Below are 70920 nucleotides of genomic sequence, written 5' to 3'. Positions count from 1 at the left end.
GTGTGGTAGAGTATGTACATATATACGTGGAGAATGATGGCTTGTCTCCGTCGTATATATAAATATTATATATATATACATATATTATATATATATATATATATATATATATATATATATATATATATATATATGTATATATATATATATATATATATATATATATATATATATATATATATATATATATATATATATATGCCTTATATATATAATATATATATATATATGCCTTATGCATATATGAAGAGAAAGCAAGAGGGTTAAAAAATAGAGTAAAAGAAAAACACAAAGAAAAATGAAACTGTAAATAACACTTGATATTCTTTGATTCCGTAGCTAATGCTCACGGCCCTAAGGGTGCCGAGTACACAGACTCAGAGGCTTGTCTGTGTTTGAAATCCAGTCAATCATACCTTTGTTTTGCCACTCGCGGGATGGATCATCCCTGCCTCTGTGAGTCTCTTGAAAGGCAGGTAAGAAAACACATGTGGCGGCGCGCGCCTCAATGTGGGATGATAAATAAAAACCGTGTTGAATGGGGGGGGGGGGGGGCAGTAGAGATCTAGTGATAGAACCCGTATATTAGAAAGATTAAGATCCCGTTTATAAGAGCTATTAAAATGCGGTGCTTGTAGAATCCCGTTTACAGCAGCCGTTAATATAATGATGTTGTCTGTAATACTCATTTTAAAAAACATTGATACACGTTCACAGTAAGACTATCTTGATTAGGACTATACAAACAATCGGCCTTTAAGACCCCGCTTAATAAAAAAACAATAATCACATTAAAGACCAATATTTGAAATATTAGACTACAGACGACTTTACAATTTTTCAATATTTATTAGTTATGTCCCTGTTGAATGGAATGACGGAGTGATCGCCCCTAATTTTTATGGGAACAGGGCATTCCCCCCCCCCCCCCCCCCCGTCAATTAGCCTCCCCCCCCCCCCGGACATCCCCCCACATTACCCCCGGAGTGATTACCCCCTGTCAATTATCCCCCCGCCCAGTTGGACATTACCCCCCCCCCCCCCCATAAAAGGGCTAGGGTTAGGGCTAGGCTTAAACCAATGCCTAGCGTTAGTTTTGGTTTTGTGCTAAGTTTTAGGCTAAGGTGGATTACTTCCCCCGCCCCCCCCCCCCACCCCTCTTAAGAAAAAGACCAAACCCTAAGCATCCACCTTAGCCTAAAACTTAACACAAAAACGAACGCTAGACATTGGCTTAAGCCTAATCCTAACCGTATGGTGTTAAGGGACTGATGTTACCCTCTCCAGTGGATATTCATATATTGTGCCAAATTTCTTATATGAATAATTCAAGATAATAAATACCACGGTCGTAGGGGTGAGTTACGTTACTAAGGTGGAAAGCTGAGGTGAATTAAGTTTCTGAGGAGGAAAGTTTTTCTCATAGTGTTGCCAATAGTTTAATGAGGCGTGGTAACAAGGAGGTTGGAGCTCCGAGGGGGGGGGGGGGGAATACACTGTTATTGTAATCTATAACTAGGGCGAAGTTCACGTTGTCTTAAGGTAGAAAATGTCTGCATGAGAAGAGCGATAAAAATTTTGAAAAGAAAAAAAAAATTGAAAATTGTTTGTTTTTGTAGGTGTAGTAAAGTCGTTGCCAAAATTTGCAGCGAAGCACAGTGCTTGCATTGGGCTGGTTGTTGGACAAAGTTTCGGTGTGGAGAAGTTGTTGGGGTGTAGGCAAATCATTGTCTAGTTAACGTATCTCACGGGGGTAGGCTTGGGGATAAGACAGGTGGATAAGATGGATAGACAAGACAGGTGGATAAGACAGGTAGACAAGGTGTATAGACAAGACAGGGGAAAAATAGATAGACCAGACAAGGGGATAAGACAGGGGGATGAGACAAGTAGACAAGATGGATAGACAAGACAGGTAGATAAGACAGGTGGACAAGATGGATAGACAAGACAGGGGGGGGGGCGGAAATAGACCAGACAGGGGGATAAGACAGGTAGACAAGACAGGTGGATAAGACAGGTTGATAAGACAGGTGAATAAGACAGGTGGATAGACGGATTGACTAGACTAATGAACAAAAAAGTGGACAAGACGTATGGACAAGATTGATGAATAAGACTGGGTGGACTATACGCCAACGACCACAAAATGCCTTTACTGTGGAACAGGATTGTGAGAATATTTTTTTGTTTAAACACGACTAAAATGGACGTTATAAATTACCAAAACTCGTCTTGATGAGCTGAGAGATCTACCCACGTCACCCACTAACCAAAGCACATTTAGGACCAGTCACAGACGTACACAGTTAATGTTAGCACCTATAATCCAAGTATGTAAAATCAGATTGGGTGGGGGGAGGCAGAGTTTCTTCCAGGCATCTCTTCGCGGGGGCTCAGCCCCCCCCCCCCCCCGATAAAAATTTACCGCCCCCCCCCCCGCCCCCCCTCGAACGAAATGAAATTTATATAATTTATATAGAAAATATATACTTTTAACAGTGTCCGCCTCCCCGAAGAAAATATACCGCCCCCCCCCCCCCCAAACGAAATGAAATGTATATAATTTATATAGAAAATATATACTTTTAACAGTGCCCGCCCCCCCCCCAGAAGAAAGTCTACCGCCCCCCCCCCCCCCCGGAGAAAAAAGTCTGGAAGAAACACTGGCGGGGGGGGGGGGGCGGGAGGTGGGAGTCGCTCTCAGTCCATTTTCTCGTCAACGATAAAATGTACCGACAGTACTTACTGACTACAGTACTTACTTACTGTAGTACTCATTTACAACAGTACTATAGTTTATTTGAAAGGCAAACTGCTCGTATGCCTGATTTAAGGTAAAAACAAGTCAGTTATAAGGGAGTTGTTTTAAAGGATAGGCGGAAGACACCTAGATTGGCGAATGACAACTGAATTGAGATCGGTTACAACTAACACAAAGATTCTGTTCTCGTGATGTTTTCATCGTGTTGTTGAAGACTGTGATTTGCGCATTTGTAGGAAAAGGGGAGGGGGGGAGTGAATGTATTGGTCTATATGCGCTCTTTGCACGGTATAAAAAAAAGAGATCAGAAAAAGATAAAGAAAGAAAAGAACATAAATCAGTGTAAACCTAAACGCACGTCTAACATAGTTATTATGAGGTACCGGCCTAAGGAAATGGTCGCGAGAAATAGAGCATATCTATTTTATGTATTATGTAATGTATCCATTTTTTATAATGTTTATATATATATATATATATATATATATATATATATATATATATATATATATATATATATATATATATAATTAGGCATACATATATATAATACCTATATATATACACATATATATAGGCATATATATATATATATATATATATATATATATATATATATATATATATATATATATATATATATATATATATATACACCGAATAATAGACTTTTATATCCTTAACACTGCACTGGTAAGGGCCAGGGATCGCCCTGCACTAAATGAAAACATCAGCATCACGTGACCTACCTGTCGCGACTGGTCCGCTCGGCGCTGTCGTCTGCTGGTTGCTCGTCATCGCCGTAGCATCGTCTTCGCCAGGAGGACCCTTTGTTCGGGGGAGGGGAGGTGGGGGTCTCCTCTTCCTCCTCTTCCTCCTCCTGCACACGTTTCGTCCTCTTCTGACCCCACGTTTAGCACCATCGTTCTTTCGGCTAGGAGGGGGGGGGGGGGGGAAATAAAATGGCGGCTTTAAAATGACGACATTGAGACTTCGACACGATGACCCCCACAATGTAGAAATGCCAGATTCACATGCAGATATGTGACTTTGCCACACTCTACCAGACCCCTACTTCTATTCAACAAGACCCCTATTTCTGTCTCCTATTTTATACATACATATATAAATACAAACACACACAAACACAGACATATAATATATAAAAATATATGTTTATATATATATATATATATATATATATATATATATATATATATATATATATATATATATATATAATATATATATATATATATATATATAAAACTCTATTTCTATATAATATGCATACATATATAAATACACACATGTACATATATATATATATATATATATATATATATATATATATACACGCACAAATTTATATATATAGATGTGTGTATGTATGTATATATGTTTATATCGATAATTAATAATCGTTATGTTATATAGACCTGAATAATCTTAGAGCTATCTCTAAACTTATTCGGAAATATTTAGAACGATGAAGCGATTCCATGGAAAACTTGATATGCAAAGTTTCCAGTAATTATTTTTAGTATTTTCTGCGGCCTTGAATTTAAACCGACGTTACCATGGCCGTCGAATCACGTGACCCTGTTTTCTCACGCAAATGATCATGGCAAGCTGTTCGTTTCAGATTTTCTTAAATAGCTTGTGTCAACCCAATATACTTTTGACAGTGACCCCCCCCCCCCCCGGAAATTGTTGTCCGCCCCCCCCCCCCCCCGAAAATTTCAAGTGCACCCCCGAAGTAAAAATTCTGGAAGAAACACTGCTGTCAGCTGTCCGTATACATTCTACCTCGCCTACATCCATTGTTCTCTTATGAGTTTTTTATCCCTTTCAAAAGTTGTTTTTCTTGATATTATAATATTTTTTATGAATTTAAAAAAAAAAATAATAACATGCGTGTATGGAACTTAATATCAAAAGAGCCGCATGCTGCTCTTGAGCCGCATGTTGCCGACCACTGAAGTAGACGTATGATATTAAGACTCAGGGGTCGGCAACCTTTTGAAGCGGAAGAGCCAAAAGTTACAAAAATTTTCAAAATTTCCCTGGTTTTAAAGAGCCACTAACATTTTTTTTATTTCAAATATTTTATTTTTTTATTAAGATTATTAGGTTTTGTTCAAGGAGCTGGAGAGCCGCATCTTGATATCAAAAGAGCCGCATGCGGCTCGCGAGCCGCAGGTTGCCGACCCCTGACAAGTTAATAAAAAGCTGGCTTTTTTAAATAAAAATAATTCTTTAGGTCAACTATTTAGCTAGTTGATGAATGCTGTTTAAATTAAATAAATTTACTCGTCTCTAAAATTACCATCACATAAGCACACTAGTTTCGTTTTATAAATGTAGCATCAGCATTAATTCAACATTCAAGATCTTTTTCTTAAGTTTAGGTATTATATAAAAATAGTAATTAATGTATATATATATCTTAATAAAGTGTGAGTATTTGTTGTTTTTGTTTTTGTTAATTTTGAATTTATTGATTTAGTTATGAATCGATTTTGTGTCAGTGAGTTGTTTCCCGTCAGTAATTTACATATTGTGACATGCTTTTTTAAAAACCCAAATCGAATTAATATTCATTTACGTAATATTTAAGATTTACTTCTTATAATAACTGTGTATTTCCACCAATAAATAGAACTTACCATTACCTGAAGATGAGCTGACTATTTGAAGAGTTTCAAATAAAGTTTTGTAACTGACTGATTGGCAGAGTTTCTTCCAGGCATCTCTTCGGGGGGGGGGGGGGGGGGGGGGAAGGGGCGGTAGACATTTTTCAGGGGAGGGGGGGGGGCTCTTCCCCCCCCCCCCCCCCCCGAAGAAACTCTGCCGAACGAAATGAAATTTATATAGAAAATATATACTTTTAACAGTGTCCACCCCCCCCCCCCCCCGAAAATTTCAAGTGCCCCCCCCCCCTCCCCCCAGAAAAAAGTCTGGAGGAAACACTGCACCCAATATTCTGGCCTAAGACCAATCTACAAGGCAGCAGTTGTTTGATTTTGGAGTTTCCTCCCCTTGATAGGTTGCTGTCACAAACGAATGAGCCTCGTCTGCATTTGGATCCCAACTCGGGAATAAGCAATTTTATGCTCTACCCTCCAGCATTAGATCAAGTACGCTGTTAATTTCTGAGAATGTATCAAATAATATCTTTTATTTACCCCCACACCATATTGATAATCATCAAGTTAGCACTGCTGTCTATAAATAAACACATAAGGCCTATACTATATTCACTAATTGCCTACCTGCTGACTACCTTGATACGCACACCCGTGTGAAATGACTATAACACTTCCTCAATTAGCGGTGTGTTCTCTTTTAATTAATGTGTACGGACTAGTTGAAAGTGAGTTCCTTCCTTTAGTTTGTGGTAAGTTTAAGGCTAATTCTGATCAGAATACTGCGATGTGGCGAGTGGGGGGGGGGGGGGGGGGGGGGGTCGACTATAAATGACGTAACAAATATAGTGGGAAGGGGAGACTCACACAAAGGATATTGTGGGAGTGTTATAGGTTTTTGTTATGTGTTGTTGTTGTTTTTATGTTAAGGGAAGTGACGTAGCATTTATTTTGTTTTTCCCACAACTGATGTTTTCTTTTTAAAAAAACGACAATTTTTATCCTTGTTAAAAAAATAATGAGTTTTTAAAGATGTAATTGGGAGCTTTGTGATATTATTTTGGTATTCTGGCTTTTTTTTTATAACGCCTGTAGTTAGTTCGAGTAGGGTAGGTAACTAAACAAGACAACTCACAAAATGTATTTTGCTGTATTAGTTTTAATAGAAGTGGATTTTGTTATCCATTTCTTAATCTAAAAAGAAAATATTTAGACTGTTTAATCCATATCAAAACTAAAAAGAAAATATTTTAGACAATGTTTAACCCATATCAAAAGCTATAAACAAATTATTGTAGACTATATTTATCCCATATCAAAATTTACAAAGAAATATATTTTCACCAGCCACCACGCAAATACAGACAGATAAACACAGGAGACCGTGCCTGTTTATCACCAATGAGATGAACACAAGACTGAAGGCTAAAGCTAATAACTAATTACTTCTTTACTCAGAGCAATAGTAAACACAGGTAAAACAAAAACTGGGAATAGACGCATAAAAAATGCAACGGAATAAAAAACAAAGAACAAAAGCAGGAAATATATCAAATAGAACATGTATAAATCAAATAGAACAGAGAATTGACTAATATAAAATGCAGAATAAATCAAATAACAGATTTTATAAAAAGAACAGTGAATAGACTCAATAATAATTCAAATAGAACAGAAAATCAAACACATAAAACAGAAAACGACTAAGTAAAACTGAGTATATTTAATAGAACAGAGAATAGACCTTATAAAACAGAGAATAGATGAAATAAAACTGAAGACAGATCAAACGAAAACGACAGACATATAGATCTAGATAAGAGAGGAAATTTTAGTTAAAGCAAAAGGTATCAGACCTAATTAATATTGAGTCAATGATAGAGTAAATAGGACATTAAATATACTGAATTCATAGCACTAAGAACACATAATATTGAACGGTATTACCTATTCGAACGATTTCACTGTACATTACATTAAGTGAATATATCAAACCATTAAGAAAATAAATTAAATCAAATGAATCAAGAAAACGAAGAAAATCTAACACAGAAATCTCTCTTACCTACCAGCTGCCTTCCTGAAGGGTGTTCACTCTTTATTGTCTTAAAAAATTGTCTCCCTTGAAAATCTACAAAAATTATTTCCCCTTACGCTTTACAAAACAAAGCAAAATAAATGTCCTAGGGAGAAATGTGTGAGTCTTCAGGTGTTCGAACCGTTGGTGCAGCAGGCCAAGACAAGGTGTTTTGTAGGGGAGGACGGGGAGATTGGTTTCTTGGCACCAGTTCAGGCAGGAGTCGTCTGCTCCAGAACCATTAAGTGGACCAGATATCAATCTATGCATGGGAGGGTGTGTGCGCCGTATCGATGCTAATAGATACACGTGTATCCCGTTTTACCTAATTGATACAACTGTTGCACTGGCTCTTAAAGATTCGTGCTTTGTTTAGTATAGCTTTGGGCTCTGAGTATATAGTTTAAATAGCCATTAATCTTCCACTGCGTTTTGTGTATCCCTCATAAGATTAACATTGATGTTCGTTTTAAAGCTTCTAAAACTAGACGTTTATTTAACCATCACATGAATTAGACTTTGATCTATTCTAAACCAAACATCCTCAAAAACTAGATACTGTATTTAATATTAATTAATTTATTTATTTTTAAATAGCTACAAAATAATTCTTTTACATCTATGTATAGAATACAAAATTGGCTAATAAAATTAACAAATTAGCAAGAAGAGAAGGAAGAAGTAAAGATTTCTCTTTAGATCTAGCTCTCCATTCGAAGATGAAGTAAAGCCATGCTGTAGACGGGGCGAGGGGTGCAGAGCGCACCGGGGGACACCATTTAGGGGGATGACACCAAGGCAAAAATTGCAAAATGTACAGACAATAGATAAACATCATTACTATTAAGCCTGCAGTGATTAAAGCTTATACTTATACACATACATGTATGCGTATGTGGCATATAGTCAAATTACAGCCCTATGTATGCCGACACACACAACACACACACATATATATATATATATATATATATATATATATATATATATATATATATATATATATATATATATATATATATATATATATACTTTGTTTCTTTGGGGTTGACACTGCGAAGTGCGGCACCGGGTGACACCCGATCTAGCGACGCCGCTGGAGCCACTTGTTTCTGTGACCTCGGCATATGAAGGGATAATGTGGTCATCACTATGCCCAGCCGCCTCTACTTTCTCTAACGTAAGATCGGTACCCATCAGAGCTGGGTGAACTCACGGACGTTCAACTGACTCGAACACGGAATCGAACACGAGACCTTCGGGTTAGCAGTCCAGCGCTCTACCGCTAGTCCACGCCATCCCGAAATATTAATATTGACGGTACTATTTAAACCCCAAATGTGTCAATATAGCCATTTCAGTAACAGCGCCTACTTTAAATTCTTCATGATTTTCAAGTGACGTGTGATAGGACTTGAAATAGTATTCGCCCCTTTATTACATTACTGCAGAATCGACTGCTCAATTGTTTGCCTCCGTTTGTTGTGCACGTGTCAATAAATACCTGTTCAGACTGTGACTTATACGTGTACCCTAAAAAATAAAACACTGACATTCTCTTATTACATTACTTCCCAAATACCTTTTTATCTCCCCCCCCCCCCCCCCCCCCATTTTCCATGTGTATATGTTACCTTACAATAAATAAAAGTACAAAAATGTGATATTTATTGCTTAGCAAATCCAACGACGCAATGGCTTGTTCATACTTTGGTCAATGTAAAGTTCGTTCAGTCATCATGTAGATCTACTTACAATATTATATTTGTTAAATCAGCTAGTTTCTACTGTTGCTCCAATAGGCCTTAGTTTGCATCACTTTCGGTTTGGTTTTGGAAATTTATATATATTTTTTTTAAATAACACTTGCCGTTACAGCTGTTTACTGCAAATATTTAATTTCCCCATTTCTTTGCTTTAATGTTTGGTAAGAGACTATGAATATAAGCATAAAATAAATTGTACCAATGTTAGTTGTTTCAAAAAAATAAAAAGTTTCCCTTTCAAACCTGACGGTCTATGAGGCAAGTGAAGTAGAGTTCACTTGTTTCTGTGACCTCGGCATATGCAGAGATAGTGTGGTCAGCACTATGCCCAGCCGCCTTTACTTTCCTAACGTGAGTTAGGTACCCATCAGAGTTGGGTGGACTCAAGGACGGTCTACTGACTTGAACCCGGATTCGAACTCGAGACTTACGGGTTAGCAGTCCAGCTCTCTACCGCTAGACCACTCCGTCCCATAGTTGTTAAGTTAGTACTTTTGAAATTCAGAAAAATGTTTTGAGCTGGGCTGATTGGTTGTCTGTGACCCAGTCAAACCTTACTGGTTAACTGATCAACATCTTGAAGGCAACTTCACTGACCATCCAGCCAACAACTGGACAACCAGGCAAGGACTTAACTTACTTTTTTTAAACTGTCAGTTTACAGAAACATGCCCATCAGAAAACTGCGCAAACAGAAAAACTACACATTACAAACTAATTATAATAATACACTTTGATTTGCTATATTCCATGGGAATATGTCTTATTATGCTACACTGTACATGTAGTAAGTCAATTTTGTTAATATTTATGACGCTTTATTTAAGAAAACTAAAACGCCTTTATGCACTTTTTTGTGTGCAGTTTTCCATTGAGCAGTTTTCTGTTGCACATCTTTCCTCCAGTCTCCAAAAACTGTCAATATTCATTAGCAGTGATGAGTGATAAAATTTATTCAATGCTGAGAAACAGGACAAAATAAGAAAGAGAGTGAACACAGTAACAATATATTCATTGCTTCATCCATCATGGTAAAACAGTGGATAGCATTCATCTCATAAAACTTGTTCCTACCAACAGGCAACACTACACATTATTTACATTATAATACAAAACACAAGCTCAACACCAGAATACAAAACTGACCCATTCAACATCAACAGAAGCTTAAACAACAGAAATTAATGTATATACCTGAACCATTCAACATTAACACTAGTCATAACATAAATAATTGGCAGTGGTACATCAAAGTCCTGAACTTTGTTCCATTACATTTTGAGTTCTGACTTTTTAACCTAAGAAATGACCTAGTTTAAGCAGAAAACAATATTGGCAATAAATGTAACAGACTACAGAGTATAAATGCTAGCTGAGAAAACAAAGTGAAACTTTTTAAGTAGTTATTTTAAAAAAGTACTCACTGCAATAGTGATAATAAATTTCATGCAAGAGTTGCCTTAGTCAAGATAATATCTGGTAAAACACTTCAATAATGTTGTGAAAATTACATATTAAAGGTTATAACAAAGACAACTCTTACATAACACATGAATTATCTGTCTTGAATATCAGAACTATAATAACTTGTCATGTGACTTGGACATAAATAAAGCTAACGACTTAACTAGATGCAACTAGTCCTCTTTGAATTTTTCTACTAGGAATTAAAAGTACAACTCAATTTTAAATAAAAAAGTTAAAGGTATTCATCTAATTGTACAGCGAAAGTGAACTTAAAATGTATTTAATAATTGATGACAAAAAGTGAACAAAATTGCAACATTTATAATTTACGTTATGGAAAAAAAAAAGATTTTTTATCATTTTCACTATTTACTAACCTATCAAAATGTGTATTAAAAAATAATTTCATTGCTTTTTCAACCTATGCATGGAGTATAAAATTTTTTCAACATCAACAGAGAACACATGCATTTTATTGAAGTACGTAACACAATAAGGGTTGAAAAAAAATGTCTTATGCTATTGTTTAGAGCAAACAATTTATAGCAAGATATTCTATACTGTGGAGAGTGTGATTTAACTTTCACTTTTCCTCATATCCTGCCGAAAGTACATCCATTTGAAGAAGTTTTTAGAAATACAGGAATTTAAGATGGCCATGAAACCTCCAACATGACAAGAACTAGTTTTTTCTGAGTTCAACAACACAGGCCTGGCTTTAACAAATATACAACATCCACTTTTTGCCTGAATTGTAAGCTACAGCTGGCTACTTGATGGGGTGGCTTTAGCTTGTGTGCAGTTAGTGTTCAGTCCATATAAAACAAAAATCAATAAATTTGTTTTTACTTATGCAGGTTGACAGAGATTTCTTTTTATCTTGATTAGTCAGTGCCACTTGTACAAGGTCCAGTAAAGAGATGCTAGATGTTGAGCTGTAGTTAAAACAACAAGAGTGCTCAACCTGTGGAGAACAACTGTCACTAAACTTGGTGTGTCCTTGTGTGTGTGTCGCCAACACTTGATGCAAGTGTTAGAAGTAACTCTAACCCTAAGACAAATACAGTCTGTGGAAGTCATTGGCACCGAACCCAGCATTGCATTTGGGGCACTTCCTCTGTCTCGTCTCATAGCGTGTCCTCAAACATTCCAGACAAAACACATGGAAACATTTGGTCAGTACAGCATCCTTCTTGTTGACTTTACATGAAGGGCAGGTCAATTGTTCCTGGTGGAATAAAAACATTATAGGTGAAAGTAGGGTTAGAATAACAACTTAGGGTAAAGGTACTTTCACATGAACAACACCAACATGACATGAAACACTAACACTTAGAAACATGAACATGTTGCTGCTGGGGAAAGTATAAGTCATTAACTACACAATCTTTACGATTCAGTTTCGCAACTTCCTCCTAGAAAACAAAATAGACCATTAATGAGATTGACAGATAATGAACAATGGGTTTGTTAAATAGCTGATGGGCAATAGGCTTGTTAAACAACCTAGTGACACTGAACTTATGGAAAGAAATAGGGGAGCTAAGCTACCTGCATTCTCTTATACTTGAAGACTTCCTGCTCTAGAGATGCTGTTTTCTCAGCCACAGCAACCTGCACCTCTTTCAGCTGGGCTTGGTACTTATCTAAGTGAAGCTTCAGGTCTGCCGCTGTCTGGGAACTTTCTACAGCTTTTCGTTTATGCATTTCCATAGCTCGCTGTGTTATCCTAATGGTAAGTACACAAGATTTCATGTATCTAGCTAAGTGTAAAGGTAACAATATCACAACAATTTTGGTCGTTGCAATTCTGCAACTATGCGCAACGGTCAAACTTTTTTTCCATAAAAAGAAAAAAATATATTTATATAGAATTGTTGATAGAAATGTAAATAACTTGTACAAATCATTTGAGAGTAACAATAGTAACATGTAAGTTTATTTATGATGAAAACAAAAGTAAAAACATGTACACTGAAAGAGAAAAAAACAACTGAAAAATTACATGCAGGTTTATTTAGTAAAAAATTTATGAGCATTTTTTTTGTTTGCTATACAACAAATAAAAACTTCTGTGCATTGTTGGTGCAGAACAACTTGCAACTAAATGATGAACTAAATGGTATTGTCTATGTAAATCTTGAGCCCAACATATTGGGGAACGCTCTGTAATAATGTCCGCTCAATATTAGCAACAGCACTTTGTCATCTTGTCCCTTTGTAGCTTTACCTGTATGCACTTCAAAATCTTGGATTATACAAGTTGTTGGACACAACAAAGACTTTGTAGCCCATCTATATGGCTTTCTATGGTTGTAGGTTGGACTGCTTTTGCCTACGATATGTGAATGGGTCGATTTGCTCATGAATACTTAGAATCTCAGATGGCATGGGGTTTGATAAGTACAGAATTCCGATATTGGTCAACTTATGCCCTTTGAACATTGTTTGATAGGTGTAGCTTATTCTTAATCCACTCGAATCTATTGATGGTTATGTCTGTGACAGTAACACATTAGGTGGCAAGGCACCAAGACCTTTGGTATCTAGAATTTTTTTTACAATGTTTATGTGAAACACAATTTCCAGATGTTTTTGTTCATCTTTATCCAGTACTAGTGGATTGTTTATGTCCTGTTGAGGACATTGTTTGACAGGTTCAGATTATTCTTATTCCACTTGAATCTGATGATGGTCATGACGTATGTGACCGCAATACACTTGGTGGCAAGGCTCCAATACACTCGGCATTTAGGAATTTTTTACAATGTTTATGTAAAATCTAATTTCCAGGAATAATCTTTATCCAGTGCTAAAGGACTGTTGATGTCATGTTAGAGGACAGTAGATGTTGGATTGATACACAATTGTCCGAACACAGATTATCTGTAAAGATGTCGTTGAAATAATCCAATGGCCGCCTCTGATGTTTGGCTTCTCTCCTAGGATCAGGAAATGGTGGAACATTTGCTGTTTACTGGGACTGATCATTCTGTTGATGCTAATGAAGACCTTGGTGTAGACAATTGAGAAGGTCCTGAGGAGTTTCATCATTTTTCGCAAATGGGCATACTCTGTAGAAATAAATTTTGAGAATATTATTTGGTTATAAATTATGCAATAATTGTATACAAAACAATAAATGCTTTACTAATCTACAAGCAAAGCTTTAAAGTATGCAATAATAATATGTTACCTTCAACTACGTCAGACAAATCTTCATCACCAACATCAGATAGGTCCCGGGTACTGTTTACGTTCTCTATTTCATCATTGGACAACTCACTATCTTTTGAGCCAAAAGGAGTAGCTCAGAATAAACTGGTAGAAGACTTTCAACTTAGACTCTTGGATCCATGGTTATGAATATGTGAAAGCCTAAAATAAAAACAAAAGGTTATTTATTATTCTAGCTCTTAACGATAAATATATAAATAAAACTAATAAAACTATTGTTAGGCTATAATTTATTATGATTATCATAGGCAAAAACTAGATCTAGAAGTTTTAAATAATGTGCCACAACACTAAATGTATTTCACATCATAAAATAAACTATTGGTAAAACCTTAGTTTAGCGTCGGTTATTATTCCGGAATCGTATAGCAGTAAAAAACAGTAAAACAATGCCAAAGTCTGTCACACACTTCCGGAATTCACCGGAAGTACTGTAAACCATACTTTATTTGGCGTCATCTTTTATTTTTATACAGAATGTTTCAAATTTGGATAGATTTATTTTTGCAATCATTTTTACATTTGGTAATCATTTTTACTATTTTTGTAATCTAGATTTTTTTACTTGGCCTAGCAGCTAGATATCTAGCTAGTTCTAGATCTAATTAATTAATGGTCGCAAATCCGCTGCAAGCCAAAAACATTAAATTATAACATTTGACTTCATTATTTATATTAATATATGTTGTTTTTTTTAGATCTACTAATTTAAATCTACTATTATATTTATTATTGTTTCCTTTTGTTGATTAAACTTTAAAAAATTAAAACAATTTACTACAATCGACTTTCAATTTATTTATATTTCAATGGTCAAATAAACCATGGTTTAGTTAGTCTCATATAAATTCAATTTTCTTCAAATTATAAAAAGAATAGCATATAATTGTAGAGCTTTAAAAATGCAATCCAACAGTACCAATTTTATTAATTTAGCATAATCAGTTGATTAAATATAATTTTTTTAGTGTCGCAAATAAAATATATAGAAACGCGACCAAAAACAGGTAAAAAGTCAAATTCACTTGTTTTAAAGCTAGTAAGCAAGAAAAGACATGATTCTTTCTTACTATTGAAATCAGTTTGCTTATACCTACATTTTTTTACACCAAGGTGAAAGTAAATAGTTTATATAAATTTATAAAATGCCATTTATATAATTTATTGTATGTTTTGTGATGAATTTTCAATTGGAAAATACCGCATTTGGAAGCAGAAAGGTAAATTCTACAGAACAGATGTTGTTTGGAATGTTATAGATTATAGATCTAGGCCTACATCAAAATGTTTGTTTAATAAAATTCAATTAGAGTCCACCCACTTCTGATGGGTACCTGATATACATTGGGGAAATTAAAGGTAAAAAGTAAAGGCGGCTGTGAATATCGCTGACCACACGGACAATCACTTCATATGCCGAGGTCAAGAAACATGAACTCTACTTCATCTGCCAAATAGATTGCTTTGTCTACAGAGGAATCTTAATTAATGTTTACAGGGGCCTAATAAAATTGAGTTATGTTTGTCAAAACAGTAGGCCTAAGCTTTAAAAACTTATTTTGGTCAATATCGGAAAAAATAAAAATCTTTTCGACTAAATGGGTTGAAAAAAAGCTTTGAATTTGTTTCATTGTTTGTTATTATATCTTGTAGTATTTAGAATTGAAGCTTTCTTTCTTAATTACAAGTTGTATTAATTTCAAACCTTAATGTAATTTCTTTTTAATTCAGTATTAGCCTAAATGTAAAGTAGGCTACAGAATTCAGATATTACCTATGGTTTTGTGATTTTTATATGTTTATAACATTTGTGTTTATGAAATGACCTAATGAAGTTATCAAGCAAAGTGTTTTATTATTATTTTAATAGGCCTGCAAGTTATAAGTACAAAATATAGATATCTAGATCTAATCACTAGATCTAGGTCTAAGTTTAAGAAAAAAACTACCAAAAGGGTTTGAAATACTTAAATATAGTACTAAAAGTAGCTATGTTTTGAAAAAAAAAATATCTTAAACTGGAGACATTCAATTTAAAAGTCATTATAAAAACTCCACGATCTAGATTTATTTCTAGATCTCTAGTAGGAATACAGATTTAGAGGCTTTCCCATCAGTATCAATGTACTATCTTAGCTATGTGGGAGGTCAGTACGAGTTCACTGGGAAAAAAATCGGATCTGCCGTAGGGGGGTGGGTTTAGTGCGCAAATGCTCCTGACCGATTGCCAAAAGGTACAGAAATTCTAAAGATACATTTTAAAAGAAAAATGGACGGCTGAACTGCAGTTATCAAAATATCTGTGTAAGTAGAAGTATAAATAATAATATTTTACACAAATATAGCTGTCTTTTGCTAAATCTAGCTCAATTTCCACGAAAATCGCATCCGGTCGCAATAATTTTTACGAAGTGTCTATTCACAGCCGGCTGTGAATAGCCGTATTGGGGCTATTCACAGTCGTGCCCGTTTTTTATAGATTTAATGTTAAAAATACCTATCTGGGCATTAAGATGTGTGGTCGAGTGGTCATAGGGAGAGGCTGTCATGCCAGAAGGTGGGGGTTCAAATCCATCAGATACCAAATGGTCCGACCCTTTAATGTATACCTCATAATCTTATCAAAATATTTTTTTCACAATTAGATCTAGATTCTACTTGAGTTACTCATGGAATGGTTATTTTTTTTTTCGTTTGTGACGTAATTGTTGGCATATCAGCAAAAAAAAAAAAGACCTGTCCCGATTTTTGCTAAGAGAAAAAACAAAAGTGTGATGGAAACTGAATAATAGATGATGAAAAAGGACATCCGATTTCACCTGAAATTTATTCTAGATCTATGTGATAATGTGAATTTTTAATGGTAATTGATAGTTGAATAGCAATGTGAACAACCAAATAAACTGATGCTTAATTAGTATTATTTATTTAAAAATTACAAGATCTAGATATATTATTCTAGTGTATAGATTTAGAGTGTATAATTGATCATCTAATCATCTATGACCTACGTAGCCTGTATTATAGCAGATATGTCTGATATGAGCCTAAAAGTTGAACTAAACTTTAACGGTAATAACTTTTTTATAAAAATATAACAAAATAAAAATAGCACTGCTCTCTTAATCTATACCTCACTCCCCAGTCACAATAAATGCTTAGCCTATATTATTTTAAGATATTATTCACAGTCGTATTTAGTATGAAATGACAGCCGACTGTGAATAGCCGTATTGGGGCTATTCACAGTCGGCTGGCTGTCATCTGGTGCTAGGGCCTTGTTGTGGCTTGGCAGCTTGCGTACCAATATTGGAGCTTGGAATGTCCGCACGATGTACGAAGCTGGAAAAGCAACCCAAGTAGGAGCAGAAATGAGACGCTATAAAATAACTATCCTGGGTGTCAGCGAATCAAGGTGGACTGGCTCAGGACAAAAAAGGCTGATATCAGGAGAGCTACTGCTGTACTCAGGACATGAGGATGAAAATGCACCACATACTCAAGGAGTTGCACTCATGCTATCAAACCAAGCACAAAGGGCTCTCATCGGATGGGAGGCACACTGCCCGCGGATCATAACAGCTACCTTTAAAACTAAAATAAGACGAATAAACATGGACATAATACAGGCCTACGCCCCAACAAATGACAGCAAAGAGGAGGACAAAGACGAATTCTACAACAGGCTAATGACCATTATCCAGAACCGCCCAAGAAGAAACATCCTTATACTCATGGGCGACTTCAATGCTAAGATTGGAAGCGACAACAGAGGATATGAAGAATGTATGGGACAGCAGGGTTTAGGTGAGATGAACGAAAACGGAGAAAGATTTGCTGACTTGTGTGCCACAAATAATTTAGTCATTGGCGGTAGTCTCTTTCATCACAAAAGGATACATAAAGCTACTTGGGTATCACCCGACCTATCTACAGAAAACCAGATAGACCATATATGTATCATAAAAAAGTTCAGGAGATCACTTCAGGATGTACGCGTCAAGAGAGGAGCTGATGTTGCTTCAGACCATCACCTACTGGTAGCTAAAGTAAAACTCAAGCTGAAGAAAAACATGTTGGAAAACAAAAGGAAATACAGGTACAACACAGGCCTGCTAAAGGACCCATCTAAACTCAACGAATTTAAACTTCATATGTCCAATAGGTTCCAGGTATTACAAGAACTAATAGAAGAAGAGACGATAGAGGAAACATGGGAAAAAACTTAAAGTATATTAACATCAACATGCGAAGAAGTGCTAGGCCCTATCAAAAGACAAGCGAAGGAATGGATATCAGCAGATACCATGAAAATTATTGAAGAGAGAAAAAGAAAGAAGGCAACATTAAACAACAGCCGCACACGGGCTACGAAATTAAAAGCACTGGAAGAATACACCGAAACGAACAAAAATGTCAAGAAACACATAAGGAAAGACAAACTGAGCTATTTGGAACTGCTGGCAAGAGAAGCGGAAGAAGCACTGTACCATGGTAATATTAGGGACGTGTACAATACAATTAAGAAGATATCTGGTAAGTACAGTAAGCCAGAGAGGCCAGTGAAAACCAAAGATGGAAAGACAATACCTGATGCGGAAGGACAGATGAAGAGATGGGTAGAACATTTTGAAGAACTACTGAATAGACCTACACCAGAGTGCACGCAAGACATACCACCAGCTGAAAGTGACCTCCCTATAGACTGCAACCCACCTTCAAAAGAAGAGATACATAGAGCTATAAAGCAGCTGAAAAATTGGAAGGCTCCAGGAATAGATGGTATACCGGCAGAAGCACTGACAGCAGATATAGAAACTAGCACCACACTACTATACACACTCTTCAAGAAAATCTGGGAAGATGAACAAATACCAGAGGAGTGGAAGGAGGGACTACTCATAAAGCTTCCAAAGAAAGGCGATCTTAGTGCATGCTCTAACTATAGAGGGATAACACTTTTGTCCATCCCAGGCAAAGTCTTCAACAGAATATTATTAAACAGAATGAAGGAAGCCATAGATCCCCAGCTTCGAGATAAACAGGCGGGCTTTAGGAAGGAAAGGTCATGCATAGACCAAATTGCTACCCTGCGCATCATCATTGAACAGACCCAAGAGTGGAACTCATCTCTCTATATTAATTTCATAGACTATGAGAAGGCCTTTGATAGCCTGGATAGGCAGTCAATGTGGAAATTGTTGTGACACTTCGGGGTGCCACAGAAAATAGTCAACATTATTATGTCTTCATATGAAGGTCTCAAATGTAGAGTAGTGCATGGCCAACAGACTACAGAGGCCTTCCCAGTACGGACCGGAGTAAGGCAGGGTTGCCTACTTTCACCATTCCTGTTCCTACTGGCCATAGACTGGGTTATGAAGATGTCAACAGAGAAAACGCGAAACGGTATACAGTGGACACTGTGGAGCCAGCTGGATGACCTGGACTTTGCTGACGACCTGGCCCTCCTTTCTCACACACAACAGCAAATGCAGGATAAAACCAACAGGGTTGCAAATTTTTCTACAAGCCTGGGTCTGAACATCCACAGAGGGAAAAGTAAAGTTCTCAAAGTCAATGCATCAAACAACAACCCTATAACACTGGCAGAAGAAGCCCTAGAAGAAGTGGATAGATTCACCTACCTTGGAAGTATTGTTGATAAGCAGGGTGGGACAGAAGCAGACATAAAAATAAGGACGGGTAAGGCAAGAGCAGTCTTCAACCAACTAAAAAATGTTTGGGGTTCGGGAGATTTAACCCTTAGAATAAAAATCCGGATCTTCAACACACTAGTAAAACCTGTTTTACTCTATGGAGCCGAGACATGGAGAATAACTGCTATAAATAAGAAGAAAATACAATCATTTATAAACGCATGTCTCAGAAAGATCCTGCGAATTCGCTGGCCTAAAACCATCAGAAATGATGTTCTATGGCAACGGACAAATCAACTGCCAGTGGAAGTAGAGATCCTCCAGAGAAAATGGAAATGGATTGGCCACACACTCAGGAAGCCTGTATCCAGCATAACAAGACAGGCCCTCACCTGGAATCCACAAGGCAGGAGGAAGAGAGGCAGACCAAGAAAGACCTGGAGACGTGACCTGGAAGAAGACACCAAGAAGATTGGATACACCTGGGGACAGTTGGAGAAACTAGCCCTGGACAGAGACGTCTGGAAAGCTCTTGTCAGCGGCCTATGTCCCAGTAGGGACGACAGGCAAACATGACATGACATGACAGTCGGCTGGGAATAGCCCCAATACGGCTATTCCCAACCGGCTGGGAATAGCCTTGGCCTAATTTTTATATCAGCTTGTCGGCCATTCAATGATGTATCACGTGTAGCAGACGCCAAACAGATTTACCCGTATGGTATTGCGCGAATGCTATTTTTAGCAACAGTGCCGAGACGCGATCGAAAAAAACGAACTAGAAAGTGGCCATAAAAAAGCGGGTCAGGGGAGGTAATTCAACTCGCGTTATGAGACTAGCTACATGGTTTTGGTTTACCGTAACTCTAGTTACCGAAACTCAACAAACATTACCCGATAATTTCCGACGCTAAACTTAAGGTTTTACCAAACTATTTTGTGTATAGAAATAATTACCAAGTAAACTAAAGTCTAGCTCAGAGCAGAGCCATTTTTATTCCGTTGCATGTAGTTGCATTACTACAACAATACAAAACCTAGGCTCTTACTAATGAAATATTAAGAATTTTATTGTGAATCAACTAAATTAGTACTAATGCATAGTTATTATTGTAAAAATATTTTTTTCAGCTAGTTTATTATAATTTTAACCAGGTTTTAACGTATTTTTATACTTACCATTTAGAAAAAAGCAGAAAAGTGTAGATCGCTTCTAAAAATGTCCGATTTGAAAAAGAAAATCTTCTTTTCAAAAGAGTTCCGGTATAAAATGTATTAAAAAGTGCTATCCGGAGTAAAATAAGTTGAAAACGAAACAAAATATTAAATAATACAGTACTTGATTACTCCTAAAGTATTGTTGCAAAACTGCAACGCTATGCCATTTAAGTACTTTACTTATGGTTTCAAAAAATTTCAAAAAAGTACTAAAATATTAATAAAATAATTTTTTGAAAACTTATTGCTGTACATATACTCCACAAATTATATGCTGTATTATAACAGAAGAAACGTTACTACTACTGTAAAAATTGACATGTGTATGTCGAATATTTATTTTTGTGAACATTTTTTGTTTCTCATCCTTAATCTGGGTGATGCCCCCTTAACGTCCGCATTATGAATGAAAATATCTGGCTCAACATAGGCGTCCTTGGGCGCCTCCCATGGTGATGCAAGTACGTCATAAACGGTTCGCTGTGGGTATTTTACTTTTATAGTGCTCACAGACTTAGGACGACCGGTATTGTTATGGAGCATGTCGGCTGCCAATCGACTTCCGTTGGATTGTATACAAGGTATGGCCATCCTTGTATACCAATACAATGGAGGTCTTTTTGCATTGAACTCGCGACGTTTCAATATAGACCGTATAAGCTTGTGAGTAAGAATACCCACAGGCCTTGGGGCCTATGACGTCATTGCAACACCGGGAATTTTAAAATCATTTATATATAATCTTTAATTATATGATTTAATTAATAATCTTTCAACAAAACAAAACAAATATCATCACAGATGTAAAATTTAATATATCAAATCAAAAAGTAAGCAAACAGATGTAAAATTTAATATATCAAAAAATATTTCATACTTCATAATAATGACACGATAAAAATAATAGGTAATAATCAATTTCATAACCAAACAACAAGGGGCAGGAAAACAGACACCCCATACCAAACAAAACAATAAAATGTCTAGCGGTAAACGGCCGGCAGAGGAATCCGCACCAGCGGCAAAGAAAACGACCATGCCCCATATATACACATATGCGCCACCGGGTGACACCCGACCCAGCGACGCCACTGGAGCCAAGTGTCTCTGTAGCAAAGCAGAGGCGGCTGGGCATAGTGATGACCACAATATCCATCCCCTCATATGCCCCGCCCAACGTAAAGTTCGGTACCCATCAGAACTGGGTGAACTCACGGACGTTCTACTGACTCGAACACGGAATCGAACACGAGACCTTCGGGCCTGCAGCCCAGCTCTCCACCGCCAGGTCACGCCATCCCGAAATATCAATATTGACGGTGTACCATTTAAACCCCAAATGTGTCAATATAGCCATTTCATTAACGGCGTCTACTTTAAATTCTTCATGATTTTCAAGTGACGAGTGATAGGACTTGAAATTGTATTCGCCCCTTTATTACATTACTGGAGAATCGACTGCTCACTTGTTTGCCTCTGTTTGTTCTCTTATTACATTACTTCCCAAATACCCTTTTATCTCCCCCCCCCTATTTTACCTGGACAATAAATAAAAGTACAAAAATGTGATATTTATTGCTAAGCAAATCCAACGACGCAATGGCTTGTTCATACTTTGGTCAATGTAAAGTTCGTTCAGTCATCATGTAGATCTACTTACAATATTAAATGTGTCGAATCAGCTAGTTTCTACTGTTGCTCCAGGCCTTAGTATGTATCACTTTCGGTTTGGTTTTGGAAATTGTATATATAAATTTTTTTTTAAATTTTTTTTAAAATAACACTTGCCGTTACGTTACAGCTGTTAACTGCAAATAATTCATTTCCCCATGTTTTGCTTAAATATTTGGTAAGAGACTGAAGAATATAAGCATAAAATAAATTGTACCAATGTTAGTTGTTAAGCTAGTACAAATTATCTCCTTTTGGACTTCAGAAAAATGTTTTGAGCTGGGCTGACTGGTTGTTTGTGACCCAGTCAAACCTTACTGGTTGTTAACTGACCAACATCTTGAAGGCAACTTTACTGACCATCCAGCCAACAGCTGGACAACCAGGCAAGGACTTAACTTAGTTTTTTCAAACTGTCTGTTTACAGAAACATGCCCATCAGAAAACTGCGCAAACAGAAAAACTGCAAACTAATTATACTAATACACTTTTGCTATATTCCATGGGAATATGTCTTATTAGGTACATTGTACATGTAGTCCCTCTTTGTTAATGTTTATAAACCCTCAATTTAAGAAAACTAAAGCCCTCATGCCCTTTTTTGAGTGCAGTTTTACGTTGAGCAGTTAGTTTTCTGTTTCGCAAATCTTTCTTTCCTCCATTCTCCAAAACTATCAATATTCATTAGCAGTGATGAGTGATAAAATTTATTCAATGCTGAGAAACAGTTCTAGGACGAAATAAGAAAGAGAGTGAACACAGAGTAACAATATATTCATTGCTTCATCCATCATGGTAGTAAAACAGTGGCTAGCATTCATCTCAAAAAACTTGTTCCTACCAACAGGCAACACTACACATTATTTACATTATAATACAAAACACAAGCTCAACACCAGAATACAAAACTGACCCCATTACATCAACAGACAACAGAAATTAATGTACCTGAACCATTCAACATTAACACTATTCATAAAATAACATAAATAATTGGCAGTGAAAGTCCTAAACTTTGTTCCTTTACATTTTGAGTTCTGACTTTTTAACCTAAGAAATGACCTAGTTTAAGCAGAAAACAATATTGGCAATAAATGTAACAGACTACAGAGTATAATGCTAGCTGAGAAAACAAAGTGAAACTTTTTAAGTAGTCCTTGTAAAAAAGTACTCACTGTAATAGTTATAATAAATTTCATGCAAGAGTTGCCTTAGTCAAGATAATATCTGGTAAAACAAATAATGTTGGGAAAATTACTACATAAGGTTATATATAACAAAGACAACTCTTACATACATAACACATGAATTATCTGTCTTGAATAACAGAACTAACTTTAATAACTTGTCATGTGACTTGTGAGACATAAAGTAACGACTTCTTAACTAGATGCAACTAGTCCTCTTTGAATTTTTCTAGTAGATCTAGGAATTAAAAAAAGTACAACTCAATTTTAAATAAAAAGTTGTACAGCCTAAGTGAACTAAAAAATGTATTCAACAATTGATGACAAAAAGTGAACAAATTTGCAACATGTATAATTTACCATATGGAAAAAAAGATTTGTTATCAGTTTCATTTAACTTATCAAAATGTGTATTAAACAATAATTTCAATGTTTTTCCAACCTAACTAACATCAACAGAGAACACATGCATTTTTTATTGAAGTACGTAACACAATAAGGGTTGAAAAAAAAATTGATGTTATTGTTTAGAGCAAACAATTTATAGCAAGATATTCTATACTGTGGAGAAGTGTGATTTAACTTTCACTTTTCCTCATATCCTGCCGAAAGTACATCCATTTGAAGAAGTTTTTAGAAATACAGGAATTTAAGATGGCCATGAATGAACCCTCCAACATGACAAGAACTAGTTTTTTCTGAGTTCAACAACACAGGCCTGGCTTTAACAAATATACAACATCCACTTTTTGCCTGAACTCTAAGCTACGGCTGGCAACTTGATGGGGTGGCTTTAGCTTGTGTGCAGTTAGTGTTCAGTCCATATAAAACAGAAATCAATGAATTTGTTTCTACTACTGCAGGTTGACTGCGACATTTTGTCTTATCTTGATTAGTCAGTGCCACCTGTACTAGGTCCAGTAAAGATGCTAGCTGTATGATAAAACAACAATAGTGCTCAACCTGTGGAGAACAACTGTCACTAAACTTGGTGTGTCCTTGTGTGTGTGGCCAACACTTGATGCAAGTGTTAGAAGTAACTCTAACCCTAAGACAAATACAGTCTATGGAAGTCATTGGCACCGAACCCAGCATTGCATTTGGGGCACTTCCTCTGTCTCGTCTCATAGCGTGTCCTCAAACATTCCAGACAAAACACATGGAAACATTTGGTCAGTACAGCATCCTTTTTGTTGACTTTACATGAAGGACAGGTCAATTGTTCCTGGTGGAATAAAAACATTATAGGTGAAAGTAGGGTTAGAATAACAACTTAGGGTAAAGGTACTTTCACATGAACAACACCAACATGACATGAAACACTAACACTTAGAACATGAACATGTTGCAGCTCGGGAAAGTATGTCATTAACTACACAATTACCTAACTTGAACACAAATGTCTAAATTAATGCTACTTTACTTATCACGTAAAATTAACAAAAATTTAATCACTGAATGAAACATGAACGGTGAGGTAACCAACCTTATATTCTTTGATTTCTTCTAATAATACTTCATCTGCTGCACCTGCCATTTCTATCTTCTTACTGCGCTCAAGTTTACGATTCAGTTTCGCAACTTCCTCCTAGAAAACAAAATAGACCATTAATGAGATTGACAGATAATGAACAATGGGTTTGTTAAATAGCTGATGGGCAATAGGCTTGTTAAACAACCTAGTGACAATGAACTTAAGGAAAGAAATAGGGGAGCTAAGCTACCTGCATTCTCTTATACTTGAAGACTTCCTGCTCTAGAGATGCTGTTTTCTCAGCCACAGCAACCTGCGCCTCTTTCAGCTGGGCTTGGTACTTATCTAAGTGAAGCTTCAGGTCCGCTGCTGTCTGGGAACTCTCTACAGCTTTTCGTTTATGCATTTCCATGGCTTGCTGTGTTATCCTATTGGTAAGTACACAAGATTTCATGTATCTAGCTAAGTGTAAGAGTAACACAGTTTAACACAATCAACATGCATTTTTTGTCAATCAGCATTTCATTAACAACCAGGAGTAACATTAAACTTTATCGGAATTGAGGTAGAGACATCAGAATTCTCGACATTGTCACTGTCATTTCACAATCACAATCACTTTTGAGTTAATATTTGAAAAGTATTGTTCACATATTCTTCTATTTTGCCTAAATTTTGATTTTATTTTTGACTTTGATGTAACATAAATAATACAAATATTTAGTTTTTTTTTTCAAGATTACAGCATTCACTCCAACATTATCTAAATGAAAAAATTGTGATTGTCATGTGGAATGACTCTGATGATACAATAAAATAAAGGGTGATCAATGTATATCTGAAATTCCAAAATGCATATGCCAAGTTGAAAAAATGAAAATAAAATGAATTGAGTTATCTAGTACTTGAAAGATGGGAGTATATAAATAAATAGAAACATAATGTTAAGCCAGTAGGGCCTACTTGTAATAAGAAAGTATATAAGTAAAATAGACAAACTTATAATCCAGTACTTGAAAGGTGAGTGTACATAGATAAAATGAATAGAGACAAGCAGTTAAATTAATAGTTGAGAATATAAGTAAAATATGTAAGGGCAAACTTTTGAACAAGTACTTACGCCTGCTCCTTCTCCACAGTTGACAGGCTGTTCTGTAGGAGCCTCTCCTTCTCTTCCAGACTCCTGACCACCAGGTTCTGTGCCTCCACCTGGGACTGTAGAGTGACCACTTGTTCTGTCAGCACATCTTTCTCTTCCCTCAGAAGCTTCTGGATCTGATTGGACTTGATCCTCTGTAACAACAATAACAAAAGAATGTTCACAATTTACTGAGATTACTAGATTAGATTGCTTAAGGAATGTTCACCACCATGGTGTAGAAGAGAACAGTGATACAAGTTGTGATTTCATTCTCTTAAGTGGCCAGGCACAAAAGAAATGTACTTATAAATACTTATGCAAAATTGTATAAGATTAAGTGTTTAGTGAAAAATTAACAGTATATTTCTAATATGGTATTAACAGTATATTTCTAATATGGTATAAACAAGAGACCAGTGAAATAAAGTATTAATTTTTATCTGACAAAATAATGTATGCTAATGAGCTAAAGTAAAGTTCCCTTTTTGAACCTGATGGTCCATGGGGCAAGTGAAGTAGAGCTCACCTGTTTCTATGAACTCAGCATATCAAGGGATACTGTGGTCAGCTCTATATGCTAATGAGACCAGTGACAAAAATAAACATATTTCTACATGTATCTGACCTCTGACATGAGCTTAAAGTTAGCATCATCCTTCTCCCGTAGCTGCTGAAGTAAACGAGTATTTTGTTCTTGCATGTCCTCAAAGGCTTGTCCCGTCACGTCCAAGTCATTCAGCAAGGCTTCCTCTCTCTAGGACATACATGAGCTACTTTAGATCAACATCATAAATCATATTCAGCTTGAATGAGCAACAGATGTACTACACATTGCCAAAACTTGTTGCAATAATAGTCTCAATCATTAATTATCAAAAGTGATGCATTTCATATTGACTATTAGCTGTAATTATAGTGTGATGAGATATCTATTTCAAAGAAACTTTAATTATCAATTTGCTTATGTCCTAGCCACTATATTTTATATATATTATATATTTCATACAATACAATACATTTGCAAGCCAATGTATTTCTAAACAATAAAAAGATTCACTTGCAGAAGAGAAAGAAAAATTCACCTGTTTTTGATTGGCTAAACTTTTTTGTAGCTCTAAAATAGTCTCCTCCATCTTTTTAATTTTCCGCATAGCGTCCTCATCTGCCAGCTTCCTCCTCTCCCTCCTTTCACTCTCCTGCATCTTTTTAATGTGAGCTTTCAACTCTTCCACTTCCTGTCTCGCCTTCTTCTCCGCTGACATCAACTGGCAACAAGCAAATGGGGTTTAACTTACAACTTGAAATTGATAAACTCTGCTGCATTAAGTTAAAAGAATTATCTGAATGTTTTTTAATCAAATCAACAAATTCACTAAATAAATAGTTGGTACTGATAACCTTACTTGAATTTTCTCTCGCTGTTCCTTAGGGGCTGCTTTATATGTGTCTAACAAAAGTTTCAGGTCTCTGACATTGTCTTGTGATTTTCTAAGGAGGAAACAAGCATGTTCCTAGACAAACAAGTTGTAACAGAACACGTTCCTCATCAAACAAGTTTTAAAACTAGAAAGTTTGTAGCAACAGAATTAATCAGCTCTGTAATTTCACACACACAAACACACACAAAACTGTTATTCTTGTTCTTATTTGCCTTTTTTACCTCTCAGTGGAGCATAGGCAATTTACATTTGTGTACTTTGCTAATTTTTTTCCACAAAGTGTAATATGGCCTTTCAATTGGCTAGCAGGTCACAACAAATCTGACAAGAAAGACAATTCTTACTTGAGTTGATTCCTTAAATCTTTCACCAATTCGGGATCATTCTTGCCATTTTTCAAGTCTCTATAATCATCATCCTCCTCCTCTTTCTTCACTGGAGTTGTGGGGATTTCCCCTTCTTCCTTTTTGATGGGAAGAGGTGCTGTGCCTGGGATGTGATGAACACAATAAACAATATTTTAGGGCTACATTTCATTTGGTGGCTGGGCTAACCACACTATCTCTTCATATGTATAGGTCACAGAAACGGGTGACTTCTACTTCACTTGCCCCACAAACCCTCAGATTTGGAAGGGGAACTTTACATTTAATTTAAGACTGTGTTCAAGTAACTTATTTCAAAGCCTATTTTGTCTAGTTATTTTATATTGTCAGCTATAAGAACACAAGTAATCAATTAATGCTGCATTTTATTTCTGTATTTAAGTTACTTATGATAATAACTTTTAATTCAAGGGTTGAGAGCTGCTCTTTTTCCTTGCTCTAATTATTATATATAGACCTTATTTATTTGATTATTTTAGGGCTACATTTCATTTGGCGGCTGGACCTAGTGCTGACCAAACTATCTCTTCATAGAAACAGGTGAACTCTACTTCACTTGCCCCATAAACCGTCAGGTTTGGAAGGGGCAAGTGAAGTATGTGTTTAAGTACAATGTGTTTAAGTAACTTATTTTCACGCCTATTTTGTCTACAGATGTTTTATACTGCCAGCTATAAGAACACAAGCAATCAATTAATGCTGCATTTTATTTCTGTATTTAAGTTACTTATGATGATGACTCCTAATTCAAGTGTTAAGAGCTGCTCTTTTTTCTTGCTACAATTATTAAATATATATATATTATTTATTTGATTATTATGGTTAATGTGTTCACAACTTTTCTACTTTAACCAAAGAAATAAACTGTTACCAAGCTTTGGTTTTAATGGCTATTTATGTTAACCTGGTTTTGATTGCTTTACCTGGTTCTGTTTTAACAGGTGAGAGCTGGGCCTCTTCCTTAATGTGGGTGATGTTGTCTTTGTTGTCTGCAGGTGTTACAGCTGCTGTGGCAGGTGAGGTGCCTGTGGATGGGGTGGTGGCTGTGGTGGCTGTAGAGGTAGCGGATGAGGGGACTGAAGCTGTTGTTGTTGTTGATGACGATGATGATGTTGGAGGGTTGACTGTGGCAAGTTCTTGTTTTAACTGAAACATTTTTTAAAACAGCTTTTATATAAAAATTGTTTCAATAATTTTAACGAAAAAAAAATTTTTTATATTAAATTTTATGTTGTCTGGTATAGTTAAAACAGCCACCTTATGAATTTCTGCTTGTGCTTCTCTAAGTCTCCGTTTATATCTAGCTGACTCCATCTTGAGTTGCTGGTTATGATTTTGTAAACTCTGAATTAGGTTTCGCATTTCACGATTAATCGTCACTAAAATTGAATGTAAAAACATATTATTGGAAACTTTAATAATTTGTTTACTTGAGCCTTATTAATAAATCTAAAACAAAGCTTACAATTTTGATCATTAGCTGCCATAGCCTGTTCAAACTCTATCCTCAACATATCATATTCCTTCCTGGTTTGGGCCAAATTGTCCTCCACTTGAATCATTTCTGTTCTCAGTCGTTTCTGGCCCTCTAATTCATCAATCTATTAGTTTGTCATAAGATAACACATGTTAACATTGTCATATTCAAAATACATTTTAAAAATGTATACTTCCTTAATGATCAATGAAGGTATTTTGAAAGGAAAGAAACAATTGTATAACTTATAAAAGGATTGAAACAATACCAAACCTCCATTTGTTCTATCTGCCGTCCATGATTGTTTTTGTTGATGGTCATCTGATTTCTGATTTCCTCTAACTGAGTTCGAATTTGCATGCTTTCATTGTACAGAACAGAAAACTGTGACTGCAAACACTTGTATTCTGTTGTCTCAAGAATGACATTCTCTGGCAGGTGTTGTAGCTGGGGAAATAAAGTCCTGAATAACAGACTTTAAGTACTAAAATAAACTACATACATTTATGACCACATATATTAATACAGAACACATTTACTAATACACTATAAGACAAGACTTTTAATGGTTACATGAACTTACATCCATTTTAAGCTTTTCGACCTCTGTTAGTGTCTCTTGGTAGTCTGCACTCAATTTTTCTAACTCCATCAGCCTGTTGGTAGAGAGCTCCTTGTGTTCCTCTAGCTCAGACAGAATTTCATCCAACTAAATGAGAGAAAAGTCAGACATTGTTTCAATTAACCACACAAGCTATATACTGCATTTTATTCTACATGTGTTATTAGTAAATCACAATATGGTCACAGCAAGCTCAAAAAGCATCAACATTTAATAAATTTGTATTGTCTTAAATACAACTATTTAAACAAAATTTTGAATGAAAAACTAAGCAGATGAAATACAAATACTTGTATGTTAAAAATTATCTTGAGATTTAAAAACCAAACATGACAAAACCCACAGACTTACCCTCCCTGTTGGTACACCTGGCAGATTTTTAAGTCCAGAGAGGGGCATGTTGCCAGTTGTCTCCTGGTAAAACTGTAACTTCTCTGTGACCTCTGCTAGCCTGCGCTCCAAACTGTCTGTCTTGTATTCAGATTTTTCATACATGTACTCCAGGTCATCCAGCTTGTTTTTTACCTCAGCTATCTCTGTCTCAGAGGCCGTCAGCTTGTCTTGTAACTCAGAGATCTGGGACAAAAAAATATGAGTACGGTAAAATTTGGTAATGTGCTTGTAAAGGTAACACACACAACAGGGTGAAGTTGATCTGGTGGATATAGTGGATGTGGTGGGATATGGTCACGTGGATGAGGCTGGAGTGTAGGTATAGATGGATTTGGTCAATGGATGTGGTTGGAGAGAGTAGTGTGGTTATGGTGGGGTATGGTCACATGGATGAGGTTGGAGTGTGGATATAGATGGATTTGGTCAATGGATGTGGTTGGAGAGAGTAGTGTGGATATGGTGGGGTATGGTCACATGGATGAGGTTGCAGTGTGGATATAGATGGATTTGGTCAATGGATGTGGTTGGAGAGAGTAGTGTGGATATGGTGGGGTATGGTCACATGGATGTGGATTGAGTTGGTAGTGTGGATATGGATGGGTTTGGTCACATGAATGTGGATTAAATTTGTTGTGTGGATATGGTGAAGTTTGATGATGAAGTGGGAGAATGGTTAATGTGAATGTCAAGGATCTGTGTGAATTGATACATATGTCAAACAGAAAAAAAAACCAACTAACATGGAGAGTGTGTTCATGGTGACGCTGGTGCAGCTGCGTCACAAGATTGTGTAGCTGCTTGGTCTCTTTTCTCAGGTCCGCCAATTCTCCCTTCACTATATCAGACAAACTCATCTCTGGGACCTTTTCTTCTTTCTCTTCTTCCTTTATCACTTCAGGCATCTCCTCATCTGTCTTACTGGCCTTTTCTTCAGGCTCTTCACCTAAAAAATATTTTAAAATTTAGTCTACTTAATATTGAATATGCGTATAGAATACCTATTTTTTTAAATTTAATATTCTAAATCTGGAAAAAAAAACTGTTTTTTACACTGAAATGGACTTTTGATTATTAGAATCCTAAAAAGTTTATTTCTTTATATAAATGTGTAATGTAATACTAGTCAAAATAAAAGCTGAGATTGTAATATTAAAAAATGTGATAACCTAAAAAATAACAAAGTTTTTTAAGAATTAGATATATATCCCAGATAAAACAAAGCCACAAATAAGATACAATTACTAGCACCACATATAAAACAAACCCTGTAGTGTGTTGTGACAAAGGTATATCCATCATCAAATGACCATTTAAAAAAGAAAGTTTAAAACAAATAATACTAAAATCTAATTGTGTGTAATCATAAAAGAGTGGCGAGTGCATTACAGAAACATTAACACAATGAATCTTTTAAGAAAAATTCTTCATTTTACGACATATGGTCAGTCCATACGACATATGGTCAGTCCATTTTTTTTAATTTAAGTTAGAATTAAATTAAATGTATAGTTCACATATTCTTTGCAAAAAAAAAGAAATGGAAAATATTTTGTTTTTTAATTTCTTTCACTTCAGATTTAACAGAATTAAAACAATTGCAAACACACAGCAAAAGTAAATGTCTGATAAGATTATAAAATGACAGTGATAAATGTTTGATTATTAGAGAATTTCTATAAACTAAAAAGTGCCAATATTCTTTAAGCTTAAAATTAGTTTTGAAACTTAACTGAATAACAGCGCTAATGAATAAAAAAACTGTTTAAATTTTCTTTACATAACTGTTCAATTAATTATACATGGTAAAATAAACATGTATACATAAACACAAAGACAATACTTACAATCACTAGCCCCTCCCTCAGACAAAATATACCACTAACCTAGCCATATTTACACTACAGACTACACCACACTGCAGAGTGTTCAGTGACAGTGTTACAATGAAGCAGTGTCCAAAAAGAAACTAGGAAACAGCTTTACACTACAGAAGGGGAGTAAAAACAATTAGAATTTACCTTCCTTCTTTAATTCTTTTTCTTCTTCTTCTTCATTACCTTCATCTTTCTTTTCTTCTTTCTCTTCCTTGTCCTCTTCTGTTTTACCATCTTCAAGCATTGAGTCCTTTTCATTCTGTTCAATCTTAAATATTTGTACAAAGTAAATTTGGTTTTGATAGTTTTGTTTGTTAAAGCGTAAAACAAGAAGCAAATATCTGTTCTATATAATAAGAGCCTTATGAAAACCGTTTTCCTTGTTTAAATTAATTAACGGTAAGTAAAACTAATTTAAATTAAATCAACTAAAATGTAGTAATTGAAAACATCCACAAACAGCTGTATTTTTAAAAATGGCAATCTAAACTCAGATTAACCCTAAATTACTTTTTCATCAATAGCATGATGTAGTTTTTCATTTCTTTGCAGCATTCTGTCGAACGCTTGAAGAAGCTTCCCTATAGCACGCTTTGAGAACTCCACACGCTGACCAAGCTTCTCTTCCAGTTCCTGTTTGTCCCATGTAGATAACAGTGTTAAGAAAGATGTCAGTTCACTACTTTCATCTGTTCATTAAAAAAACAATTACGAACATTAAATTGAGTGATATTAACAATGATGTGCATATAAAAGTTTTTGAAGAAGCTATATGAAAAAAACAATTTCATGAAAGAATAAATAAACCCATCAAAATCATGCTATTTTAATCATTAGCATTTTGGATAAGTATATCCTTGACAAGGTTCTTCAATATATTCCTAAAAATAATAATGGCATCTATAATTTGATACTCTTTTTAAGACCATAATCATAACACAGTTGATTTTTTTTATTACTGTTTAAGCCTGGCAGCACAAAATACCAAAATGATTGACAAAAGGCAAATTTACTTTTTGTTTCTGTCTCATCAGAAGTTTCTGCATCGAATCGCTGAAGCAAAACACGAACATCTTCATCCAACTAATAGTTCAGAAAAAAATATAGTTTTCAAAATGCATGTTAATTAATGTTATTTATTTATTTATATAAATACAACACAGTATAAATACAATCTAGACATTTTTGTAATTTATTAGCTACTTAATTAAATGCATATCTTCACCTGATTCCAGTAACGATTCACAATCATGAGCACAGCATCGTCTGTACGTTGTCTGTTCTCTAGTTGTTCAATACGCTTCCGTAACTCTGTTTCAGCCTTTTTACGTTGTTCAATCCTCTCTGCTAACTTTTTATTTTGAAACACCAGAACTTTCATGTCAAGTTCTTCCTGTTGTATTAATGAAAATGGTTTGTTTTAAATGTCAACAAGATCAGTTCTTCAACTCCTAAATGCAATTTCCCTACAAGTTTTTTTATTCAATTCTGTGTTTCATTGTTTAAATTTAAAGTGATAAATAAGATAATTTAATTCATTAGTTAAGTATGGGACAGAATTTGACAACACATATGTGATTTCAAATTTACATCCGTTAATAAAAATTAAATAATAAGGTAAAATAATATTTACATAAAATTTTTTTATTTTTTTCTAAATTCGGATTGAAAATACAGATAAGACTCTTCCAAAAATAGGTGTGTTAGGTTGTTAGGAGTATTGTAATCTCGACTAGTTTTATGGCTAGAAATTAGGGTTAGTCATATGGTGGGAGTAGGGTTTGGTTGAGGAATAGGGTTAGCATTGACATTAGCAAGCCATGTGTGTATTTTAGTTAACTACCAGTAATCTAACAACCCTTTTTGAGAAGATTCTATTATCGGATATTGGTATTGGTATTAAAAATTCCCCCCAAATTTTTTAAATAATTTAGGTATAGTATAACCTAAACCTTAAAAAAAAAAACCACATGTGGATGCTTTTAATACATAATACTTACCAGTGATGAACTAACAAGTGAGTATATCTTTCCCAATTGTAGGCTGTCATAGGGTATAGCCATTTTCTTTGCTGCTGGTGCGCCAGCTGTAGAGCTAGCAGATTCCTCTGCCGGCCGTTTACCGCTGGACATTGTTCCTCAACTGTGAAATAAAGAGCTAAAACTATTTATTATAATTATAAGAATAAATAAACCAATTTTTTTTATTAAATTTAGAATGGAAGTAAAAATGAAAAAAAATGTACATTTTGGCTAAACCAAATGTACCAAAAAAATTTTTTTTTTAATTACATCATTATTATGGTGGGATAGAGGCCTATTGCAACTTAATCCGTTTGTGTAATTTCTTGGCTAATTTCAAGAGGCAGAATCATGCCCATTATCCAATTTTACATCTAAGAAATAATCAGGTAGACATAGGCCCTACTTCATTTGAATAAAGTTTTGCCCATTTTTTCTTTCTCATTTGGGTAACATTAACAAACCATCCATTAATTAATAAATACTTCTCCTATACTTATTACTTAGGCCTAATATTCTTGCAACCCTGCAACAGGCTAATAATACAGCTTGATCATTCTGAAAATCAATGCCATTATAACACACATCCAAAAACTCATAGGCCTACAATAAAATGAAAAGATGAACTGATGAACCAAACAGCCTACTTATAGGCCGGGTGTTGGGAGATTGCGAGACGCGAAAAGCGAAATGGCGAGGCGGGAAAATGCGAGAAGATAATGCGAGACATACCTGCGGAATTAAGGGTAAATAGCGAGACACTTTTTGCGAAAAAAAAAGTTTTTTTCATGCTTTTTTTTCATCTTTATTTATTTAAATTATTTTTTTTTTTAAAAATAAACAAGCATTTAGCCATACCCTTTAACACGAGTGTTGTATGTTGTTATTTTTTATCTAGATTTTATTATATAGATAGATAGATACTAAGAAGATAGATAGATCTATATCTAGATCTATTAAAAAATCCTAACATCGTTGCTGTGCTACTGTCATCGTCCGCTCTCGTTAGCGAGAGGAAAATCCCGTGAGCTGTGTCATTGTGAATTGGAGATATTCTGCAACATGTATTTATGGATTTTTGTACTTGCAAAAAGTGTAAAAGTATAAACAATTCTATAAAGTGTAATTTTTTTTTATTAAATATTTTTTATTACAACCAAAATTTACAAACAAAATCTTCTGAAACAGGTCCTAGCACTACTCAAACACACCTCGTGACACCATCTTTCACACATAGTACATCCAACCTTGTGCTTATATTTATATGGTAAAAAAAACGTTAGAAAAAAATCGTAGGCGGCGGCTATAATACCAATTTCTATGCAACAATAGAAAATATGTTTGCGGCGGCAGCGGATCTGGGCACGGTGATCTTCAAAGACGGTAAATCAGGCGGCCTCGGCGTTCCACACCAAAGACAGAAGTCAACACAAAAGATTGGGGGGGGGGGGGGGGGGGGGGGGGGGGGGGGTGAGTTGGACAATTCATCAGTATGTCTAGCGACGGAAAAATAGGAAGTTTTAACAATGTAAACGAAACGTCTTTGAAGTCTGGACCAAATACCACTGAAAATCGGGTGCGGTAAATTTTTCGCAGAAATCTTCGCATTTCAACACCACCCAGCGTAAGTATCGGGTTGTGGTAAAATGCGAGACAAAAAGTCACGTGACCGACCGTTTTCGCGCCCTTCTCGCATTTTCCCGCCTCGCCATTTCGCTTTTCGCGTCTCGCAATTTCCCCACACCCTTATAGGCCTACTTTAAATTATAAATCAGCATATTTTAAATTAAAATTAGTTTTAAATTAGCCCTACTGACTACTCATGACTGTCCATGTAATTCCTAAGATTGTAACCACAGCCTATGAGTATGAAAATGAATGAAAGATCATCACAAGATAAAATAGTAATAGTTCAAATTACAGTCTGAGTTTTTAGACAGATCAGTCTGGCTAGAATTAGATCTACAGTTTACTATATATCTAGATAGTTAGTAGATAGGCCTCAATGTGTAGTTACTAGATAGACCTCTTTATTACTATTTACTAATTAAGTTTTAACTTAATTAAATAGAAAACCTAGAGTCAAACTAAGAGTAAGAGGTCATCCATAAATGACGTCACACTCGTAAGGGGAGGGGGGTCCGTAATTTTGTGATGGTGTGTGATAAGGAGGGATATTCAGATGGTGTAAGTGTAAAAGTAAAGTTCGCTTTCAAACCTGACGGTCTATGGGGCAAGTGAAGTAGAGTTCACTTGTTTCTGTGACCTCGGCATATGAAGAGATAGTGTGGTCACTACTATACCCAGCCGCCTTAACTTTCCCTAACGTGAGTTAGGTACCCATCAGAGTTGGGTGGACTCAGGGACGTCTACTGACTAGAACCCGGATTCGAACTCGAGACTGCAATTTTGAGGGGGGGTTGTAGGCTAAAGTGTGACATCATATAAGGAGGGGGGAGGTCTGGCTTTTTGTGATGTGTGACGGGGGGAGGGAGGGGGGGAGTCAAAAAAATCGGTATACAATTCGAATCGTCCCTATAGGATTTCATAGTGGTCAGCCGCCAACCAATCAAACGCGCGCTTTCTCCGCGTTTTGGTTGGCGGCCTGACGTCACGATGACGTCACGCGACGCGTTTTTGGAGCTAAAAAGGGCCGAAAAAAGCCATTTTTTTCTACGTGTAGTTCGGATTTTTTTACGTTTTTTAAAATGGGCCCGAAAATGACACTTTTTAAAATTGGACTTAGCCATTTTTTCAAACAATTTTTTTCGAAAAAAGGCCGTTTTGGGTGATTTTTGGATGTAAACAACGGCCTAGGTCAGCACGTGTCAAACCACGTGAACGCACCCAATCGACGATTTCGGTCACGCATGAGTGGTTTTCATACGTTCTCGTGAACTAAATACCAGTTTTCTTGACAACAAAATGAAAACGACAATTTTGTGAAAATAACGACCCCTAGAGGGAATGGCTTTTGAAGATTATTAAATAAAAATCGGTGTATTGGCCACATGTATTGATTCTAAAGTTGTCTATAATTGACTAGTAGGGCAAGCTGAAACAACGGCCTGGGGGCGCAGTGTAGTGTGTAGTTTCGCTAAATGTAAATTAATCAGCCCGGCCGCAGATCAATCGCAAACTGTTAAAATGGTTGAATGTGAAAAGCATACTACTTACAAATTACTTTTGAATATTCACATCACACAAATAATCCCAAAGAAAGCACAAAATAAAATCCTCCTTTAGAAAAGCATCACCGTGAAATTTGAAAATCACTGTTTGTCAACCTTAACCAGCCATCTTTGGCTCGATCTAGAGGTCATTCTTTAGCCTACACATGTGTCTTGTCAACCAATTTAGTTTCTGATGGTACACGACATTTTAGATCAATATAATATAACAAACTAACTGAATTCCAACATTATATCCATCTAATCCCAATATTGAAACAGAATTTGAAGCACAATGATCTAACGAATTAAATCCCACTCTAAGTAAGTGTCGCAGCTTTAATCCTGGATACCACCATAGTGTGTAGTCGTGTTGTGAGTAAATTTGCACGAGATACAACACCGACCTAGACCTTCCTGATGTGTATGGCCCCAAAGTTAAGTGCTGCGAGTAGGGGAGGGCAATTTAACACCAGAACAGTTTTTTTTTCAATAGTTAGGTCATCAGTAGTTCACGCATCCTAACGGGGTTGAAAGTGTAACTTTAAATTGAACTAGGCGAGAGGAGGAGGGTGAGGTCATTTAAAACAACGGAGCTATATTTCTAGTAGAAGAATACGGGGAATAATAGCTTGAAGTTTGAAGCCGGCATTTCATTTTTTTTCCATTGTTATTGAGTACAGCCCTTTAATGCACGACTAGGTTACTCATTATGAAATCTTAAAATGTAGTTGTGCTACCATGCAAAAGTAGCCTAATAGGTCTTGTTTATTTAAATGCAGATCCCGTTAGGGGTCATCCATAAATGACGTCACGCTTTTTGACGATTTTTACCTCCCCCCTCCCCTCCGTCACACGTCGTCACAAAAAGCAAGACCCCCCCCCCTAAAATGACGTCCACACCTCAACCTACAACCCCCCCCCCCTCAAAATTGCAGTTGAATTTTTTTTAAACATCGATATTTTTCCAAAATCTTGTCTAAACTATTAAAATTATTTAAAACAGTTATCTAAAACGCGAAATAAAATAACGTCTAAAATTCCTTTTCTAACATTGCTTTTTTATAATGCAAAAATGTGACGTCGCAACATCTGAACCCCCCCCTCCCCCTCATCACACATCGTCACAAAATTACGGACCCCCCCCTCCCCCCTACGAGTGTGACGTCATTTATGGATGACCCCTTAGCCTAAAATATTTGGATACAAATTTTATTTATATCGTAATGATTAATGTTATAATACAATGCATATATTCTGGCAGTCCTTCAAGTTTTTGGACAATCCATTAACTTGTATTTCAAAGATTTATAATGAGCGGGATGCACTCGATGTTTTAAGTGCTACATTCGCCATTCGGTAGCTGTTACTTTGTGCATGACAGCATCCCAATAGTTCACTGTTAATAATGTAAACTGAGCTTGATGAGACTCCCATCGCCTAGCAATCGTATGATTAGACCCAACAAGCATCACTCGTTAAATTCGACCTCATAGCTATTCCAGTCCTTGATTTTTATTACAGCCTTTAAATGCCTAGTTCTGGTTTTTAAAAAAAAATGTGTCTCCCACCCCCCCCTTCGCTTGCGCCGACAACGTCATCATAGGCCAATACCACGGTGCAATTTTTTTAACTAGTATAACACAACCCCTCTCCCCCTCACAGCAAACACAAAACAACGTCACCGAAGGCCCAAGGCCAATAACACGCACCACGGTGGATTTTTTTTCAATGAGTATATACCCCTACCCACCCGCCGCCTTACAACATACCGCATGTCTCTACGAACGGGGTTAAAAGTTTAACTTTGAGTTCAAGAAGGGAGGGGGTGGTATTGAAACAACGAAGGTGTGTTCTTTAATAGTACTAATAGGCCTACATAGTTTAAAAATTATACTTACCGTAACTTACCTACTGCTATAGCATCATACATAATTTTATAAATTAGCTAATTAATTAATTAACTAATTAAATATATCTAATGATAATGAAGGGAGATAGAGTTTATTTTGGTTAAGGCACGACACACAACACTATGCGTGCGTGGTATGTGGCCTGAGACCGAAAGGAGATTGTTTATATTATTGTTTTGAGTTTATATTTAACTCAATGCAACAAGCCCGCCGGTTGGTTGAGGCCACGACGGGGGGACGTTCTGACCGGGATTCAAAGGGTCGACTCGAAATATCATCCAAAAAATCGTCCAAAAAAGCGTGACGTCATTTATGGATGACGCCTTAAAAGTTTAGTTTAGAGATCTAGACCTAGAATCTGAAAGAAGTGTCTAAAACTAAAATTATTAGATCTAGAACAATACAGCTGCCTACTAGATTTCTAGATCTAAATTATAAAATTAATGTAATTTCTAAATTAAAAATATTTATTTAATTTTATTTTCTAGTCTAAGTCTAGCACTCCCAGAATTACTCTAGACTCCAGATCTTGTTGATTGTTTGTTGTTAAAGGTATTGGGATTTAGATCTAGATCTAGTGACGTAGATCTAGATCTCTAGTTTACTAAACTAACTTAATGTAGATATAGACTAGTAAGTAGGCCGCTGTATTGTTTTTTTGGATTTCCCAATCTGGGGTTTCTCATTCTCAGATTCTGGACTTGTAATAAAAAATTGCAGTTTTCGCGATTTTACTCCATCTGAACTATCAATATCAGCATATGATAAGCCTATACCGAAGCATCAAAAAATGAGTACAAAACCAGGTAATGATATTACCTATTTTTTAATTACTACAGTAAATAAAATGATTTATTTTTTTTTTATTAAAAAATAAATATTTATCTAACTATGGAGTTGCCATTTTGAAACCGGAATTGGCTGATTTTCTCAAACTAATGTATCCAAACACTTTTAAGTGGCTAAAAGTATTTGATTTAAAGCACAGTAAATTGTAATGTAACGATATTTGTTTACTTATTTTACAAGCATTGCACTTAAAAAAATATTTTAGCATTTAGTCAACAAATTTAATAGGAAAGTAAAACGAAACTCGCTAAAAGGCTTACAGTTATGCAGCTATAACTAAATAAATTTGTTTGCAGACCAACGTGGCATTAAGCCAGTTAACGGGGAGTGGGTCTAGTTAGTATCAGAGTTTCTTCCAGGCATCTCTTCGGGGGGGGGGGGCGAAATTTTTTTTACAGCCCCCCCCCCCCCCCCCCCCCCCCGAACGAAATGAAATTTATATAATTTATATAGAAAATATATACTTTTAACAGTGTCCGCCCCCCCCCCCCCCGAAGAAAGTCTACCACCCCCCCCCCAAAAATTTCAAGTGCCCCCCCCCCCCCCCGGAGAAAAAAGTCTGGAAGAAACACTGGTTAGTATTGAAGGACAAATGTCAGACGAATTAATAATTCTCAATTATTTATTAGTTTTTTCTAAACTATACTCAATATATAATACTACAATTGTTTCCTATGCTATAGATCTAAAGTTATAGTCAGTGCTTCAATGTGTTTCTAGGGGGTGGGGGCAGACACTGGTTAAAGTATAAAAAAATGTTTTTGTTCAGAAGGGTGGGGACGGGGGTGGTAGATGTGCTTTTGGGGAGCCCTCCTCCCCCCCCCTGCACAAAGGGATGCCCAGAAGAAAGAAACATTATAGTTAACCTAAAAAATGTTACGCCCCATATATTCATTTTAAAATTATTAGATATGGATAGATCTAAATTCTAATTGATTTTACAAATGTATATTTCATAGGCATGTCTTCTTGGTATCCAGTTGTTTTTCAATATTCCCAGTCAGTGGCGTAGCGAGGTCGGGTGTCACCCGGTGCGGCACTTAATGGTGTCACCCCCAGTGGCGTAGCGACCCTTCCCGTGGACAAATTTTCGATTTGCACCCCCCCCCCCTCAAACTTTTGATTTGCACCCCCCCCCCTCAAGTTTTCGATTTGCACCCCCACCCCTTAAACTTTTGATTTGCACCCCCCCCCCCTTCAAGTTTTTCTCTAAATAGTTTGCTATTTTTTGCCTTGGTGTCACCACCCTAAATGGTGTCACCCAGTGCGGTCCGCACCCCCTGCCCCCCCCCCTCGCTACGCCTCTGTTCCCAGTGAATTCTTTTAATTTGTTCATCATACCTGTTTGTGGCAAATATTGGTATTCAATTTAGATCCACTTCTAATGCAGCAATTTTGTTCAAACTTTTAGATTCATAAGTCTCAGATAATAATACAATATAATCTTTGTTTTTAAATCTGATTAGGCAGATTAGTAATTAAAATTTTATTAAAAGATTACTAAATACAATAATAAAAGGGAGACAAGCTCAAGTACTAAACATAAACAGCTTCCAACCAAGTCACCACCAATAGAAATAGGTCTACATAGTCTTAAATTGTTCCTTTGACCAAACATGTGTAAATATTTTGGATATCTGAAGCTATCATCTCCTAGACAGAAGTTAGGCTATCATGTTAGGAAGAGCATTTAATATATAATAAACATAATCCTGTTTTTGTGTTAGGCTCATGTGACAATGACCGACATGTCAAACATCAATAAAAATAAAGTTGGCTACTTATATTTTTTAAACTCATGAATACAGCAGCTTTGAAAAGATTACTTTTAGTCTTGTTTATTATTTTGATTGTTCACTTTGACAGAGACATAAGACTCAAGTAAAATTATTTTCTATTTTCTCCAGGTCAAAACACTCATTGTTCAGATATTTACAAATACTATTTGGCCAGCATTATATTGAAGTCTCACCCACACCCTCTTTCCAAGTAATATCCTGGATCTTAATGACCATAAAAATAGAAGTGTATAATAAATATGTATACTTGTATAAAACTAAAACAGAAGATAAAATCATACTTTATTTTTGATAACTTTTAATTTAAAAGAAACCAGAGTATTTGACTTGTATGTACATAGACAAGGTAAAATATTTACTGACAATGATAATGAAATAAAATAATGTGCCAACAACACACAGTGGTTATATTATACATGTTATAAATTATCTTTCTGCTTAAAAAGTGGGCATTTTTTAGAAGTAACTGATGTCAAAATATTGATAAGCAAACAGGTTTAATGTTTGGAATACTGGAAGAAATTATTTTTAAATTGTTTAATTTTCTAATGACCATAAACATAACTCATTTATCCCTAACTTTTATTTTATTTAAGTTCAAGAAATTCATTTTTATATATATTTATATTTTGATTTGATTTTAAGGTTTAAAATGCATGTGGTTAAAATAAAATGTATAATAGCATAAAGTTATGCCCCTTTACCTAGTGATCTGGTAGATGAGGTGGGCTAAAAGGATTGGCTATAAAATAAAAGCAATAAGGATCAACAAAACATACGTAGGAAACAGCACAATCCTACATAAGCTATGTTCAGAATTTGCTATACAGTTTTTTTAGCATTAAATTCCTAAATTTCTGTTAACATTTTACAAATATTATGTACATAAGTAATTTACATTTTAGAAAGCCCACATAACGAATTTGAAAGACAAAACATGTAAAATAATCATCCGGTTAAGCATATTAATATAAATCTTGAATATGAAATAAATTAAAAGTGAAAGCAATGATACAACTTTTAAAAACAATTTAGCTCCCCCTTAACATTTTTAACCTTCCAGTGGATAAAACTTTAGATACAATATAATCATGATCTTTTCCCTTTTATTATAAGTTGGTACATTTTCAATCATTAGCCACATTATTATTCAAAATGAAAGTAATTTGCAAAAGACTATATGATAGAAAATCTGTATTTAAAAGTTGATTAACTTGTGGTTTCTTCTGTCGGCTGTTTTTTCCTCTTGCTAGGCATTGGTGTGCCACCAGGGCTGCGAGCAAGCCTTGTTCTCTTTAAGAATTGTTTAAAATCAATTGTTTCCCCAGCTTTGCATTCAAAATTCTCTTTTGAATTAGCAGTGCTCCTCTGTGGAGATTTACTGGCAGATTTCTTCAGTGAAACACTCTTTAAAGTATCCAGTGTGATACTAGGTGGGGCAATTAAACTCTGCAAATAGAATAAATGAAAATTATAGGTTCATGTTTTTAAAAATGCTTTAGTGATAATTAAGTTAACTTGTTTTAAAAGTGAATTTTTTTTTATATTCAGATTTTGCTGCATACTCATCCTAATTTTTTTTTTTTTTAAACAAAATATTTTAAAATCTATCAACAATGAATGGGGCATTATAATTCAGGCATAATTTTTTAAAATAGATATATTAAAATTTCTTGAAAAAAATACAGTAGGGTGATTCCAATTATCAATGTAGGATTTGGGTATGTTGGTATCCTACATTTGTACTGAATGGACTTTATTAGTATGAGGAAGTAACAGGTAGTTTTTTTACTTTACTTATTTTAATGTTTGTAATGTAACTGGTTCTTAATAAGCTGGATTCTAATTGTGACTATAGATTTAGTTATCTTAATACTTTCATATGTTTCTTGATCACCTTTAATTAGACAGTAACCGAATGAAAACAAAAACGTTTAAACTAATACAAAGCAAAGAAAAAAAAACTGAATTCACAAAACAAAACTTTTGCTGGAAACCTTAGTAGCCTTTGTACAGGCCTTTTGGTGTGACCCAGTGGTTGGACTATGAAATTTAGGTGATGTTGGAGCAGATGAGGATTTCACAATTTTATTTCTCTTGAACATAGATTAGATAATTTTACAACATGAATTTAATCAATGAAAGACTCAATTTGGGCACTAATTTCTATCTAAAAGTTCTTTATATAACATTTTAGTTATTACCAGTATTGAACAATTCTTATAAAACAACGTTATTAGATACAAACTACTTTTAAATTACCGGATTCTGGTTAGGCTTTGAAAGAGCATGAATTTTCTGATTTTTAACTTCATGTTTCTGCAAAATAAACATCTGGGTTCAAAGGGTTTAAGAAAGTTATAACCTATACTCTAATCAAGGTTTTTTTAATCTTTTAAATCCACCCTGGCCTTATAATTTAAAGGAAATCCACAAATATACATAAGCCAGTATCAAAGTTACACTGTAAAGTCAAGGTTGGTGTTGTCAGTAAAACTAAAATGCCAGCTTGAATATGTCAATGAAATAAATGCATAAAAGTATTCTAAATTCAACTATCTTCTAGCCATTGTATTAAAATTTTAAGTCATTGGAACCATCTAAGCCTTAATTATATATAAAGAAGGATGAACAGTATTAAACTGTAGTCACTTTGGTGTGACCTTTAGAATCTGCTGGCCTTCATGTTAACTCTATCCCACATGCTTCACCTAAAGCCAGCAATAGACTTTTTTGTTACTGATTCTCAGGGTTATGACAAGGGAGTATACTTTAAAGAAAAGTATTTAAAATTCAATCTCATCTGGGGCTACATTTTTATAAATGATCATTAAAAAAATAATGTGGTTAATGAAAGTAAGACTACCCTGACTACACAAGAGCACACAATTTATCTGTAATTTTTAAAGCTACTAAAGTAAACTCACCGGACTTCCACTAGCATTTGGTTGGGGTTGGGGTACAGACTTCAACACTCTTTCTTCTGGTTTTCTTAACTTGACAGTTTTCAAAGCTTCAGCAGTTATTTCAGGAGCTTGTGGTAACCCTCCAGACTGGAAATTATTAGAATGCCTTTAACAAGTTTTAGCTGGCTGCTGTTAAAACTTCAACCATTTAACATACATATCTGGTATAGTTAGTGAAAATTAAAACTAACCTTTCTTTTCTTTACAGTCTTTTTCTTTTTGACAGCGGTTAATGATGGCGGTTTTCCCAATGATATCGGTAATGGTGGGGGTGGAGGAGGTGGTGGTGGTGGGGGCGGAGGTGGTCCTTGAGCTCTCACTGGCGCAGAACTTACAAGATCAGGTAAGGATGATGAAGTTATGACTGGAGTAGAAAGAGTCTGTGTAGAGGCTTCAACTGTCAGAGGCCTGTGAAGTTTATTAACAAATTAATCTTTTCCTGAACTACTAGGTTGATACCATTTATAATCTCAATGTGGTTATAACCTGAATTATAGTTAACGAATCCTTCACAAATAAGCATTTGAAAGTACTTACTATTTACTGTTATCCTCGGAGAAACAAATACTTATAAAATTTAATGAACTAGTCATATAAAACCAAGTTTCACTTGATTATGCGGATTACTATTTTTTCTAAAGGCAGTGAGATTGTTAGTTACCTTTCAGTTTTTGTCTGTGCTGACTCAGTGGACAACTGAATATCAACACAAGTTCCATGAAGAGCAACACACTGAAAAGTAAACTTATTGCATTTGATACACTTATGTTGATCACCATCGTCTGTAACTTCTAGCTGAGCCTGTAAAAAAAAAACAAGATCAAGAATATTGATAATTATCATTCTAAAATAAAAATGGTTGTGTGTGGAATGCACAAATCAAGTTCATATAACAAAAAGTGTATCACTAACGCTAACAGTGAGCAACAACATATCTTTACAGTTTTTAATTTAAGATATCAAGTAAATAATCTTCTTACATCAACTGTAACATCTGTATCTTTATTATTGTTGCATGACGAATCTTTGACACAAGCAGAATCTTCTCCCATTACAAGTACTCTTACAGCTGCTTTGCTCTGAAATCAAATTTTTGTAACATCAATTTAAAATATATGATGATTGTCAAATTTACCATCTTAAGTGACCAAAACATGATCAGTTTCTGTTAGCCTACTAGCAATATATTATAATTTTTAAAAGTCAAAAAAAATTGGCTGCAGTACTAAGGCAAAGCAATCTGATAATTAACAGTCATTGTTCAGCATCTTTAGCTTCCTAGCTTTAGCTAAATATGAAATAATTACTATGTGATGTATAAAATAATTACTATGTAATAATACTGTGATACCTCAATCCAAGAAAGTAAAGCATCACCATGGGGTTTTATTTTCAGTTTAACAGGGATGGAAACAGGACCCGTAGTCATGTTTTTTTTTTACAAAATTGTGGATATTATAAATTTTATGGAAATATTACTGTAAATGAAAATTTTAATTAAATAGGGCTAAGTATATTTTTCTCATCTATAGTTTGGAGGGAAATCTGACCTCAAAAAGGTGGAAAAAATGATTTCCTAAAAAAGGAAATGATACATCTCTGATTACAGTATGAATGAACCATACCTCATCAAGTGTTGGAAACATAGGCTACCCTAAAGAATCATGCAATAGTATAGGCTTCTAGTACCCATTTTATGAATATGATGTTTAGGATAAGGCTGTGAAAATATTGGTGTGTAAAGGTTATTTTAATACAGTTTGACTGAGGAGTCTGTAAAAAAAGTGATACAAATGTTTTTTAGATTAGCAGCATCTCCCTTCAGGTGGATTTTTATTATGCTCACTCTTTAATGTATCTTTCAACTGCCATCAAACTTACCCTTCTAACAGCACCAACACAAAAATCCTTTATTGTGTACATTCTTGTATAGTCCCTTGGTATAGTTGTCCTTTGTACATCAGTAGCAAACCAACCTAACTGTAGATTTGATCAGATTATTTCCTAGAACTTGAAACTTATCTAAAATAAAAATTCCAAACAAGTAATTACCAGCACTCAAACTTATTATAATCGAGCCTAACATGAATAAGTGGGTAATAAAGTTAGAGGCTAACTGGTTTTGGTAAACAATTGTTTAATCCTGAAATAAATAATAATCAATCCAACATACTCACACACACACTAGCTAGACGTACTAAAAAAAACTATGAAGTGACTATATTTATATAGTTTGCATACATTTGTATGTTGTTTGGCATCTAAATCAGGATTTGTGGTTGGAATCTTGGGTTACAAAGTAAATAAAGAACCACAAATGTGTGGAGAGCTTGGCGGCTAACCTAATGGCTCTGGGTTTGGAACTGAAATCCAAATGAAAAACTACATGTATTTTCCTGTAGATCTGTAGCATGTAAAATATTTTGATAAAATTAAATAAAGGGAGATTCAAAAGTTCATATGTGAAAATTACATCTTGTTGTACAGATACTAGATCTAGTCTAGTTTCAAAGCTCTTAGTCAACACTCTTCAACCTTTAAGTCTTGATGCTCTCGGGACTCATGTTTCAATGTGAGTGTTTGTTTAGGAAATCAGGCAGACCATACTACTATTGCACTCTGACCACACTTTCTACTAGAATCTAGATCTAGTAGATCTAGAATCTAGATTTACAACTCACATAAACCAACGCACTCATCAGTCACAACAGATTTTGTCTTTGTTCATTTTCAAAATATTTTTATTTTTAAAATATTAGGAATAATCAGTAGGCCTATTATAATAGGCCTATTAGTAGGCCTATTTGTTATAATTTTTTAAAAGTCTCTACTCTAAACTAGTCTAAACTAAACTTCTGCCTAATTTAAGAATTTTTACTAGATCTATCTACTAGATTTCTAGATCTAGATTCTAGATTGAGATTCTAGATCTAGAAATCTAGATTTAGATATCTAGATCTAGTCTAGATCTGATCTAGAGTAGATTCGGTAATCCCTTAGTTTAGCGTCGGAAATTATCGGGTAATGTTTGTTGAGTTTCGGTAATTAGAGTTACGGTAAACCATGGTTTATTTGACCATTGAAATATAAATAAATTGAAAGTCGATTGTAGTAAATTAATGTTTTAATTTTTTAAGTTTAATCGACAAAAAGGAAACAAGAATAAATATAAGAGTAGATTTAAATTAGTAGATCTAAAAATAAAAATAAAACAAATATTAATATAAATAAATAATGAAGTCAAATGTAGGCTAATATAAATATGGATATATGCCTAATAATTTAATGTTTTTTGCTTGCAGCGGATTTGCTACCATTAATTAATTAGATCTAGATCTAGCTAGATATCTAGCTGCTAGGCCAAGTAAAAAAATCGAGATTACGAAAATAGTAAAAATGATTACAAAATGTAAAAATGATTACAAAAATAAATCTATCTAAATTTTAAACATTCTGTATAAAAATAAAAGATGACACCAAATAAAGTATGGTTTACAGTACTTCCGGTGAATTCCGGAAGTGTGTGACAGACTTTGGCATTGTTTTACTGTTTTTTACTGCTATACGATTCCGGAATAATAACCGACGCTAAACTAAGGGATTACCGTAGATTCTACTACGCTAGATCAGATCTAGAATCTAGATCTAGATTAATCTAGATCTAGATCTATTCTAGACTCTACTGTTGTCAGTTGTTGTGAGTTACTGTGTAACACTGTAAACTGTAGACTGTAGTACAGTAGTAGACTGTAGACTGTAGAGTGTAGACTAGACTACTGTAGACTAGAGTCTAGAGACTGACAAGACTGTTGAAGCTCACATGCCCGTAGACCTGAATGAAAACGGTCCTTATAAAAAACAGTAATTTACCGCAGATTTAAATGGTGAGATAACAGAAACGCAATCTAAACTCAGAGCTAAATTATAACAATTGTAAGACTTGGATAATTTGATCCAAATTTAGCGCTTCACGTTAAAGTTTACAATTTTCTGTTCAGATTGGCCAGATAAAAATATCTGAATTGCTGTCAATCGTACCATTTGCAAAAAAACATAAAAAATTAAAAAAAAATAATTTTTTAAGCGACTTGTTCTAGACTCTAGTAGATCTAGTAGTTAGTAGTAGGCCTTGTAAAAAAATCGTATTTTTAAATCCGAAGATCAACATAAACGTATACCTTTTTAAAACTACGCTCTTAATATTTATTTAAGCATCTGTTTCATTCAGTAATGTTAGCAGGAAGGAACATCCCACATACCCATTAAATTAAGCCGTATGAAAACGGTCCTTATAGTTCTACATCAGATTCAAAAGTTGATAAGAAAAACTACGAAAATAACAGGAAAAAAATAATTTCATATTCATTTCCTGAAACCCAGGGGAAAAGAAAAGTAGCCCGACGAAAGCAATCCTGGAATAGGACAGTGGCAGGAGAGGCAAGGCTGGGCTAACGTGGGCTCTAATAGAGAGAGCAGCGCAAAGTCCGGTGGAGATGGTTAGCTGTAGCCTTTTGCTCCTCACGGGCTCCAAAGTAATAAGTCAAATAAGTCAAAGTTATACTAACTCGATTAAAATATATTATAGGAGGGCTCTTCGGACCGCCCTGCCAACGGCGGTGAATGTTGTTGGAGAAGATGACCATGGTCAGTTTGATGAAATGAACAACGGCAAGCCAGAACACTTAAAGTTACATAACTCTGAGATCTTTTCTAATCTCAATGACAAACTGTCCGACTTGTCTGAAGTTTAAAGGGCGATCATCGGTAATCTTATTTTTCAAATTCCCACAATATTCCTTTGATGTTCCCGGAAAGACAAAATTCACAATATTGATGTAGGGAATGCTATTCCTATTAAAACAACACCCTTATCAAGTTAACCCTGAAAATTGGCACTCATTACAAATGAGGTTTACTACATGCTGGAGTTTTACGTAATCAAAGCGCCCCAATGATTGCTATTCCCAAAAAGGAGTAAAATACTCCTGGTTTGCAACTATTTCAGGAGAGTTACCTCCCTGTCTCTTTCCCCTTCCCTCGCATCAACGATTTAGTCAACAGTCTGACAGGCAAAATTTTTGACCAAAAAAATGGACCGCCTGTCTAGATTAGTATGCGTTTTGACTAAGAGGGAGAAAGAAATTTCTACCTTCGTTACTCCTGATGACCTAAGTATAGTATGAATGAATGCCATTTGGTTTGAAGAATGACCCCATTACTTTCAAAGGATGATTCACCCTGTAATTGCTGATTTAGAGTATCGTAATGTTTACATAGTTGATGCTGTTAAGTACGCGAAATTATATAATGAACATATTAACACATTTCACTAATTGTTTTACCAAGCTGGATTCTGCTAACTTAATTGTAAATTTACATACTAAGTAAGTTCTGCCACCATTAACTTTAATTATATAGGTCGTGAGCAGTGTTTCTTCCAGACTTATTTCTCGGGGGGGGGGGGGGGGGGGGACTTGACATTTTCGGGGGGGGGGGGCGGTAAACTTTCTTGGGGGGGGGGCGGACACTGTTAAAAGTATACATTTTCTATAAAAATTTCATTTCGTTCGGGGGGGGGCAGTAGACTTTCTACGCCCCCCCCCCCCCCCGGAGAGATGCCTGGAAGAAACTCTGGTCGTGAGAAAGGGATGGGTAGGGTTAAACATGTGACCTGTGGGTGTGAAAGTGGAGGCGATTGTTCACATGATCCCGCCCAATTCGACAGGAAACAGTTGAGGTTTTGGTGAATAGCGGGGGTACTTCGTGGAATGTTGTAGAAATCTCTCCACAGTCGCAGAGCCTACTCAAAAGAACGTGAAGTTCGCGGCCGACGCTTCTCTATCCTTCTGGGTGTAACCGGAGAACGACAGCCCTTATCTGACCACTGCGAGCGGCAAGCTGAGATTTATAGTGTAAACTAAACACATCGGCTACTCGTTATCTAACCAGAGAAGAGACGCAAAAACTGCAAGTTCTAGACAATTATTTAGGTATGACTGGAGGTGTATGTAGGTTATTGGGGTAGGGGAAGCGGCGAGTGTATAAAGGGCGGCAGCTTCTCGTTTAATCAAAAAATACTGTAAACCTTAAACGGTTTTGATAAAAGGAATTGCTATTAGAGTGCCAATATGTGGACTTATCCGCATGGTTGCAGTATTGGTCTTTTTTATTTTAATTCGTTATATAAAATAAGCTACAAATGTCGTAAAGCTATAAAAATCAGAGAATTTTTTTAATTCGACTTGTTTTAATCCATTTTTATTTTAACTGGCTAAAAGGGCTCCTCTGTCTTTAAAATGTTCGCTAGGGGCGCTGTTCTCCCTGGCTGCTCCCAGGGGGGGGGGCGCAGGGGCGGATTAAGCTTCTGCGGGGCCCCTGGCTGAAACTTTTTCCGGGGCCCCCTAAACTATATATATATATATAAATAAATAAATAAATATATATATATATATATATATATATATATATATATATATATATATATATATATATATATATATATATATATATATATGTAGTTTATATAATGACATCACAAAACAGAGGCCTTTCCAAAAAATAAAGGTTGAATGGAATAAGCTAAATGTTAACAGAAGCCATGGCATATACAAAAAATGTTACATTAAATGTAATGTTAAATTACATTGAGACTTAAGAGCATTTAAAGTGACAATTATTTATTTACTAATGCAAAAGAAATTAAGAATACTTACATTTATTACAGTTGTTTTTATTTAGAACTAAAGATCAAGTAACTTTTATAGGGAACATTTTCGAGCTTTCCTGATAGCAAACTCTTCTATTAGTTCTGTATAATTTAGTGAGCTTACAATGTCATTTTCTATGCTCATAAGTGAGAGCATACTAAGTCTCTGCTGCCGTGCTTCTAAGATCGCTTTTAATCTTTTTCATTTTGGAAAATGAGTGCTCTCCACTGCAGTTAGACGTCATCATACACAGATAAATTCGAAGAGCAATGTGCACATTTGGAAAGCTCTGAATGCACTTGAATCTATTTAAAAATATCAACATTTCTAATTCAATGCTATCACTGTAGACGTTTTGCTCTTTTCCCCCATGAATTGATTTAAACAGCTCGGCGAATTGAATCAACTCCGATGAAAAACATTCTTCAAAATCATCGGGATATTTGTTGATTAGTTTTGTAGCTGCTCCTGTAATGTCACCAGTGCTAAGGTTGGTCAGGTCACTGAAGAAATCGAACATTTCTTGAACAGTTTTATAGGAATCTAAGCGATGATGTAGAGCTGCAGTTAGGTGGTCGATCACACAGATGAATACTTCAGTCATAAATTTTTCTCTAGGAGAAAGTTGCATTTCTGAAACTTTGCTTTCGTCAAATTGTCGCTTCCTCTTTAGTGGTCGTCTGTTGGAATATGTGTAGTCTTTGACTTCACATTTAATTTTTCCTTTTGATTCGAAGCTAGCGAATTCATTACGTTGACTTTCAATAAAAAGGAGAACAGATTTTAACAAATTAACTGCTGTATTAAGAGATAAACCTTTTTCTTGAAGAGATACATTTGTTTTTTGCAATCTCTCTAAAATTGTATCCCATACCTCCAATAATATTACTGTTTCTAGTTTTTGTAAACTTTTAAGATATCCTTCAGCTTCAGCTCTACATTTAAGAGGTTGATTTTCATCGGCTGCTAACTCCTCCAAAGCCGATATATTTTCCTTATACCCTCTATTTAAAGCCTTAACAGCATCATGTCGAGCGGACCATCTGGTTTCCGACAAAGCTTTAGCAACAGGCAATCCATTCATGTGCTTGTTGTGTATATGCCAACGATGGGTAGATGCAGAAAGCCAAGAGTAAAGGCTCTGAAGGAGATTAAAAAACCCAACTGACGTGGGGCAGCACTCAGCTGCGCAGTTCCCAACTAAATTGAGTGAATGTGCTGTGCACGGTACATACAATGCTACGTCACACTTCTCCCGGATTTTAGCCTGAACGCCGTTATACTTGCCGCTCATGTTGGACGCGTTGTCATATGATTGACCGCGACAATTTTTTATGTCAATTCCATTTTCTTCCAAAAATGTTAGTATTAAATTAGCTATTTCCGAACCAGTGTGTGAAAACATTGGTACAAATTTTAAGAAGCGCTCAATAGGTCCGGTGTCTTGTACATAGCGAATAACGATTGTGAGTTGATCAACATGTGAAACATCTGGAGTCGAATCTACAGATATAGAAAAATATTTCGCTGTCTTTATTTCATCTACAATTAAAGACAAAACCTTTTGGCCCATAAGTTCAATCATCTCCTCACATATTGTTGAAGATATGTAGGATGTATGTCCACGTCCTTTGTTGGCGTGTATCCGCATATGTTCTGCGAGAAAGGTATCGTACTGACTTAGCAGCTCCAGCAACCCGAGATAATTCCCATTGTTTGGAGAACCAACCTCTTCAGTTCTACCCCGAAACGGAATACCACGAATACAAAGAAACTGTACCACACTCACGATTCTGTGAAGTACTTGTCTCCAGTACTGAATTTCACTTTCATATTGCGTTACAAGTTTCATGTCAATCTGACCAGTAGATTTTCGTGAACACAGCGCTGCCAATGAATCAATGTGTTGTTTGGAATTTTCATGCCTAGATAGCACTTCATGGGCACTTTTCCATTGTTTGAACCCTGATGTCATTTTGTTAGTTATAGGTGACATCAGCTTACATACAAAACAATAAACACACCCGCTTGTTTTGGAATAACACAACCAATTTCTTTCAAATTTTTCTCCTGTTCGTGCATGGACACGTGTAAATAAAGAAATGGTGCAGAACCGACGTTGTGACTCTCTTTCTAACTGTGTGACTGATTCTTTAAAGTCCCCGTTTTTGTTTTGACATGGTGTGGTACCACGTTGAATCCAATAGTTTCTAAATGCCTCTGACATCTTTTCCCGCTCTGGCCAAAAATGAAGGTCGTATATAGCATGACTATCTTCAAGGGGTTTTGCTGTATCATCTTTCAAATCACATTGTTTTAAAGTAGGAGCCTGCTCTACATCTTTTACCCCGGCGGTGTCTGATTCAATTGCAGATCCCTTTTCTACGTGACTATTTTCCTTGATACTCGAAGTTGGTTTGAAAAAGGAGAGCAGTTTTGTAGTTTTTTCAGCAAGCTCAGCTTCGATCTTTCTTTTTTTCACCGATAATGCGCGTTTTTTTGCTCCACTAGGATAGTTACGAGACATATTCAATAGAATTTTAAAAAAAAAACAAGGCTGAATCTAATTAAAAGTCCGGCTCTTTGCTGAAATTGCAAATTGTCGTTTTTTCTCCAGCAAGCAATTTTTTGACATATAGGTCTGATGAACGAGCCTTTAGGATTACTTTGTCTATCTGAAAAGTCTGAAGCCTGGATAATGGTGGAGGGTTGGAAATCAAGAAAAATTTTGAACTCTTGAGTAGACTCCGTGCGAATAAATCCAAAAGAATGACTGACTCAACAAATGTAATTCCGAATGGGATTTCGGGGAGGAAGATATAGTTTGGGGACATACCGGAAGTGTGTGTGTGTGTGGGGGGGGGGGGGGTGATATGCCAAGCTCAACAAAAGAGGTTCCAGTTTCCATTACCCTAACGGGTCGGACAGAGTTCACAGTTTAATTAAATTGGAAAAAAACTTAAAGTTTAAAGTTCGCCATTGTTTATTGTTACAACTGAGGCCACGGTTGATGTTAGGCCTAGTGAGTTACCCCCCCCCCCCCCCCCCTTCCCCATCTCAATTTGAACAATGCTGTATTTTATAAGAAGACATTAGTGTCGCACCTAGTTGTTATGTGCAGGAAAGAGAACTACGGTCGCCTGGAGATTGTTTTACCTGAGGTGGATGGCGATGGGTCGATTAAGTGAGCCCTCCCCCCCCCCTCCATCCGCCTCCATCCCCTTGTACCTGGTATGTAAATTTGGGGAAAAAACGTAATTTGATATCCTATTGTATTCTGACCAATGTAGATGGGTTTTTTTTTTTTGGTTTTTTATGCCTTTACTAGTTACAATTAGGTGGTAAATTTGGGGGCCCCTAAAAATCGGGGGCCCGTAGCTGCAGCCCTTTCAGCACCCCCCTTAATCCGCCACTGGGGGGGCGGACTAAATTTTCCGGGGGGGGGGGGGATGTGGACACTGTTAGAAGTATATATTTTCTATATAAATTCCATTTTGTTCGGGCGGTGGTATACCTATTATTTCTGAGATGGGACCCAAACAAGACAGTGAAAACCAGTGTTTCTTTCAGACTTTTTTCTCTGGGAGGGCTTTTGAAATTTTCGGGGGGGGGGGGGGGATCTACATTTTTCGGGGGGGGGGGGGGGGGACGACGACACTAGTGAAAGTGTATGTTTACTATATAAAATCCATCACGTTCGGGGGGGGGGGGGCGGTAAACTTTTGGGGGGGGGGGGGGGTGATGAGAAGAGATGCGTGGAAGAAACTCTGGTGAAAACGTAAAGAATTGAAATAAAGAGAAGGCAAGTGTCTCGACTAACAATACAAATAAAAATAAACTATGCCCTACCCCCCCCCCCCTCATTTCGTTGGGGGGGGGGGGGTAAAGAAGAAACTCTGGCTTCCCCACCCCCTTCCTAGATACGCCTCTGGGAGTCCCTGAACTCTGATATAGAAAGTGAAATAAAATCAAGCGTCAGCCTGTTGGGGCTACACAGTGAAACAGTGAGAACGTGTTGGTTGAAGCTGGTCTAGAAGTCTGTAGAACACAGGTCACGTGGTATAGTGTTTTCTTTATCGTGAGTTGTATACAGTTCGGTGGCGGTTTGTTTTTAAATGTAGCTTTATTGTGCTAGCCGTGAAAGGTGTTTGTTCATTCATGCTCCTTATTCTTGTTTACAAACCCACAAGACCGAGAAATGTTGGTTGTTAAGTGCGTGGCAATATATATATAGCCTAAATACATAATATATTCTTTTAAGCGTTTCAAGACTAAACTTGTTATTGACTTTTAATTCACTATCTGAATATTCTTTACAGCTGCTTTTTTTTTCTTCAAAGATGTTATATTTACAGCATATGTGCAAAACCTCTGTGCTGTTCTGTGTATTCTTAGTACGCTTGAATCAAGGGTGAATTGGCTGTGTCCAAGAGATTTTAATAGGGGCCCCAACCCCAGATTGAAATTTTCATTGTGCAGTTTTTCCCATCAAAGCTAATGGAATGGTAGAATACTAACAATTAAAAAAACAAATCTAATACTATTAGGACTATTACAGCACATTTCCTGCGGGCCGCCCACCGATAGTTTTTCCTGGGGTGAGTTTTTTTTTTATGGTAGGCTGGCCGGCCAGTCCACCCCTTGCTTGAGTTAAACACGAGTTCAAATTATTACAGGAGCTAATTTTGGTATTGTTTTGATAACACTCAAGGGAATTCAAAACGGTAATGTGTGTGTTACATAGGCCTATTCCATTTTTTTAAACTTTTTTTTTCATTTTTCCATACATTCAGGCTACTCATACTGGAGTTGTTTGGTTAACTTTGTGTGACGACACACATTTTAAATCACGCTTCTAACAAGTTTCATTAGCCTGAATTTCAGTCGTTGTTTCGCCTTAAAAAGGAACTAATCATCGGATATATATATATATATATATATATATATATATATATATATATATATATATATATATATATATATATATATATATATATATATAAAACCTACTTTTAATATTAATAGGCCTTTTCCATAGATATCGATAAAGTGTGCTTGACTGCAGAAACAGCTTTTAAATTAAATAAACAAATCAGTCCTAGTTCTACAAATTCTAATACATGTATTAAAATGTATTAAATAATTCTCTTTTTTATATAGCAGGTGAACAGTAAAACAGACATGTCTTTCCCAGTAGCAGCTGAACAGAAACTTCCCTACGTTTTTCTTGGTAGATCAGGTCTCAAAGTCTCTAACTTGTGCTTAGGGACAATGACGTTTGGTGAATCAGCAGAATCAGTCGTAAGTTGTTTTAGAAAACACTATTTATAATTATGTAGTCGCAAATAGCCTCGTTTATGTAAATGTAAAGTTCCTTTTTGGAACCTGACGTTCCATGGGGCAAGTGGAGTCAAACGGCAGGCTTTAGAAAACACAAACGTTTTAAATCCAAGTAACTCTTCTTGACTTATTCTGTGCACGGTATGTTGTCGTTAATGTTACAGTATTTTAATCCGTATTTTAAGAACGTGAAGTGTAGCTTTGAAAAGTATTATATAGTGTTGTAAAAAAATGTTAAGATAAAAAAGAGTAACAAAAATAATCAGACATTCATTTATTAAACACCACATAAAAAAATAAATTTAATTAAAGTAATTCCCCTTGGATGTGTCCATTAAACGACAGACACGAGGAACGAACACAACCCGTTATTTTAAAATAATTTTTTTTTAATGTTTACAGTGGCGTGCACCTGGACAGTGTGATGAAGCATTGTCTATTCAAATCCTGGATCGTTTTGCTGAGTGGGGTGGTAACTTTATAGACACTGCTGATGTTTATGGACAAGGCAAATCTGAGGAGTTTGTTGGGAAATGGCTGGAAAAGTAATTTTTTAAAATATATAAAAAGGTTTATAGTATAGTTTACAGGTAACACATACCATGGGTTATCAGTCAGGGGAGATAATTTACACTTTATTTGGTTGCGGCCCCTGTGGGACCACAACTGTTGATGCTATTTTTTATGCTGTTCAGTTAGCAATGTTTGCCCATGTCATGTGACATGGTTATTTTATGACACATTAGTTTTAAATTTCGGCACATTATCCACTTGTTTTCCGAGGTCATTGAAACAGATGAACTCTACTTCATCTGCCACATGTGTCTTAGGCACAAACGGGAAAAGATGATGATATAAAAAACTAATATTGTTATGTGATTAGACATATGTTGTTTATTCTTTGCCTATTAATAGTGGTGCATTATTAAGTTTAAAGATAATCATTTTTTTCCTCCTCTTTTGATTGCATTGTTAAATAACTTATTTGGGCGTCGTGCTGTGCCCAGCTTCCTGTTTTCCCACCTTGAGTTAAGTACCAGAGATGGACACCGTATTCGAACACGAGACTTTCGGGCTAGAAGACAAGCGTCCTACCGCTATGCCACGCCGTCCGATAGTACTTTATATTGCAATTCTTATTTAATTTGAAGAAACTATAATATTATATTACACACATATTTGTAAATGCAGATAAAACAAAGTTTAACAAGTTACTGCCTAGATCTTATTTTATTTGCAGAAAAAAATGAATAGCTTGCTGTAAATAAAGTTAAATTACTAGTGCATCATAAAAATTAGTATCTTCAGTTAACAAATAAAAATTACTAAAATTTTGGTTTTTTTTTTCAAATAAATTGTCAACTATACAAACTATCCAGTAATTTTTTTTTACAAATCTAGACAAACCAGAGAAAACTTTATCATAGCTACAAAGGTTGGGTTCAACATGGGAGCGAAATACAACATCAACAATGTTGGCCTCAGCAGACGTCATATCACACAGAGTATTGACAAAAGTCTAGAAAGGTTGCGTACTAGCTATGTAGATCTTTACCAGGTAAAAGAAATTATATCAGTTTTCATTTTCACTGCAAGATTTACATTTAATGTAAAAATGTTAATGTCAAGTAATTTGTTTTGATTTAGCATCTAAGTAGCATCTAAAGACTCTTAAAAGATAAATATATTACATCGGTCTAGATGCTTAAGTATAATATTGTTCCTTAGGTGTTTGTTTTTTTATTTTTCAGAAATAGCCTAATGTATTGTTTTCTTGTAGGCACACATCTTTGATGATGGTACTCCTCTTGAAGAAACTTTCCGCACTTTTGATGACTTGGTTCGCTGTGGCAAAGTTCGCTACATTGGTGCCAGCAACTTTACAGGCTGGCAATTGCAGAAGCTCGTTGACCTTAATGAGAAGCTGGGATTAAATCCTATAATCAGTTTACAGGTAACACGCACACACACACACACACACACATATATATATATATATATATATATATATATATATATATATATATATATATATATATATATATATATATATATATATATATATATATATATATATATATATATATATATATGCATATTAAATAAAGACATAATTAGGTTTTTAACTTTTGATTTGAACTAGTTTATTATTAGGTCTGATTTCAGAACTATTATAATTTCATTTGCTACAAATTTTGTTAGCAGCATAATTCTAAGGTATGAGACATTATTTGGATAACATGACTGTGGTGTACACACATCCTATATTGACTTCTATTTTCAGCAACAATACAATCTTGTCAGCAGAGAGTCAGAACTGGAACCATTCCAGGTGTGTAAAACATCAGGTATAGGAGTCTTACCATGGAGCCCACTCAAAGGGTGAGTAGTGACTTCAATTAGGCTCAGACAATACATGTCTGTCCATCAATTCTTGTGGCCCGTGGTGGGCTTTGTCCTGCTTCACCACCCTCTTCCACTCAGACCTCGGTCTCCACGTCATCTACCCATGTCAGCCTTTTGGTGTTTTGGTTATATATCCCACTGACTTACTCCCCTTGTTAATGTGACATTCTTTCCAGGGGACATAACCACCATTGAAAGTTATCTGTATATTTCATACATCTCGTGCTTGGTTTCCAGTCTTTATCCATTCTCATCCATATATTAGTCGGATGATTTTTCTCCCACAGATATTCAATACTATATTTTATGTGTGTCTCATAATTGTATGTTTCGTGTTCTTTGTCTTTCAGATGTTCTTGTTTTGCAAGAAGTTGTGGCTGCTTAAGTGTGTCTTCTTCCTTGCCTGCAGAGTTTCATAAATTCTCTTAGTATTTTAACGTTCTCGTCTGTCGATGACCCCAGATATTAAAATTGTTTAACTTTTTCAAAATCGTGATTTGTAATTGATTCTTTTATCTGTTCTTCTCTTGATATTGCAATTTTTGTTTTATATTGTCTACTAGCGTGCTCTTCCCCGCGCGGATAGAAAAACGTCTGACGAAATATACAAGAAGCGTTTCATAAATGCGTTACTAATCCTGTATTCTTAAATGTGTGACCTTTTTTTTCTAAAACTGAGTTTAAATTTAAATGTAAACAATGCCTCCGCCTGGATCATATTTATCGGGGCACGGGTTTACCTACCGCATGAAAGCGCGGTGTCTTTTTCAATTTTTCCTAATTTATACGATATTATCTACTTATGCAAGTTACTAGCGCTGTCGATTGTAAATAGTGCCATTTGTTGGTCGTTTTTCTTGAAAACTGCTTAGTATAGTTTTTGTATAGTTGTTTATTTGGTTTCAATGTGTATTAGTAAACGTAATTTTATTTTTCTAAGTGTAACAGGAAGAATGTCATTGGTATAACAAGATCAAAATAGAAAATAAGCTTAGCAATTTAAAAACATATACTAAAGGGGTCATCAACAAATGACGTCACGCTTTTTTGACGATTTTTACCACCCTCCTCCCCTCCGTTAACCATCGTCACAAAAAGCCAGACCCCCCCCCCCCCCCAACCCTAAAATGAAGTCACACCCCTTCCCCTTCTCAAAATTGCAGTTGAATTTTTTTAACATCGATATTTTTCCAAAAACTCTGTCAACATAAAAGTATTTTAATCGATTCCTATTACAATACCGTTTTCTAAAACGCGAAATAACGGTTAAAACTCGTTTTCTAACATTGCTTTTTTATAACACAAAAGTGTGACGTCACACCATCTGAACCCCCTCCCCTCATCACACACCGTCACAAAATTACAGCCCCCCCTCCCCCCTATGAGTGTGACGTCATTTATGGAAGAACCCCCCCCCCCCCCAAAGCTTACGAAACTTTCAGTCTTTTATTTGTTTATTTATAAACGAACGAACACTTTACAAATTGCAATGCCGTTAATGAAAATTATTTATATTTTTAATTAGTGGTTTGCTTAGTGGAAAAGTGAAACGAGGACAGAAACCGGAGGAGGGTCGCATGGCCTGGGTGGCAGAAAATGAGTCAAGAGCCAACCAGGCAGTCCCTGCGTGGACCAGACTTGATGATAAAACTTTTGATTTGATAGAAGCGGGAGAAGCCATTGCCAAAAAATATGGTAAGCATACGATATCTATACGATACTTTTTTTCAAAAATGATAGGGGGGTGGGGGGGGGGGGGCCTTAGTCAACTTTCTTGAAAAATTTCATTTTTTTCCTCTAAAATCACCTTTGTTTACCTTGATTTTTTGGTGATTTTGAAATCTAGTAAAGATTGGCATCGATTATTTATTTATTTTTGTAAATTGAGTAAATTGTTGTTTTCCCCAAAAATGTTATCGGAAAAGTAATTATTTGTCAAGGTTATTCATTATTTTGCTAATACATGCACTTATATGACAAAATATATATTCAATAAAGCTTAAATTTGAGTTCGCTCACTTTTGTCAATTTTACGGTATAGATCTCAAAATTCACCAATCAGAAATACTTAAAATGGCCTCATTATGTTGCGAACATGTGTATCTATTATGTAGTAGAAGGGTTTGGCTGTCCTTTAGTTTTTTTACTTTCTCGTATATACGTAGTATAGAGAAAGTATTGTAATCGTGCAAAAAAAAAATCGAGATTTTTACAAATCTCGACGTTTCACACCTCACTGATACGGAAAAACATAATTTTGCAATCTTGTCCGTATGTCTGTGTGTCTGTCTGTGTGTCTGTGTGTCTGTCTGTCCGTGTGTAAACACGATAACTTGAGTACCGTTACAGCTAGGTTGATGAAATTTCATATATAAGTATTTAATCAAAATCGTAGATCCGTATCAACTTTTGAGCGATTTCCGATAACCGGAAGTGGTACTTTTCCTACTTTGAATTTTTCAAAAGCCTATAACTTGAGTACTATTTCAGATAGATAAATGAAATTTCATATGTAAGTAAAAGATCTAATTCTCTACCTTCTATTAAATTTTGAGTCATTTCCGTTGACTGGAAGTAGTACTTTACGCTACTTCCGATTTCTCAAAAAACTAATGTAAATTTTAAAAGTACTAATAATATTGCGCACCATTATGCGCTTTTTTATTTGGCGTTCATTTGGTGTGCAATTAATTTGTCTACGAGATTTTATTCTATTTTTAAAACTTTAAGTATTTAAAATGGATTAAAAATCATGTCTATAGCCCGAGTTCCCATCCCCTGTTATTTTATATAAGAATATTCGAGAAAGTTTAGGGGAGATCACTCCCGGTTTATTTAAACTGTGAAAGTTTGAGAATTGTTTTCGTAGAAACACATATGATAAAAAAATTTATGCGTTTTAAAAATTTATTAAAAAATTCCTTTTGTAAGATATCAAAATTTTATTTTAACAGATATTCTTTTGTCATGTCTACCAACAATATGCAAGGTTACTTTGCATTGTTTTTAATTATTTTTTTCAGTTATTTTCATTCTACTGTGTACCTAAACAATTTGATGCCAAATTTCGCCAAAAATGTATAAATCGTCCTCCAAAAAGTATCTATAAATAATTCTCTTCTGGGAGCCGTTAGAAAACAAGCTGCAAGCGCGCCTTTGCAGTCCCCTCTCTTCCTCTCTATCACTATCACTACCACCCCCACCCCCACATGATCTGGTGAGCTGTGGTTCACTCTAAATGTTTACAAATCGTAGAGCCGGGTTTAGTTACGGTTATTAGGGGCAGATAATTTAGTTTGAAATGATTTTAAACTTACTGGAGGTAACTAAGAGGAGGCTGCTATGAATTACTGAAAAGTAGAAAATAAAACAACTAAATAGCGGCGTATGATACGCCGCGGGTCGGCTCGTAATATTATATTGTTTGAAGTATTTTAAAGTTATACGATTCCAAAGAAGCATGTATTTTATAATTTGTAAGAAAATGTGTTTTCAATACAGGTCCCCCTTATCGATGTACAAAGAGTTGATAAAACTCTATATGTAATAGACTGACTCTATTCAAGTAAATAAAAAAAATTTCAAGACCCTTTAGTTAGAATCCGTTTTCAAGTTAATAGAACGTCCCTGAGACCCCTTAGGGAAAGTAAAGGCGGCTGGGCACAGTGCTGATCACAACATCCATTAAGATGCCGAGATAACAGAAACAGGTGAACTCTACTTCACTTGCCCCATAGACCACGAGGATCAAAATGGGAAATGTACTAAATTATTTTTTTTAAAGTAATGCTGGACATAATAAATCTGCTTACAGATTACAGTTACATAGTCAAACACATTTTTAACACTTAGGTCGAAGTCTAGCTCAGGTGGCCATTCGCTGGCTGCTCCAAAAAGACGTTGTGTCCTCTGTGATCATTGGAGCGAGAAATCTGAAACAGCTGGATGATAACCTTGGTGCAGGAAATGGCTGGTCTTTAACTAAAGAGGAGGTAGGTGGTGGCTAGCACAAAGGGGGTAGGTGGTGGCTAGCACATAGGGGGTAGGTGGTGGCTAGCACATAGGTGGTAGGTGGTGGTTAGCACATAGGGGGTAGGTGGTGGCTAGCACATAGTATAAGAGGAGGTAGGTGGTGGCTAGCACATAGGAGGTAGGTGGTGGCTAGCACATAGGAGATATGTGGTGGCTAGCACATAGTAGGTAGGTGGTGGCTAGCACATAGGAGGTAGGTGGTGGCTAGCACATATGAGGTAGGTGGTGGCTAGCACATAGGGGGTAGGTGGTGGCTAGCACATAGGGGTAAGGTGGTGGCTAGCACATAGGGGGTAGGTGGTGGCTAGCACATAGTATAAGAGGAGGTAGGTGGTGGCTAGCACATAGGGGGTAGGTGGTGGCTAGCACATAGGAGGTAGGTGGTGGTTAGCACATAGGGGGTAGGTGGTGGCTAGCACATGAGGTAGGTGGTGGCTAGCACATAGTATAAGAGAAGGTAGGTGGTGGCTAGCACATAGGGGGTAGGTGGTGGCTAGCACATAGGGGGTAGGTGGTGGCTAGCACATAGGGGATAGCACATATGAGGTATGTGGTGGCTAGCACATAGGAGGTAGGTAGGAGGTAGGTAGGTGGTGGCTAGAATATAGTATAAGAAGAGGTATGTGGTGGCTAGCATATAGTATAAGAGGAGGTAGGTGGTGGCTAGCACATAGAAGGTAGGTGATGGCTAGCAAGTATAAGATAACGTTTTCGTCACTTGTTTAACATATTGTTGATTCCATTATTTCGAATGCTTTGTTTCATTCACAATAAATTGTTTTTTAAACAATGTTAGATGCAGCTACTGGACGATCTGTCGGAAATACAACTTCCATATCCCTATGATCTGGTGTTTCACGTGAACACCGATAGACGCAATGTCAAGGTCGCAGAATAGTATGTGCTTTCTGTCAGCAAATAAATTCCTTACAGTCAGTTTTTTTGTAAGCAGCTACATACATGAGTAGACTTATAAATGTAAAAAAATATAACCTGGAAAACAAAATAAAAACTTTGTTAAATGGTTAGTTACTTTTGAGTTTCATTGAATTAATAAGTTGGGTTTTTTTTTCTTTTTTTTTTTTTTGGTAAACTTGATACATGTGCTTTTTTTATGTTAATATTTTTTTTTTTGCATTACAATATTGCTTTTTTTTATTTGAAACTTATTTAGTCCGCCCCCACCCCACGGTAATTTCAAGCTTCTAAGCTTAACTAACTACTGTCCGCTCAGTGCAAGTCCGGCTAAACCCAGACCGGTTAATAACCTTAACCTTAGTCTAGAATAAACACAAAAAAACGTTAGCAATTTATCAAATTTATTAAATGGAACCAATCAAAATTAAGAAAAAAATAATAGATGAAAAACTACAGACACTAAACAAAACAAACGTTAACTTGACAAAATAATATACACAAAACAATATATATAAAACATCCAGCCAAGTTGCACAAGCAACCTCACTGCAAGCACGAGGTGCCCACACAGAAACTGACCCGATCTACATTTCGCCTCGGGTCAAAAAGAAAGAAATTATACCCCCCCCCCCTAAATATTTTTACCCTAATTAGCTTGGTAACTGATTAATAATGGCTGTTGAAATATTTATTTAACCATTTTCGGTTATATGATTTATTTGTGATCTAATAAATACAATGTAACCAAGACTAACAGTTCAATAACATTATCATTATTCATGCAGCCCTGCTACCAGATGACAGACTACGTAAATCTATCACTGAATGTTAAATTGATTATTATTGGTTTGCCCATTCCATTTCCAAGTGTCAGCCTATGTTTTAGTACCTGAAAACGTGTTGCCTTATTCTGATCAATAATTACCATAATCCCTTAGTTACAACATCGTCACAATATGCCACCCGCGGTATACATGGTCACAATATACCACTCCCCATTTTACATCGTCCCAATATCATCAATATGCCGACCTACGCATCGTCACAATACATGCCAACCACATTATGCCATGTATACATCCCCCCCCCCCCCCCCCCCCATGACTTCACACAACTGTTTACACCTCTATTCTAATTTGTATTTTAAAAATGAAATTGTCTTTCTATCAAATTGTCATTGATCAGAATCAACATTGAGTAAGATATATGCTAAATATTTTCTTGTAAATTCAGTTCCACATTTCTTGAACCATTCTCACTGCTCATAACTGTTCAATACACACCTCTTCCCCTTTTCCATAATGCCGCTCGGAGCATAGGTCTAATATAGTCGAGAGCATCGCCCAATATTGCTTTTTTATTTGAAACTTATTTAGTCCGCCCCCACCCCACGGTAATTACAAGTGAAATTCCTGCAACTGCAAGGTTAGCGGTGGAATAACCATTAGGCTACACTAGTGTCAGAAGCGTCTCGGGATGGGGGGTGCGGACCGCATCGGGTGACACCATTTAGGAAGGTGACACCAACTGCAAAATTTACAGAGAAAAAAAAGTGGGGGTGTGTGACACCACTAATTCTTCCAGACTTTTTTTTTCTCCGGGGGGGGGGGGGGGGGTACATGTTCATTTACAATAGCAGCCATCTTTTTAAAGTTTTTTGGTAAACTTATAGCGGGAGATTCAGGGGAGGCCACTCTATTTTACAAATGGCTGCTGTTTATATAGCAAATCTTGCTCGCAAACACTGCTGTTTAAAGTTAATTTCTGGCCTATATTGATATATTTAGCCATTGATTTTGGTTTATAATTCAGTTATCTATAATATTTAACACAAATATATCACAATATAGGCCCTTGACAACGAGGTAACTTTATCGTACATTACTAGCCGCGGGCGATTTTATGTACCTTAAGTGCATTGTTGATGTTGAGGGAGAGTTCATATCATTTCAGTTCATAGTCATGCTGAACTTTTTAGTTTTTCTTTTCAACTGCCCATTTGGTGTATTTGTATACGACGTGACTACTCGGAAGAAACGTCTTCGCCCTAGTGGCTGGAAAAATGTGCGTAACGCAAAACTAGCTGCGCAATGGCCTGAAGTTGTAGGCCTACTAAAACTTTAATATTTAATACGAAATTACTATGCGTTGCAAGTATATGAAATTTATATAGAAAATATAATACTTTTAAGTGTCCGCCCCCCCCCCCCGAAGAAAGTCTACCAACCCGGGAAAATTTGAAGTGCCCCCCCCCCCCCCCGGAGAAAAATGTCTGGAAGAAACACAGGTGAAGACCTATTTCGTTTGGGATTAGTACTGATTGAAGCTGCCTAATATTTTGATTTGCTAACACAGGTGAGGTAGAGTCAACAGTGCAGCAGCTAAATTTGATATCCTTTGAGTCTGAATTCAGCTTTATCACTATCAGAAATCAGTGTCTTTTGCAAATGTCACATGTGATTTTTTTATTCTAGATTTATTTTTTTATACATTTAAGTTTTAAAATTTCCAAACATCACTTGCGTAATTGGTTGATTACGTATCTATTCTATTATTTTTTTAACCTGTGCCTACATCTGGTGCTGAAATAACACACTTAATGTCAACATTGTTCTAAGACGGAAAAAATCAGGCAGACCTTCAGAACAGCTTTGACAGACCGTCGCATTCCGTGCAAAAGATCTACCAGTGTCTGATCATAGTAAAATGAGGTCATCAAGCGAAATATTTTTACCCTAATTAGCTTGGAGACTGATTAATAATGGCTGTTAAAATATTTATTTAACCATTTTCGGTTATATGATTTATTTGTGATCTAATAAATACAATGTAACCAAGACTAACAGTTCAATAACATTATCATTATTCATGCAGCCCTGCTACCAGATGACAGACTATGTAAATGTATCACTGAATGTTAAATTGATTATTATTGGTTTGCCCATTCCATTTCCAAGTGTCAGCCTATCTTTTAGTACCTCAAAACTTGTTGCCTTATTCTGATCAATAATTACCATAATCCCTTAGTTACAACATCGTCACAATATGCCACCCGCGGTATACATGGTCACAATATACCACTGCCAATTACTTCACACAACTGTTTACACCTCTATTCTAATTTGTATTTTAAAAATGAAATTGTCTTTCTATCAAATTGTCATCGATCAGAATCAACATCGAGTAAGATATATCTGCTATTTACTACAACTTAAAATAAAATATGCTAAATATTTTCTTGTAAATTCAGTTCCACATTTGTGTAAAATGCAAGACATGGGACATCGCACTTCTTGAACCATTCTTACTGCTCATAACTGTTCAATACCCACCTCTTCCCCTTTTCCATAATGCCGCTCGGAGCATAGGTCTAAAATATAGTCGACAGCATCGCCCAAGCTTGGTTACTTCCTCTTAACAGAGGATAATATCTGAATATGTGACTATGGGATGGGGGTTTGTTATCCAACCCCTCACCCCCCCCCCCCCCTCGCGACGGACAATATAGAACGCAATAGTAAAATCGATTATGAAATATATAATTTAATCGTCGTCCACTCAGAATATGGTAAATGGATTAGGCGAGTTCAGTTGTTTGTTTTTTTTTTTTTTTTTTTTTTGGGGGGGGGGGTGGTTAAGTGGTAAAAAAATCGGTAAAATAAGCTGCCTCGTTCGAGGCATCCTGTTTATTATCTAATCTAATATAATACATCAAGTTTCAAAGACTAGTATCTTCTTTGTGAGTTGTTTAAGAAGCTTTCTTGAATGGGGAAAAAAACACACCTTCATTTCAAAACATATCAAAGAAAAGAATACAAATTGAAACGCTTTGGATGTGAGGAGGTATATATACCATTATTACATTTTATTCTGGTATACGAGAATATATATATGTCTGCTGCTGCCACCAGATCCCCCTTTCACATGTCTGCCGCTAATTTGCGATTTCATCACGACAGAGTGACGAGGAAGTGAGTTAAATTAAAACTTGTAAAAAGCCAGCATTTTTAAAAGTACCGAAAAATTCAAAATAGCGGAATTTTTTTGGGGGGTTCCATGACAACCAAAATTGTTTTCAACCTTTTTTTTTTTTTTTTTGCTGTTTAATACTTTTACACTTTCATGTTGTGCCTAACACGATTCAAAGGTTTTTTTTAGTTTTTAAATTGTAAAAAAAAATAGAAAAAAAAACCGCGCCTATGCCCCTTAATTTGTTTGTTTTGTTACTTCCATGGGCTTTTGTTGTGTCCTCATTTTGCTGTGCAATTTTTAGTTGCTGCACATCTTGTCGCAGGCAGGTTTTCTCATATCGTGTGGCAATTAACCATACACGGACAAGATTGCAAAACTTTTTTTTTTTTGCACGATTACAACAAGACTTTCTCTATTCGTATAGAAAAAGTAAATTAGTAAACACACTTCGTCATTTCGTCAATTTACAAGGATAATTATTTTTCAAACAAAGTACATTTTCAGTAAACAATGAAATTGTTAATGTAATTCCCTTCCCCCTGTCCATACGTCTACAAAAGTCGATTTTTTTCTCTTTACAACACAGCATTTAGTCTGGCCCCTACCCACGAAGATCTCCGGCAAAGGTTTAACCTGCCAGGAGCACGGGGATCCCACCGGCATAGAAATTGTAGTCATTGGGGCACACAAGCCATCCCACCTCACCAAGGCGCTGTGTCGTTAGGATGGTCCGGGTGCTGCAACGACGCCATAGGTGGCCCGCCTATGGCCTAAGAGTGTTCTGCCCGCACGCTCACACGATTAGCTGCCTCGTTCGAGGCATCCTGTTTATTATCTAATCTAATATAATACATCAAGTTTCAAAGACTAGTATCTTCTTTGTGAGTTGTTTAAGAAGCTTTCTTGAATGGGGAAAAAAACACACCTTCATTTCAAAACATATCAAAGAAAAGAATACAAATTGAAACGCTTTGGATGTGAGGAGGTATATATACCATTATTACATTTTATTCTGGTATACGAGAATATATATATATGTCTGCTGCTGCCACCAGATCCCCCTTTCACATGTCTGCCGCTAATTTGCGATTTCATCACGACAGAGTGACGAGGAAGTGAGTTAAATTAAAACTTGTAAAAAGCCAGCATTTTTAAAAGTACCGAAAAATTCAAAATAGCGGAATTTTTTTGGGGGGTTCCATGACAACCAAAATTGTTTTCAACCTTTTTTTTTTTTTTTTTTGCTGTTTAATACTTTTACACTTTCATGTTGTGCCTAACACGATTCAAAGGTTTTTTTTAGTTTTTAAATTGTAAAAAAAAATAGAAAAAAAAACCGCGCCTATGCCCCTTAATTTGTTTGTTTTGTTACTTCCATGGGCTTTTGTTGTGTCCTCATTTTGCTGTGCAATTTTTAGTTGCTGCACATCTTGTCGCAGGCAGGTTTTCTCATATCGTGTGGCAATTAACCATACACGGACAAGATTGCAAAACTTTTTTTTTTTTGCACGATTACAACAAGACTTTCTCTATTCGTATAGAAAAAGTAAATTAGTAAACACACTTCGTCATTTCGTCAATTTACAAGGATAATTATTTTTCAAACAAAGTACATTTTCAGTAAACAATGAAATTGTTAATGTAATTCCCTTCCCCCTGTCCATACGTCTACAAAAGTCGATTTTTTTCTCTTTACAACACAGCATTTAGTCTGGCCCCTACCCACGAAGATCTCCGGCAAAGGTTTAACCTGCCAGGAGCACGGGGATCCCACCGGCATAGAAATTGTAGTCATTGGGGCACACAAGCCATCCCACCTCACCAAGGCGCTGTGTCGTTAGGATGGTCCGGGTGCTGCAACGACGCCATAGGTGGCCCGCCTATGGCCTAAGAGTGTTCTGCCCGCACGCTCACACGATTAGCCATTGCTACTTCGCGAGATCAATGACAACGACCGCGACTGCACGGTGTAGGAATCAGCTACATCATTCTACACAATGCAATTTAAGTCGTTTGGCAGCCAACAGTGCTCCGTGACAATGGAATTCGTGATGAGCGGGAAGGCATTTAAAAAGTAAAACACCCTCGGCGAAACCACTGTTGACGTAGTTTCATCACCCAGGGATGGGTCCCGAAGGACACTGAAGTTGAGCCAGATGAGATAATGAGATATATTCAGACACGCGGACGTTAAGGGAGCAGTATCACCCACACTTAGGAAGAGAAACAAAAAATTTCACACAAAAAATATTTGACATACACATGTAAGGGGCTGGGGAGTTATTTAATTTTTTTTATTACAAAAAGGCGAATGTCGCTTTTTGTG

At 35.9% G+C, this 70920-nt stretch overlaps 5 protein-coding genes across 14 annotated transcripts; 1 reads left to right on the top strand and 4 right to left on the bottom strand.

The window, feature by feature from the left end:
- Positions 1–10230: 10230 nt before the first annotated feature.
- On the bottom strand, positions 10231–12445 carry LOC131948349 (E3 ubiquitin-protein ligase Bre1-like). 2 transcript variants are annotated; one of them, XM_059309930.1, is made up of 2 exons: positions 12274–12445; positions 10231–11950 (listed from the first exon to the last, which is right to left on the bottom strand). In XM_059309930.1, exons 1-2 carry the CDS (start codon positions 12433–12435, stop codon positions 11774–11776), a joined length of 339 nt encoding a protein of 112 aa, XP_059165913.1. In that variant the 5' UTR covers positions 12436–12445; the 3' UTR covers positions 10231–11773. The 2 variants fall into 2 exon arrangements, 1 of the variants encoding a protein (XP_059165913.1); XR_009387997.1 differs by lacking the exon at positions 10231–11950 and adding an exon at positions 12112–12137.
- Positions 12446–23199: 10754 nt separating this feature from the next.
- LOC131948348 (E3 ubiquitin-protein ligase Bre1) lies at positions 23200–40532 on the bottom strand. 2 transcript variants are annotated; one of them, XM_059309927.1, is made up of 21 exons: positions 40425–40532; positions 34502–34643; positions 33727–33894; positions 33515–33584; positions 33012–33190; positions 32646–32769; positions 31368–31570; positions 30586–30810; positions 30196–30321; positions 29886–30059; positions 29601–29736; positions 29393–29514; positions 29059–29281; positions 28094–28238; positions 27714–27798; positions 27393–27575; positions 26936–27064; positions 26290–26462; positions 25420–25597; positions 25182–25283; positions 23200–24920 (listed from the first exon to the last, which is right to left on the bottom strand). In XM_059309927.1, the coding sequence occupies exons 2-21, from the start codon at positions 34631–34633 to the stop codon at positions 24744–24746; spliced, it is 3054 nt and encodes a 1017-aa protein (XP_059165910.1). In that variant the 5' UTR covers positions 34634–34643; positions 40425–40532; the 3' UTR covers positions 23200–24743. The 2 variants fall into 2 exon arrangements, with proteins under 2 accessions (XP_059165910.1, XP_059165912.1); XM_059309929.1 differs by having other exon boundaries at positions 32685–32769.
- Positions 40533–42572: 2040 nt separating this feature from the next.
- LOC131948356 (proline-rich protein 11) lies at positions 42573–47542 on the bottom strand. Of its 3 annotated transcripts, XM_059309944.1 has the most exons (9): positions 47461–47542; positions 47101–47199; positions 46200–46298; positions 45881–46020; positions 45411–45627; positions 45181–45306; positions 44516–44587; positions 44251–44349; positions 42573–43702 (listed from the first exon to the last, which is right to left on the bottom strand). In XM_059309944.1, exons 2-9 carry the CDS (start codon positions 47140–47142, stop codon positions 43463–43465), a joined length of 1035 nt encoding a protein of 344 aa, XP_059165927.1. In that variant the 5' UTR covers positions 47143–47199; positions 47461–47542; the 3' UTR covers positions 42573–43462. The 3 variants fall into 3 exon arrangements, with proteins under 3 accessions (XP_059165927.1, XP_059165928.1, XP_059165929.1); XM_059309945.1 differs by lacking the exon at positions 47461–47542 and having other exon boundaries at positions 44516–44572; positions 47101–47237; XM_059309946.1 differs by lacking the exons at positions 44251–44349; positions 44516–44587; positions 47461–47542 and having other exon boundaries at positions 47101–47237.
- On the top strand, positions 45534–64694 carry LOC131948355 (1-deoxyxylulose-5-phosphate synthase YajO). 6 transcript variants are annotated; one of them, XM_059309943.1, is made up of 9 exons: positions 45534–45562; positions 57087–57227; positions 57669–57811; positions 58668–58824; positions 59047–59220; positions 59551–59648; positions 61198–61367; positions 63525–63664; positions 64501–64694. In XM_059309943.1, the coding sequence occupies exons 2-9, from the start codon at positions 57108–57110 to the stop codon at positions 64600–64602; spliced, it is 1104 nt and encodes a 367-aa protein (XP_059165926.1). In that variant the 5' UTR covers positions 45534–45562; positions 57087–57107; the 3' UTR covers positions 64603–64694. The 6 variants fall into 6 exon arrangements, with proteins under 6 accessions (XP_059165926.1, XP_059165925.1, XP_059165924.1 ...); XM_059309942.1 differs by lacking the exon at positions 45534–45562 and adding an exon at positions 51195–51209; XM_059309941.1 differs by lacking the exon at positions 45534–45562 and adding an exon at positions 55909–55977 and having other exon boundaries at positions 57090–57227.
- LOC131948365 (zinc finger MYM-type protein 1-like) lies at positions 52084–54453 on the bottom strand. Its single transcript, XM_059309962.1, has one exon. The coding sequence runs from the start codon at positions 54451–54453 to the stop codon at positions 52084–52086; it is 2370 nt and encodes a 789-aa protein (XP_059165945.1).
- Positions 64695–70920: the final 6226 nt, after the last annotated feature.

This window comes from Physella acuta, unplaced genomic scaffold, assembly GCF_028476545.2.
Source record: "Physella acuta isolate Inbredline_101_S28 unplaced genomic scaffold, ASM2847654v3 ptg000641l, whole genome shotgun sequence".
Taxonomy (NCBI): domain Eukaryota; kingdom Metazoa; phylum Mollusca; class Gastropoda; family Physidae; genus Physella; species Physella acuta.
The sequence above is the reverse complement of the archived record's forward strand: the minus strand, read 5'-3'. Positions and strand labels throughout refer to the sequence as shown.

Bases quoted from the DNA above. Each gene is read 5' to 3' on its own strand.
- LOC131948349 (XM_059309930.1), bottom strand. From the start codon at position 12,435: ATGGAAATGCATAAACGAAAAGCTGTAGAAAGTTCCCAGACAGCGGCA. The intron at 11,951-12,273 runs GTAGCTTAGCTC...TTATTCCACCAG, and splicing joins TCAAGTATAAGAGAATGCAG to GAACAATTGACCTGCCCTTC.
- LOC131948348 (XM_059309927.1), bottom strand. From the start codon at position 34,633: ATGTCCAGCGGTAAACGGCCGGCAGAGGAATCTGCTAGCTCTACAGCT. The intron at 30,322-30,585 runs GTAAGTCTGTGG...TCTCTCATTTAG, and splicing joins CAGGTGTACCAACAGGGAGG to TTGGATGAAATTCTGTCTGA. The intron at 27,065-27,392 runs GTGAATTTTTCT...TGTATGTCCTAG, and splicing joins GTTTAGCCAATCAAAAACAG to AGAGAGGAAGCCTTGCTGAA.
- LOC131948356 (XM_059309944.1), bottom strand. From the start codon at position 47,142: ATGTACACAATAAAGGATTTTTGTGTTGGTGCTGTTAGAAGG. The intron at 44,588-45,180 runs GTGAGTTTACTT...CTTTGAACCCAG, and splicing joins CAAATGCTAGTGGAAGTCCG to ATGTTTATTTTGCAGAAACA. The intron at 44,350-44,515 runs GTAATTTAAAAG...TCTATGTTCAAG, and splicing joins CAAAGCCTAACCAGAATCCG to AGAAATAAAATTGTGAAATC.
- LOC131948365 (XM_059309962.1), bottom strand. From the start codon at position 54,453: ATGTCTCGTAACTATCCTAGTGGAGCAAAAAAACGCGCATTATCGGTG.
- LOC131948355 (XM_059309943.1), top strand. From the start codon at position 57,108: ATGTCTTTCCCAGTAGCAGCTGAACAGAAACTTCCCTACGTTTTTCTT. The intron at 59,649-61,197 runs GTGAGTAGTGAC...ATTTTTAATTAG, and splicing joins CCATGGAGCCCACTCAAAGG to TGGTTTGCTTAGTGGAAAAG. The intron at 61,368-63,524 runs GTAAGCATACGA...TTTAACACTTAG, and splicing joins AGCCATTGCCAAAAAATATG to GTCGAAGTCTAGCTCAGGTG.